The sequence below is a fragment of the Teleopsis dalmanni genome, chromosome X (assembly GCF_002237135.1).
Source record: "Teleopsis dalmanni isolate 2A chromosome X, ASM223713v2, whole genome shotgun sequence".
In the NCBI taxonomy this organism is placed as follows: domain Eukaryota; kingdom Metazoa; phylum Arthropoda; class Insecta; order Diptera; family Diopsidae; genus Teleopsis; species Teleopsis dalmanni.
In genome coordinates, this window is record NC_051848.1 from 24,807,452 (window position 1) to 24,879,540 (window position 72,089).

The window sequence follows — 72,089 nt, forward strand, 5'->3', positions numbered from 1 at the left end:
ATAATTTGCTACTAAAACAACCTACTAAAATATTCAAGTACACAAACAAAATACATGATTTACAGTGTTAACAACAAAAACACACACCGTTGGCATAAAAGTAAATGGACGCAAATTTTTTGCGTAGCAAACAACAGCGTTCACACAAAATTTCTACGAACACTACAACTGATCGAGTCATTCATTCATTTTCGATGAGTATATTTATACTCACTTGAGTATACATACTTATGCTATGATTCATGAATCATTTGCCATTTATGCTACACTACTTAGAAATGTGTACGCGTTCTTATGAAGCTGATTCATTAGCACAGGCATTCGTTAACGAAAACACTTATGAATCATTTCTGTGGTGAATATGAATTCATATAAGTAATGTATGAGAAAAACATTTATACGCATTTATATTTAATCTTTTATGAGTGCAGTCACAGATTTTTCTTTGACAGAACTATATACTAAGAATAATTTGGTGTTAACAATTCTCTTCGAATAGATAAAAGCTATCAATATTGCTTTTACATTACGCTTCTGAAAACATAATTTTCTCTTTTAATCTTTTCTAGTGACTTTATTCCGTACTCCGATGTTTTGTTTTGACTCGTATTGAAAACACCATCAACCAATAACAATGGCTGAGAAGTTTCACAGATTCTTTTGAGACACTGTCAAACAATGTTAAATATTTTTGTTTCCTTTGTTTTTTTTTCAATCGCTATTAGTCGTCCATTAAGATGCACCCTAAGTGGCACAAATCTTCGATCAAAATTCGATGGACTATGTTTTTCTCATTACTCATGGAGTATATAGAATGTATCTCCGTACAGATTTTTATTATTTAGTTTATTTCCGATTTTTTTTTTTTGGGTCAATCAATCTTTTTTTATGCACCCTAAATGGCACAAGTCTTCCATTAAAATTTGATGAACTAAGTTTTAGTTGATTTACAGACCAAGAGGAATCATTTTCCGAATTTACGACTTTCTACAAATGTCATGGGTAATAACTTATAATTATATTTCAATATTATTTTTCAGCAAAACTAAATGAGTAAAATCATTGTAAAATGAACTTTGAAGCGGAATCACTGTAAGCCGTTTTCTTCTCGTTATTCGAGTATTAATAAGAAATTAATTAGATTGATAGAAATATAATATGAAACTTATATTTTAATGATTCAATAACGTTTTAAACATTGCAGTGAAAACATAATTGGAAGAGCTCTTCTGGAAGTTGAAATAAAAAAAGAATAAAAGAATAAAAGAAGATTAAATTGTTAAACCACAACAGTATCAAATGCACTGCCTGAAAAAATATTAAATAATCGTTTGCTAGTTATATACTATATAATACTCGGAATACTCGGAATACTTTTTCCGGGAAGCAATAAAGCGAAATATTTTTTACAATTTAATATCAAGCAAATTACAGTATAGTAGCAAAATTGCAGCAATTTGTTGAATATCTTTTACTGAATAGATAGACCAACTACAAATAATGCTTGGCATAACATTAATTAAGGATGCATTGCGCTTAAGGATTTGGATAACTCTGCAAAAATCCTGCTGCCTGATAGTTCAAATTGATGCGTATTGAATATCGTCAGTGCATGCGATTATTTTTGTATGCAATGGCAATGCTGCGTATTGTTCTAGCACCCAATTAGCAGCGGATTTAATACTCATTTTCTCGTTATTTCGGTTGAACATTTTTCCAGCTAAACGATTTCAAAAACATTTCAAATCGAATAATTATGTGAATTCTGACGGATGTTGCTAGAAATTTTTTCTCTGAATTTCCAGAAATTAGTAGATTTGTGAATTTGTAAATTTGTGAATCTCGTTTGCCAATGCCGTACCTATGGTGATTTGGCAAACATTTTCATTTGACGGGTTTTAGTTGCATATGTACCAGATACGCTCATTCAAATTCAAAAATTGACTTAAAAATGTTGGCCTAAGGATCATTGATATTTTACAAATGTTGAAGGAAAATAATTGCAACGAATATTCTGTTTTGATTAATTACTGCCATATAATTCAATACAAATATGGTTTCATAAATATTTAATTACAAAGAGAGATAGTTTCATTACTAGGTTATTTCTAGGTTATTTTCATTTTATAATTTAGTAGATTTTTGAGAAAAATTACTATTATTTGAAAATAAATACCATTTCGAAATTGAAATAATATGGCAGCTCTATTAAAAATGTTTCTCATTTATAGAAATTTCAACATAAATTTTGTTTTTCGAGGATTTTTATATTTCGGTACTGAAATGTTTGTACTGCTCAGAGAATAGCATATATATATATATGGGCTAAATAATATTTTAAAGCTAAAGATAATTTATTCTATGAAACAGGTACCGAAATACCTAAATACTGGATTGGTTATGATAGTCTTTAAAAAGCCTTTTAGATGAACAAAAATTTGCCAAAAATTTGTTGTTTTATTGGTTATACTATGGTCTGATTAACCGATATGCTACTTATAGGAAGTTTTGAAATAATGAAAATTAAATATGTTTATAATAAATTAAGTCTATAAGTATGCCAAGTATACAGTATGCATTACTATCTTTAAAGCAATTTATTTAATTAATATCGCTAATGAAGCTAATTAACTGTACAAAAAGCTTTTATGTTTTCCAACTTAGTTAAGGATATTTGTTTATTTAAGGACTTTAAATGTTTATTTTTAATAAATAGTATTTGTATTATAAATAATATATGTAATATAATATATAGACTGTTATAGAAAGATATGTAAAGGAGTTTACATATTAAATATAATTAATGATGAATAGTAGAATAACATAGGCTCTTCTAGAACTTTCACAATACTTTCTGACACATAAAAGCTCTTTTACATGCACAAATCAACTTATGCCTATGGAAACGACTGAATTTGATTAATATATTATTAATCAAATATAAATTGATTTAGCTACAGTGGGAACATGGTATTTGATTTGTACTGTTTCAATGTTCATATGGTAATAATAGTATGCAAATTCCAACTGCATTTAAATTATTATTAGTTATAGATATTAATTATTAATAAGCAGTTGACAAAGCTGTTTATTTTTTTTAACAAACTTTATTGTTAAAAAACCGTGGTTTATATAAATTTTGTTTAAATATAATATAATTTTGTATTCAATTTGCAAAACAGTTTTATGCAAAATATTTTAGCAACATTTGTGCTGCAAACAATTGTACTATATATATAACAAAAACAAATTTTAAAAATGAGTCTGCAACATGTAGATACTTTAATAAAGTCATAGTTCATAAACGACTATAATGGACTCATTAATATCGAAACTCTCTCCAGATGTAGCTATGCGTTTGCAACATTTGTGTTGCTGTTCTGTTTACTTGCTCTCTGTACTTTCAATCAAATGTTATGACTCCCGGACTTCACCATTCCACGGAAGTGCACCGATGTTCGGAAATTGCTACTTATGCCGAGCAAAATCAATCAAGAAAAACGAACATAAATACGAGACCAAAATCCACGAAGGTAAAATAGAATGCTACATACCTCGCCATACCTCACAAAAATATGGAAGAGGTACGTGAGTTGCGTGGTTTCAGTGCAAGACATGCGTGCATTAAATTTGCAAACTGACAAATAGCAGAACAGTTTGTTTCAATCGTAGTGGAACGTGGGTGCAAACGTGGGTGAAGCAGCGGACCTACGCCTACGTCAAAAATATGCATCTCAACTTCGTCAGCAAAATGCGTACAAGATTGTTTTAGCCATGTTTACTGCATTTCCATTTGAAATGTTGCCTTCAAATGGAGTTACTAATAAATTGTTTTCTGAAAATGCAATAAAGCCGAATCATGTATTAATTTTAAATTTTAGTTCTCTACGATGCAATGAAATAGTTAATTAATAGTAATAAATTAATTAATAATTAGTTAATGAATATTATTAATTAAAATACAACTGCTGCAATTGTAAGGTAGTGGTAAAATAGTTATTAGAATTGTGAAAATACGCAGATGTCTGAAAGTGGGTGAAATATTTAATAGAAATATATAGATATTATCAGGCAATCGAACTGCTTTAAAGTTGAAAAGCTCTTGAGTTCAGTGCAGCAAGACGGAGTGCTTCAGGAAAACACTAAACGTATCACCGTGACAAATCGCTGACATCAAGCTAACTGTTACTGAGTTCTATCTATGCTGAACTTTTTGTTAGAAGAAATGAAAACTCAAAGATACTTAATCAGTCATTAATATAGATTTTCTATATCAACTACATATTTAATTAATAAAAATAACGATTTCATTAAATACTTTCTTTCTCAGTGTGGTTGTTTACAGCTCAGCTGTAGTTTATTTCAATTTTACATATAAAACATATGACAAATATATTAAATTTTAATCATTTCCTTTTAGGGGAATTTTATTTTTAAGGATTTTATGCAACAATTTCCGCCTTAAATGAGCTGATTTATTGTTAATGAGCTCAATTATATGAAAGAACTTTGTATGGTTAATCATTCTCATTAGTGGTTATAATGAGCAAAGTCGCCTAAATGACAGAGTGTGAATGTGCTATTCGACTTTGTATATGTTAAATAAATCTATTTGAAATAGTAGAATAACAACAAAGTAAATAAAAACAAATTGAAAATAAATATAATTTATTTGTATCTTGAAATTATGCAATTCGTACTTTATTAAATTTTGCATTTTTCGAGTTATTGACAACAATTGTCGTAACCTGAGTTGTTTTGCGTGGTCCCTGATAAAATACTGGTAACATTTTTACTTTGTAGTTCAACTTTACTTACTTACTTAGTTGGCCATTACAGACGTGTGTCGTCCTTGGCCGCGTCGAGTAGCCTCCGCCAGTCAGCCCGATTAGTTGCCTTCTGACGCCAGTTGGTAGTACCGAGCGCCCCCAAAACGTTGGTCACCTGGTCTTTCCACCGAAGATGCGGACGTCCTCTACCGCGTTTTCCACCTGCGGGTATCGAATCAAATACCTTTCTAGCCGGAGCACTTTCTTCCATTCGCACGACATGACCAAGCCAGCGTAGCCGCTGTAGTTCAACTTTATCTCTTATTAAAAAAATCTCACAATTTTAGTTTACTAATAGGAAATGTTTTTTAATTAATTTTCCACAAAGCAAATACTAACAATATCAAAAATAAATAAATTCTTGCTTTTTCAAACTTAAATCCTCTCAATCCGCTGTTTGTTTGGAATATTAGTAACAATTAAGGGAATTAAAAAAATGTACATATCGATAACTTATGTTAAGGCAAAGGACGAAGTGATGACCATTTATAAGCTTCGAATTTAATACACAGCTCTAAATATAGAAATATAGGAACCAATAAAAAAGCTGTACTCCATCATTCCAATTATAGTATGTCAAAATATATGAGAGAAAAATTCCAACATTTTTGTTAATCGTATGCATTTTTGTTTATTTATTACTTTTAGTTGTGTTTCATTTCGAAACTTTTTTGAGTATTAAAGAAAATTTACTATTCAATTTCAAAAATATTTTCCATTTAATTTGTTACTATTTCTTTTACTAAAAAAAAAATTGCAAAATTTGTTATTTTGACAATCGAGGCAGACAAAATTATTTTTGTCATTTAACAAACAAGTAACATAATATAGAACAACAAAGGATAAACAAAGGTTTATTTGTTTTAGTTAAGTATTGCAGAGCGCATCCTACTCTTCTTTCTACGGAATATCTTCTCAAATTCCTATATACTTAATTTATCTTATATTTTTACAATAGGCCTATTCTTTCGTGAGCATATCACAAAAGAACAACTGCTTATTTTAAAAATAACATAAGAAACAACAACACTGCTGGCTTATGTAGTACAACCTTGTCGACACCCGCTTAACTAATACGCAGCTCAAGCCACATAATTGCCAAAACCAAAAATTCAGCTATTAGGAAAGATTTTTGGAAATATTACAATAACTGTCAACATATGTTTTTAATAATTATTTCTACTTATTATTTAAGTGTTAAAAATTTATTACTCATTTCCAAAACTTCAACTTCAAAATTACGGATTTTGCAAATATCTGTCTACTTGCTATATGCTATATATATATATAATATTATATATTATATATTATATATTATTTATTTATTTATTATTGAATACATTTATTTAAAGAGAAAAAATATTCAATATCATCATCCATACCTATAAAGTCCATGTAGTACCTAAGTCTGTTTAACAACATCCTTCTATTCTTCTCTGTTTTTTGCTTTTGTTTTTCAATTTCGTATGTTCATTTCTTCTAAATCCTGCTGCACACTGTCTTACCATCGTTTTCCTTTCGCCCTTTTCGTCTGCTGGTTTCTACTACGTTCTCACTAGTCTAGTCTAGAACTAGCCGTTCTAGCTCGTGATTATATTTAATGGACACATTCAAAATTTTTCTGAGTATTTTTCATTCAAATATTCAAAAATATGGAAATATTCCTTTCCAAAAAATTTTCATTGCTCTTAAATTGTTCGAATTGGTTTTATCTTTTCATCACCTTGTCTTTTTCTTTATACTAATTCTCATTTGTTGTTAAACTGAATAAAAATTATTAATATAACTATTAGTAATAGTTATATTATTTATAAGGAATTGTATCATAACTTCGAGTCTACATTTAAGTACTTAGGATATTTTATTTTTAATTAATATTTATAATTTAATTAATCAAGTTATTTTTAAATAATTAATTTAAATAAAGTATTAGTGTTGCTGTTAAGCTAGACTTACTTTGTATAGGGACAAAGAAGCTTTATTAAATTTTTTAGAAGGGTTTTCGAATAACAAAAAGAATAAAGGACAAACACAAAAATTTATTTTAATTTTATTGAAGTTTGGCTGACCATACAACGCTGTTTCGAGTATTGCTAAGTACTCTTCATCAGTGGTCTTTCGAAATAATCGAATTTTGTTTAATTAGTTTATAGTCCGTATATAATTTGTTTTGACTGCAAGTGCCAGGCTTAGAACTCATGCCTGTCAAATTAAAAGCGATGACTAATCGTGTTTATCCACAAGAAGCCAAGGCTGCACAAACTTTCAATGCTCAAGTTCCAGGTTTTATTGTCACTTATTTTTATTTAATTAGTGACACCAACCAAAGCACTTGCCAAAGTGCTTTACAGCAACACGAATACTTTATTCAAATATTAGACTTGTGAAAAGTAAAGAACAATATGTTAAAATATAATATTGTTCAGCTTTTCCTAACCGCGAAAGCGGATTTGTAGAATAACATAGCATAGCTTCTTTGTAAAAGCACCAGAATGGTCGCTTTACATATAGTAAGTAAAACAATATGCATTACAAAATGTCTCTACAAAAAGAGTAGCTTTGAAAAAAATAAAGAATAGGCGAACTCAAAAGTTAACTTTTAATTCGTTGAACTTGTGTTTCCAAAATAAAGCTGTAGTTTATAAGCTCGTTCTATTTTAAAGCACGGCAAGTGCTTTGGTTAGTGTCACTAATTAAATAAAAATAAGTGACAATAAAAAACCTGGAATTTGAGCATTGAAAGTTTGTGCAGCCTTGGCTTGTTGTGGATAAACACGATTAGTCATCGCTTCTAATTTGACAGGCACGAGTTCTAAGCCTGGCACTTGCAGTCCAAACAAATTATATACGGACTATAAACTAATTAAATAAAATTCGATTATTTCGAAAGACCACTGATGAAGAGTACTTGGCAATACTCGAAGCAGCGTTGTATGGTCAGCCAAACTTCAATAAAATTAAAATAAATTTTTGTGTTTGTCCTTTATTTCTTTCTTTGTTATTCAAAACCCCTCTAAATTAATAATTAATTAATTATAAATTAATTTATTTAATCAATTTTTAATTAATTTATTTAATTAATTTTTAATTAATTTATTTTAATTTTTAATAAATTAATTAATTATCAATTACTTTTGGAAAGCATAAAATATGCAAAATCTTAGACAAAATGTTTTCTTAATTAATAAAAAATTTTAATCTCTGCTTATTGCCTAAAAATAAAAGGTTTCAAACATTTTTATTACCGAAAATAGATGTACACACACAACACACACATACATTAGGTGATTATTTCCAAGCAACCATTTTGACATGTAATTTTTAGTTCTAATTAATTAAGGAACTTGCAGTCATTGGGTGCCAAGATGTGTGTCATAATCAGAACTCAAGCATGAATTCCAAGTATGCTACGCCGGTGGCGATGATACCACTTGCAAATCGTTTTTATATTAATTACATTAATCTCAGTCGTTTTCAATTACATGCATACGTTTAACCAATTTCACACTTTCAATTAAAAGTAATTTTGCGAGCAATTTAAACAGTATCATTATCAGCGGCAGTCAAAACAGATCCACCTGAAACATGAAGACATATAGAGACATACTTATCCACATGTTAGAACATGGATGGGTGGTTGGATGGATGTGTAGATGGATGGATGGATGGATGAATGAATGGGTGGATAGATGGATGTATGGATGGAGGGATGTATGGAAAGAAGGTTAGATGGTTGGATAGTTCGTTCGCTGAATGCTTGGGTTAATGCTTGGATGAATGAGTAAATAAGCGTGAGAGGGTGTCAGTCGTGCATCATTTTCAACGTTGCTAAGCGCGCTTGACTAAGATTATATATACGTATACAATATGTGACTCTACCGAAAGCTATAAATTTTTCATGTTGTGACGTATTATTGAATAAGAAGGTTATATTGTACACATGTACATTAATAAAAAGGAGAAAAAAATTTAAAGCATTTAATGTTAAAAAAAAAAAAACATTCAAAAATAAATGGAATATTTAACTTATTTGCCAACAGGTGAGAACGTTAAATGAAAATCATTTCGAGCGTTGCAAACAGATTACTGCGGTTTTATTTCATTTTGCGTAAATTTTTGCCTTCACAAATTTAATTTAATTCCACATCCTTCTTTCACTCCTGGTATTGGGGAATGTTGGCATTGTGAACGCACTATGTGTAGGAGGATAACAATTTTTTCCTGCGGAAAGTTTGGATTTATTTACAGCGCTTCGTTGGAAAGCCTTATCATTCGAAATAGAAATTTAAATTGAAATATTAATTAAGTAGATATAAATACGAGTATCTAAATAAATCCCTTCTGCTTTGAGAAGATGCTTGAAGAGCATTTAAAATCGCTTGAAATAAAACTTAATGATACATCAAATAAATTGTTGGGTGTGAACGAATATCATCACACCTATGACTGTTTCAATCTATATATTTAATATTACGGTATCGAAATCAACCTACATCAAGTGCACATATTTTTCTATTTCTACAATTTACATGTATTAATATATTTTTTTATAAATTTTTATTTCAATCTATAAACTTTTATATAGTAATTGTTACAGTCTATTGTATCTGTGAGAGACAATGTAAAATACATATTATGACATAATTTTTTCAATATGTTTAGAAGTAATTTATACTATGTTCAAACATATCTTAATTTCACAAAAATCTTAATTTCGCCTTCGTTTCAGCGAAATTGAGTTAATTTTTCCATACAAAATTCAGTCTTAAGGTTAGAACAAAATTAAGGAAAATGGGCTTACACTATGTTCAAACACATAATAATTTCGCCTTCGTTTCAGCGAAATTAAGTTGTTTTTTTCCTACATAATCCAGTTTTAAGGTTAGAACGAAATTAAGGAAAATGACCTTAGACTATGTTCAGACACACTTTAATTTCACAAAAATCTTAATTTCGCCTTCGTTTCAACGAAATTAATTTATTTCTTCCATACAAAATTCAGTTTTAAGGTTAGAACGAAAATTAAGGAAAATGGCCTTTTCGCTTTAATTGTGAACGTACATTCGATATTGAACCAGAATATGAACCAGATTAATTGCTGCTTCACCCCATTGTTATTGTTTTGGATGTAAAATAGAGCGGATCATTGTTTGCTGAAACGCAGCTATTGATTTGACCTGAATGGAAGATATATCAGATTCTGTAAAAACAGAGCAAAATTATTTTTTTAATAGACAAATGTTTAAAGTTTATAAATATTTTAAATTCATTATTATAAAAATAGGTTAAAAACAATTGTATTTCGAGAAACACATTATGTGACGTTCGGAAATTTATAAGTTTATGTTAAAAGTTACTTCTGTTTGTGAGCAATTGTCAGCACAGTCCACTCTGTGTCTATTAACGCCACTTCAAGAAATTTGATATGCAGGAACAATTTTGGTAACTCATAAACGATGCGGTCAAGACCCAATTTACTTCAACCGCACACATAACAGAGTTACTATGCAATCAGATCAGCTGAGTTCAGCACGTAATGTGAATTGTGTAGCAGCGGGGAAACTCTGGTGTTAACACATTTAGTGTGACATGTCCAAATGCCTGCACATTCAAAAGAATGCCACATAAGACACTCAATAAAAGTCCTGTCATAACCACCAGCAACAATCAACACCAGACAGCGACCGACAACGACCGATAACAACCAGGAGCTGTAGCCGTGATTTTATTGTCCATGCATTGTATTGTATTGGAATTCACAAAAGTATCCAACAATATTTTGTCATACTGCTATGCTTCCAGTGGTGCCAGTGGTACCAGTGATGCCGGTGCAACGCACCAAATGCAATATTCGTTTGCCTTGTCGTTATACTCGTATTCTTGCCGCTGTAATTAGTCGCTGAATGCCCGTTTGTATTCATAATGATGTTGCTGCTGTTATTACATATTGTCGACCAAGTTGTTGATGATGGTAATGTTGTCCTTTGCAATGGCATGTAATCGTTGCAGTGTTCATTATTTCACACGGATGTGGTATCCTCAGCACATCATTGGTGATGCCCACATTTTAAGCGTATTATGTGCTGTAGTTTGTGGCATGTTTGCTGCGCTCCAAGCTCAGCCTTCAATAGTCAAACTCAAATGACAGTTGTTGAGAGCTACACCTTTAATTTGACTGAAAATAGAAATTGCCTATGTGATGCTTAAAATTAGTTTATTTTGAATTAAAACCGAAAATTAAATTGATTTAAAATTGAATTTATTTGAAATATTCTAAAATCTATAAAATACAGATTTGCTCAAAAGAAATAATTTTTTAATGAATTTTGTTTTTTTTTAACATCAAATGCCACTCAACCTAATTCATAGCGATGCTTGTAGGAAATGTAACGAGCCGGATGCAATGGAAACTCTAGAGCATGTACTGTGTAACTGCCCGGCTCTCTCAAGCACTCGACAAAAATATTTGGGGGCTGTCAGTTTTACCGAACTGGAGCATATACCTGAGGTTTCTGTTAAAATCCTAACAAAGTTCGCTAATACAACGCGCATCCTAAGTGATGCACTCAATCGCTAAAATAAGACTCTAATCTGGTATCGCAATGGACCTTAATGATCTACGCGTAGTCTTGTTTGGTCTACCAACATAATCTAATCTAATCTAATCTAATATCAAATGCCATTAAGCATTATTGTATAATTAAATCGAAACCAATTCAAAACACTTTAAAAAATAAAAATTTGTGTTCAGATCCTCTATTAACAATTATATAACGCTATAGTAGATCCACTACTGATATCTTGTTTTTTTTTTTTAATATTGAATAGTAGATCTAGTAGATCCTCTAGTAGATTCTCCACTGATATCTTCATGTACTCATAACATTTGAATGAACCAATGTTATAGTTTATGTTTATGTTGAGCATTTTCCGAGTTAGTGCATCTGGGCAGTTTTACTCTATGATGGCTGGGGGGTTACTCACCTATCTCACTGCCTAATATGAGTATTTCTCATAAACTTCGTGATTATTCAATGATTGATCTAAGATCTGCGTACGGCCCCATGCTGTTAGCGATTACTCCGAGATTAGATAGTGCTAAATAGAGCAACCTGATCAATTTTTCATATATTTTGGCGGGTGAATATATCCTACACAATTAATACAGGCACGATAAATCGTTTATTTGATATCCCTTGCGAAAGTTTTATAAATAGTGAGAGCAACATTGCAAAACCCATAGACAAACAATAGCTAATTAATTTATAACAAATTTGTGATACGTTTCGAATACTTTACTGTAAATACCAATCACATATTCGAAATATTCGTCAGAAAATTGCATTTGAGATAATTTTTATCATGAAAAAACTGTAACTGAAACGCTTCAATTGTGGAACCAAGTTTATGGTGATAAGTTTTTACCTCGTAGTTCATAGATTACATACACTGTTAAAAACAATCGTGGGAAAAAACTGTGCGTAAATTCATAATGGAGTTCATGGATTTAAGCAACTTCAAAACAAAAATTTATCACAGTTTATATGAATATGAGGATTTCTTTTAACTATATAACAACCAGTAAACAAAGTTAGTTCCAGGAATTTTTAAAAAATAGGTTCTTATAGTGAATTCATGTATTGACAATTATATGCATAGGTTACACCAACCACTCCACATATTTGCTATGATGCGATCAATCGGTTTGGATAGATCATTTGACTTGCTTTCAACCGAACACATTTTGACGCGAGAGGATTCTCTTAAGCGATTACTTACATCCATTGCAGGTTGAAGAGCTTCGTTCTTATTACTACGTTACATTGTACTGTTACTGTTTTACTGTCACTTAAAAGCTTCACGTCTTTTCTAGCAGCAATTTTAAACCAATCGGTATATTCATATTCATCAGCATTATTGAAAACAACTCAAATAAGAGGTCTGAATATAGTTTTGGTTCTACCGATAACTCTACAGTAGCACCTAATTGTTTGATTACTGATTATTCAACCAGCTCTGACAATCTACCTATAAAATTAACAACTAACATATTACATAGTTGCATTTGTAATGTCCCTTAATTTTAGCCTTCGTTTCATCAAATTTAGCATCATTTCTCTTAATTTCGTTCTAACCTTAAAACTGGATTATGTATGGAAAAATTAACTCAATTTCGCTGAAACGACGACGAAATTAAGATGTGTCTGAACGTAGCATGTTGTGAGATCATTTTTCTTAATTTCGTTCTAACCTTAAAACTGGATTATGTATGGAAAAAACAACTTAACGAAACGAAACGAAGACGACATTATTATGTGTTTGAGCATAGTATAAGGTCATTTTTCTTAATTTCGTTCTAACCTTAAAACCGAAAATGATATCAAGATTTTTGCGAAATTAAGATGTGGCTGAACATAGTATAATATGGTATATTGAAAGAGTAATTTGATAAAAATCTTAATCAGTAAATTGTTGTGTTAACATTTAGTTGGGGAGCTACAAAATGCATTACCCGGTATATGCAGGAATTCATACACGTGGAACCTCTTAAAATTAATACCAACGAGTGTTCGATTTCATGATTGAGAATATATTTTTAAAATTTATAATCCATTTTATTTGGCAAATATTTGGAATTAATTTTTGTGATACATGAATTTGAATTTTGAATACATATTTGAATATTTGAATATTTAATGCACTTAAAAATAATTTCGAACTGTTTTATGTGTACAATTCGTTTCCTATGTTTATCGTTTCACTTTTTTATTTTAATTTTTATTTTTATTTTGATTTTGATTTTTATTTTGATTTTATTTTAAAGAAAAATTAATAGAAAACTTATTTATTTATGAGAGTATTTGTTTATAAGGTATTAGACAGAATTTTACTAAATATTAAATTTAAAATTTATTTTATAAATCATTTCATGTATGTGGCAAATTCGACACGACAATAGTCGTATAGGAGCTTATTTGTTTGCACATATTTGCAGAATGCATTTGAAAAATGCATCGAGCATAAATTTGCATTTTATATTGAAATTTGAAATTTGAAATGTGAAATATGAAATTTGAAAATTCAAAATAAAGTGTGTAAAAATGAATTTCAATATGGAAGAGCAAATATCAATTGCAATAGAAAAAATTTACAACCAACAACAGCAACTACAACTTATACCTTCACATACTCGTTGCATTTCGCCTCCGCCACTGCCGCCAACGCCGCCTTCCATAAAATTGCAACAAATTTAAGGAGTATTAAAATGAAATGGAGAATATCACAGTGGAGAGTATCAGTGAAGATATTCACTGCATTTCGGGATTTCAGCATTCGAGCGTACTAAGCTTAACGTTTCAATTTATATAAAAAGTGCTTGATGATGCTGTGAGTGCAGGCGTCTTATTTTCGGCAAACAAACAATATTCGCATTATAGCTGCACTCCAATTTTTCCCGAATTATGGAAAATGGGGAAATTGTTAAATAGGAATATGTGCGAAATCGCAAAATGGCGAACTCACCCTTGGCGAAATGGATGAATGGGTGAGTGTGAAAAATTTGTTTGTTGTGAAGCGAAACGCAGAAAGAAAAGATAATACTTCACATTTTGGATTTATTTATGTGCTTTTTAAAAACTTTGAATATTGCACTGCTGCATGCTGCATGCTGCATGCTGAATTCCGGCTGCAACTGGCAAAGTGGCAAAATGGCAAAGTGGCACATAAGGCAAGAGCAAACTGCAGTTTATGCAAGTACGAGTATAATGTGTAATGCAATTTATGTGACTGCAGTTGCAGTGCTGCGAGCAACTGCAAATACTTTTATGCGCGGTGCAGCAAATGCAGCAAATGCAGCAAATTCAGATTTGCATATGGCAATCTCATTATGGAATCAAAAGGCTGCCAGTGTACATGTTTGGTAGTACATCAGATTGTCTGTGCATTTGTAGCAAAAATTCGAATGCATCCAAAATGAATTTGAAAATAAAATAGCAGAAACTGAAGATAAAACAATGATGAACAGTGGTGAACTTTTGGAAAAGTTCAAGCGTTATTAATACGAATAGAAATTATTTACTAACTGAAGGCTTAAGTTCATGTTCACTTAAGAAGAACAATTCTGTACAGATTGACTCTTTATTATCACTGTTATGATTTAGTAAAAAAAACAACCTAAATAAAAAAGAGATAATTTAAATAATTATATAGCTGTGATTTATGCGTTAGCTCCCGAAAATAACACAGCAAATACAATTGTTGTTTACGAAGAAACAACAGAATTGACAGATTTACTTTTAGTGCAATTCTTATTTCCCATTAGTAAGTCTCGAACTAAATATATAATACTTAAGTTTAATTTATAACCCTTTGGGTATTTTAGGATCTCCGGCTATATTTATTTATGTAAATGTATATGTACAGAACAATTTTCTTTTACACACACGTAAGGAAAGTGCTCCTTCATATAGTATATTGCAGGAGAGGCTTAAACCATTTCTACTATCCCAAATAGCAGAAGAGCAAAATAGATTTGTTCCCGCACAAGAGAGGAAATCCTGAACGTCCAGCAAATAATAGAAAAGGCAAGAGAATTCAATATCCCAGTCTACCTTTGTTTTGTGGACTACACTAAAGCGTTCGATTCCGTTATGTGGAATCATTTATGATTGATTCTAGGAAAGTCTGGTGTACCAAATCACCTAGTCAAAGCCTTTAAGATAACAATGCAGCGAAAGTGAATCAAATGACAATTAATATGTTCAAAGCTGAAGCTGACACTAGACAAGGTTGCATTCTTTCACCAATATCGTTTAACGTAAATGCTAAGTATATTATGAGACTTGTACTTGAAAATTAAAATGACAGTATATCTAACATATAGAAGAAACAAGCGGCACTCTCACCTTAATAATGAAGAAATTGACAACCATAAGTCGGCGCTATAGACTAGGTATCAACACTTCAAAAATTAAGGTATCAAAAATTATGATAGTTGACATACAAAACAACCAGCCAAATGTAACTACGATGGCAGACTTCGAGGTAGTAGATAAATTTAATTACTTGCGATCTCTCATAATTAACAGTAGCGGTAGCTCTGAAAAAATTAAATGTCGTATAATAATGGCAAGATCTACAACAAAATTTAATAAAAATTTCGAAAGATAGAATTATAACAAAATCTACAAAGCTCCTTCTTGTAAACGCCTTAGTATTTCCTATAGCTACTTCTGCAGCCAAAACATGGATCATAAAAAAATTACACAGGCAGAAGATTATAGTGTTAAGAATTCCATGGACTGCTCACCAAACCAACGTCTCTGTCAGGCTTATGAAAATGATTTTCAACTCATATACAACTTACTTTGGCCACATAGTGTGGCGATCAGGAACTCTGGAACAACTGGTTGTAGAGGAAAAAGTGAGCGAAAGCATACAATGACAATACAACCAACTGACAATATTTTGTCAATGTAGTAAGTTTAAGGTAAGTAAGGTTTTTCGAAAAATAGTCAACAACAACAATAAAAAATTCATTTTTATATTATTTTAATTAATTGTATTTCTGACTGACCATACAGCTGTTTCGTGTATTGCCAAATACATATCATCCGTGGTCTTGAAAATAATTCTTGTATATGATTATTCGTAAATAATTTTTTGAGACTGCAAGCACCAGAAATCGAACTTGTGCCCTGCCAAAATCGATGCTCAGAGTCAGCGCTTCTTAACCAACTGACCCAAAACCGTACTTGACATTTATTTCGCATATTTTTTTATGAATTTGTTTTATTAACAAATTCACTTGCTAATTCACTATTAGAACGAAATCATAAACCATTATTTGTAGAAGAATTAAATTAATTAATTATATTTTTATTTTTAATTATTAAATTTTAATACTATTCTGTTTGTAGAGGCATTAATTGTTGCATGTTTTATATATTCTATCTTAAGTATAGAACCTAATCTAGAAAGGTGATACTGTGAAAGTCATGCTAATGTTACTCCATGACTCGCACGGGCGCGACCAATATTTTGTGAATATAAGTTGTAATTTAACGGCATTTTTAAGACATAAGTGACTATTAAATCTTATTCTATAAGATAGTAATTTAACTTAATTCCAATTAATATTTTTAAATAATTGAGTAACTACACGACTTTCAATCGAATGCGTTAGCTATGCATGACATGGATGCAACCAGTTTTGCGGGACATTAAGGCAAAATGTCTTTGAAGTCATTTGACTAATTTGTCTTTGAAGACATTTGGATCGAACGGTCTTTAGGCATATATTCATGTCTTTAATGACAAATCGAAGCATTTCCTATTGGGAACTGTCAGAGTATATATAGTGGCACTTTGAATGCACACAATATATACGTACAATCAAACAAATAGATTTTCCAAAGACCAGTGAGTGATGATTATTACTTCGCAATATCCAATCAAAAATGCTATATAGGTATGTATGTTATGGATATGTTTCATGACTGTTGCAAAGACTTCATTTGTATTATTGAAGCGATGTCATCTGTAGGCATCATTTAGGAAAAATTAATTATAATTGTTGTTAAATGAGTGTAGCTTCATTAAATTGTGCAGAGCACATAATTTTGTCATTAAAAGTTTTGCTTATAACTTAAAAAAGAAGGCCTGAAACAAAATAGAAAAAGTTTTATTAGTTTGCTGAAAGTAGGTACATTTGAATTGTTATATCTTCATCTAAATACCAAACTTAATTTGAAAATCACAACGTTATAACATTTTCCTTAAACGATTCTCATTCTCATTCTCATTCTCATTTTCTGTTTCTGTTTCTGTTTTAGTGCTTGTGTTTTTTTTTTTTGTCGTTTTCCTTTTGTACAAAAACTTCTTTGTTTATTTTATTTAATTTTTTTTTTTCATTTTCCTTTTTTTTTTTTTTTGGCGTAAAGTTTTTCAATTAATGTCGCATCGTTAACGTTACGTTACACATCCTCTTGACTTGTGCGACATTTTCCCAGCGTCTTCATTTTCTCAACATCTTCAGTTTCTTAACGTCTCTATTTTCATTTACGTCTCGCCTGCCTCTCATTGAAACGTAAAGAAGACATAACCAAATCTCATTTAAATATAAAAATCTTCATCTAAAAGTTAAAATCAAATTTATAGCTATTTTACCAATAAATCTCTTTGCACTTAAGTATAGAAGAAGTTGCAAAAAAGAAATCTTAAAATCTAAAGAGTGCAAAAAAACAAAAAAAAAACAGTAGAAAAAAGTGTAAAAATTAAAGGAATAACAAGAGAAACTAAAAAAATAAAAAATAATATAGAAAGTGTCGCATTGAAATTAATTTTGCTGTGAAAATCTAAAAGAAAAACTTGAACTTTTTTCGTGAAAACCTTATTGTTCAGAAAGCCACTCTGGGCCAAAAGTACACTAGCAAGGCAAACAGAGACGAACTGTTATGGCAAACACAGCATCAGCATCAGCACCAGCAACAGCAGCAGCAGCAGCAGCAAAACAAACAAACATGGCAACACTCACCCAATTGCAAATGCATTTCCGGCATGGCAACGCGCACCTTAATGGCTGCCAATTTTTTTCCTGGCATCCCTCTACTTCTTTTCTAATATTTTTTCGCAAATTTTGTTTGCCAGTTCGAAGCAGCTTAGAAGTGTTTGAACTATACGTCCTTTGCTTCTTATTATTTTTCTTTATTTTCTAGCGCTCTTTTTTTTTCTTAGCATTATTAGCCTTCTAGAAAATCTTTACTGCATACACTAACATAGCGCTAAGTCTTAAAACTAGCGAAAAGGCCAGGCTAGGCCAGGTCAGGCCAACCAAATCAGCTCAAGCCATTAGAAATCCTTCTCAGACGAACCAACCTAAAACACCCTTAATGGTTGCTTATGTATGTGTGTGTGTGTGTGTTGCTATTATTGCAGTTGCAATTGTACCCACAACACTGCATCATTGTTGGCTGCTTGTGTCATTGTGTCACACTTAGGAAAGTGTTTTCCAAATGCCAACAAACGTTCAAATACGTTTCATTTCCGTTTCTGCTGCGCTTTCAATTGATTTGAAAATTTTCCTTTAATACGTAAAAGTTTGTAAATTTACGTAACTCCTATTCTTTATCCCTGCAGATTACGGTATGTGTGTGTCTGTTTGTCGAAATGTTTTACTGGTTCCAAGTTCCCAGTTCCCAGTTCCCATCCAGTAAAATGTGTAAAACAGTCATAAATTATCGTATTGCACCAGTGAGGTTAAATACGGATTTTGAATTGATTTCGTTACTGCCATTTGTAATTTGGAAAAAGTATATCCGCCTTTGGCTGTTGGCTTCAGCGGTTAAATGTGGTTAAATGTGGTTCAAAATAATCACAAAAATTGAATATTTGCACCTGAGTGAGTGTGTTTAGGGGAAATCCATGAGTTCGCCTTAATATAAGCGCAATGTTTGTCTGTTTGTTTGTCTGCTTTTTTTTATATAATTTTTAAAAAATTAATTCTTTTTACAGTTGTATTAAAAAAAAATAGATAAAGTTAATTAAACCATTTAAACAGTTTTTTTTTTTTTTCAATATTATTATTTATTTACTTTATCAAAAAAATATTAATAATTTTTAATAATAAAATTTTAAAAGAGACAATATTATAGCAAATACACTTTTTTATATTCTATATCGTTGTTGAGGTTATGCAAATAATTTCACTATATTAAATTTGTAATAAAATTGCTTATATAGACTTTTTTTCATTGCCACAAACGGGTAAATAGTTAAAGTTAAGTAAAGTATTTCAGCACTTAAAAAACCACAGCAAAATCATTGCGTGAAAATTTGTTTATTGAAGTGAAAATTCAGCTGCTGACGCCTCTGCCTCTGGCTCTGGATCTGTCGTTGCATTATTGTCCATGCGATACAAACCGCAAATCACTTTGCAATTTTTATTTTTTAACTGAAACTGTAACTGCAATGAACCACATTTCGTATTTTATTTTTACAAATATATGCTTTTTTCTTCATATTTTTTAAACAATTTTATTTTATAATTTCTTCATACGACTGATAAAATCGCAACTAAAATTTTAAATTCTATATCGAAATCTCGTATATACAGTCAAACTTCCATCATACTTCGAACTTCTATAACTCGAATTTGCTAAAACTCGTACTAAATTGAGTGCAAAAAGGTTTGGAGTGCAAATTATAAACCTTTTCCTTGCAAAATGATACTTCAAGAGAATTGTGTTTTAAACATAACTCTTTTATTTCAAGAGAAGTTCCTCTGCCTTTTCGGGCATTTTTATGCTTACTATATACACCCTATCTTTCTCTATTTTCAAACCCTAAAATCCCAACTTTCGCAGACGATACTGCAATTCTTAGTACACATAGAAACTTCAAAATGTCCACTCAGAATATGTCACTTCATCAGTGCCTTGTTGAGGAGTGCTTGGCCAAATGGAGGATAAAAGTAAATGAATCAAAAAATCTACACAAGTTACGCTGAACAACATTTCAATACCCCAAGCAAATGACATATAGTATCTTAGCATTCATCTTGTTAAAAGACTGTCTTGGAGCAAAAACACAGTTAGTAAGAAAACACAATTGAAATTAAAGTTTAACCAGCTCTATTAGCCTATGAACCCAAATAGTAAACTAACTCTCAAAAAGAAAGTCCTACTTTACAACTGTGTCATTAAACCTATATGGACTTATGGAATTAACTTATGGTGCTCAGCTTGCTCCACAAATATTAAAAAGACTCAAAGAGTGCAACACTTCATCGCACGAAAAAAACTATTTTTATTTATTTTTACTAAATGCAACTAACAAGAAAATTAACAACACATTATAATTTAATAAATATCAAATTAACAGAATTTGTAGATAATTCTATTTTCTGTGCGCTCGGCCCTGTGCCCAAAGCCCATTTTAACTTAAACAATAGTCCGTTGTGATAACTTGGATTACCCAGAATCCTTTGATTTTGCGCACTTACAATACTGAAAAACACAAATCTCCCATCATGCCTCTTTTACAAACGCGGCTCTCGTTAGCCTGATCACACAGTCTATCGCTAGTCTAATAGACTATAATTTCGCGCTATAATTCTTTACCTATTCTTCCAATTTACATAGTTCGTGGTTTAGATAAAGCTAGTCTGAAATAAAGAAGAGATGATTTTAGTGGGTCAAAATTTCAATCTGTGGCTTTTGTTGCTTTCCACTACCTACTGCAAAAAAAAAATTAAAAGACTGGAATTCAAATTAAACTGAACCAACCAGACAAGTCTATAAACTTAATGAAGTCCCTAACTCTGCGAGATCGATTTTATCGATTACAAAAGTAGTTTCTTCAAGTGTTGAAGGGAAAGTAGACAAGTGATAAGGTGGCCAATATCCTGTCCATAGGTTTAGATGATAACGATTTTAGCACATCTATAAACAGAAATTGAAGATGTGGATAATAGACTCATTACATCTCTTTTTAAGTCTAATTCCTTTGATAAACTATATTATAATAAATAATACTACTTTACCTAGTATTTATAAAAAAAATTAAATTGCAAAAGTAGATATTTTTTGCTAAAAAGCACAAAATCTATTTGGATCAAAGTTTTTTGAAAAAAATACAAATATTTCAGATTTCCAAAACTTGTCAGTTTTATTTTTAAAGCTTTAAAAACTGATTTGAAATTATAGATTTGTTAAATTTGCAACTGCGTGTCATGTAAGGTCCATTTTGCGTAAAGTCTACGTCCGTAATAAAAAAGTAACTAAAGATGAACTCAAATTTAGTATTTTCCAATAATTTTATCTAAACTAGGGGTTAAGGGTTTATCGTTGAAAATAAATTCAGCTTCCTCTCTGAGTTCATTGAGACTTAAGATCGCCTTTAATTTCTTAGCTTCTATAGCCGCTACCTTCTTTTTGGTTTTCCTCAAGCTACCAACTTGCGTCTTCATTATAATCGCATAATGCTCAAAGTTCTTCATACTCTTTTTACACAAATTCAAGTCATTAAAAATATCAGGGCGCTGTTTTGAACAAGAGAAAGAGAATAAAAATATATATATTTTTATATCGAAAATGAAAAACAAAAAAAGATGTTATATATAAAAATAAATTATTCAATGAATTCATAAACTGACGTTGTGGCTGGACCGCAATTTTGCAATCGTATTCTGAAGCGTGATTATGAACTCTTCCCTTGCGACTGGATTCAGTCCAACTACTTTCCTTGGCTGGACTGAATTCATTTTGAAATTTTGATCCTGAAAACTGAATGGATTACAAAAAAATTTACTGCTTGTTGTTAAATTTAAAATTCAATAATAAATTTTTTTTTTAACTATTTAAATCTAAAAGTTTTGAAATTTTTAATTTTTTTTAGCCTACTCGATTATTATTGAGTTTTATTATTGATAAAACGAAGCTATATTCAATGACCATAAAATATAATAATAACAAAACTATAAAATAAAGATAGTGATTTTATTTTAAATGTACTTACAAACTATTAAAAAAAGTTTATACCTTATGAGAAGGTAAAAAGATATTTCATTTTACAGTACTTCCTTCACTTCGGAAGGTAATTCGGTGGTATATGAAACGATTACTTAGGTACTTGTATGTACCTGAATGTTGAATACCGAATGTTACTGGTCGTGTCGAATAAAAATATTTAATCAAAAAAACTTCCAATATCTGAAAAACTTCCCATATATTTAAATAACACACGACAAAAATTGTTCGTGAACGGAGCAAATCCCAGTAAATGGTTGCATGTCTTTTTTAGAAATATTGATCATGTCGCAACTATACCAATTGAACAAAGTAGAATTGTTATTTCTAAGTAGTATACAACCTCAAATCTTTGTTTGCCGGAAGTCTTCGAATAATTAAGGAAAAACAGCTGTCGAAGTTAAATTTGGCAGGGCACAGGTTCAACCGCTAATACTAGCAGTCTCAAAAAATCAATTACAATTAATTAAATATAGGAAATAATTTAAAGACCGCTGATGATGGGTATTTGGCAATACCCGTAACAGTTGTATGGTCAATCAAAAATTCAATTGGGATATTCATTCTGTCTTGCAAAGTGATTGTAAAATGCACGAAATGCAAGAATGCTGCACTAAAGTTACAAAAGTGCGATAACACCTTTGTTCCAGTATTGCATTATCAAAATGAAACATCAATCTAAAAAGTACGTAATACTTCTTATAGTTTTGTATCACATTTATAACAATTTATATTCAAATTTATATTCAATTTATATTATATTATGTTAACTTACTAAAGCATTTTTTTTATAAAAATTCTATTATGTATAACTTTATATAATTAACTATGGTCCGACTTTAATATTTGATATTCTTATGGACTTCCCGCAAAAATACTCTTAGTTCAACTTAGCTTAGCCTTTCTCCTCTCTTCTTATGTTTTTCTTCATCTCTAATCTTTTCATTACCTTATCTACCCTATTAAACTACTTTATCTACATATATGTAAGATAATCTTTAAATATAAATGCTATGTTATATTTAATAAGAATCATAATCTTTAATTACAAATATTAATAAGTATTCGCATGCTTAACGAGGTGTAGCTTATCTTCTGCTTTCAACTGTCACACACGACCGCTTAACTCTAACGTCTTACTACGACTGACTCTCTCCCATTACCCACGTAACCAACCAAAGTCCAACAACATGCAGGATTGCCAGTTATGTTCTTCACACACATATATATATATATATATATATATATACTGCTACTTTTGTTCCACCCTATTAACGTGGTCGTTCGCGATCACTGGATCCTGATAATTAATATAAATAGTTAACTTAAGTTTAGTGTTACCGTTTATTATAGTCTGTATTTTTGTCAAACACAAACACACTTTTCCCTACTAACAACAACATATATCAAAAACTTGTTTTCTAACTAAACTGACATTCCTAGAAATTATATCACCTATTTTATTTTACTAAAAAAAAATATTAATGAAACAGCATCCAAGTCTTGAAGCTCATTTTTGATTATTCTCCTATTAATTTTTTTCTATACATATTATAAATAAAAATTTTATAGTTTTTATTTAATTAATTTAGTTAATGGATTCGTGGAGTAGATAGGGTATAGGTTCCTTCTTTATAATACTTCCAACTTCCCTACCTTATTTATGTGTTTGTATGTATAATGTAGATGAGTGCTATCCAGACCAGATGCCCTCACAAGCCAAAACAAATCACTATAAAAATTGTCGGGCCGTAGAAACAAATACATACGTTCATAGTTCATAGCTGAAAAAAAAAAAAAATACGGTTATAATGTTAAATTTAGTTAGTAGATTTTTAGTAGACTTAAATTGTAGTAGATTAAAAATATGTCGCGGGCCGCACAAACATTAGCCACATGTGGTCCCTATTAGCATTTGGCCCACGGACCTTACTTTGGACAGCTCTGATGTAGATTATAGCATTAACCATTTTAACGTACCTACTATTACAAAGTGAACTTCACTTTATTATACATATAACTTAACCTATTCTTATTTGCTTCCTAAAATACTATACCAACTATAACTTCTATTTGAGTTATTTTACTAGGAAGTCTCATAGTGATTTTAACACCAATAGTGTTTTTCAAAAAAAAAACACAAAAATGTATAATAAATTTATATATAAAATTAAATTAATTATATCATGAAAGAAACTATAAAAACCGAAATATCTTTCCGCGATCTTAAATATTTTTTATGTATTTTCCTTAAGACATACCATATATCGCTGCCATACCAGAGTATATAATTGGCCGACATTTTCTTGACAACCTACAATAATTTTGTTGTCGTTTTATTGTTTAAGTTTAATTCGCACGAAGTGTAATTAATTTAAAAGTTTTACTTTCTTCCTTTACTATTTTCCTTAAAAGGTTAAAGTCATAACTTTCATTTGATTTCCGTTAATGCTTTGCTCCGGGCATGTATTTGACCACAAAATTAAAAATAAAAAGTCATTTTGAAAAATGTTGAACAAAAGTAATTACAAAACTCCATTAGTGAACAGCGCCGTAACCGGAAATGGACACAAAACACGACCAATTGGCTAAACGGCACTACTAAACCAAAAATAGCAAAATTTAAAACAAAACGAAATGAAACCAAACCATACCAAACCCAACCAAACCAAACCATACCATACCGAACCGAACCAAAGCAAAGCAATAACAACAACTGTACTAATGACCATTCTCTGAGGTTAACAACGTACACAGTAGATACAAATACGAATCTATAAGATTAAAAAATATAAACTTAGCACTTAATAGTCAATGTGTGAATATATACGTGTACTTACGTTCAGTAGTGTTGCAGTTCAGTAGTGTGCAGTTCACCTATATATACATATATATATATATGACTATTCATAGTTATATGTATGTGTAAGGTATAAGTATGTGTGCCATTGTGCGTTGATTTGGAAAGTTAATTATTTTTGACCCGTACAGCCTTACAGTGGGTTGCATAAATTGTGATACTGTGCGTAGTGTCTGTTTACATGTACGGATTCGAAAAGGTTAATTACAAAAACAAATTTAGCACTTACTACAGCAACAACAACAACAAAAACAACATCATGCACGTACGACAATTATGCTTATTAAACACAGTCCAAATCGTCTAGCAGCCAATAGTCAGTAACTAAGGTGATGTAATTAAAATGAGCTCCACCAACCTACCTACCTACCTGCCTACCTGCCTACCTGCCTATGTGCATCTATGAGTTACTTATGATGGGTTGCTCATATATCGCAGTCTACGATTGGCTGAGCGCTGTTAGTGTACAATATATTTCATTAATTAATATTGAATAATTTCTAGCTAACAGAAGTACAATTATGGGATTGCTATTCTAATTATTATTGTTGCTGCCTTCCATTGGTATGTTTAGTGAAAAGTTCATTCTTCATTTTTAACCTTATACAAGCTTGTTCATAAAATAAAATTAAGCACAAAGCATCACAACTAAGAGCATAGGTATCTCTCTAAATAGTTATTGTGCCTACTGCACGCATGCAGATATACAAATGTACAGATATGCAGATATACAGATATGCAACCAAATTAAAACGCTTGTAATATCAATGAAGTTGCATCTTCCACTAAGCATCGATGCACTTTATAGTATGTTACTTCATATGTTTGTTGTTATCTTGTTATGTTGTTGTGTGCTGTATAAGCAGCAGAGAAGGACTGAACGGACACGAGGACCACGAGGTCAGGTAGTCATTGAAAATGTCTTTTCTGTATGACGCTACACTTGAACTCATTTATTTACGGTATTAAATATTGAGGTAAGGAAGTGCACACAAACGTTACACCTGCAACAAAAGCCATGAAAGCCTACTAATATGCCACAATCCTCAGTAAACAAAAGTGTGTAGGTATGTTATGTGCATATGAACAACTGTACTACACTACTATAAGGCTACTCGTACTGTTCTGTGTGTAAGAGATTGAGTTGGACTTTAATCTGGTTTCATATGACTTTGTTACTATTTTGCATCATTCCCGCTGCTATAGCTACTGCTGCTGCTTTGCTGTAGCTATTGTTTATTGTGTGAATATTTGTTAGTTGACTGGTGTTCTCACACATATCAACCAACACAATTCAATACCGAAATGAGTTTTCTTAATGTTGGCCTTTTCTATGCTATGCATTTCAGACAGCGTTCCAAAGTAACCAAAAACAAAACTCCATTGCAAACTCATTCAACTTGAACTTATCTGGTAACAGATACGTACGTAAGGTTTTGCATATACAAAAGTCTATTTACACCTCTATACGGCCTGCGTGTAACCAAACTTCTATCTGCTATCTACTATATCTACTATGTCTGCTATCTGCTATCTGCTTGATGTTATTGTTTTATGTTGTTGCAAAGCTACTTATGGTTATTTTGCATCATGATCAATGGTCAGTTATGAACATCACTGCATTTCCTACATGCCAGCATGCTCCTGCACTTGTGCATACATATGCACTCTCCTAATATTTTATGTAAGGATTTATCATAAATGTAATAATTTAGTTATTTCTGTTGCTGCATGCAACCAGTAACAAAAATATTATTGCAGCATAAGCTGTTGTTTTTGCTGCTTGGCATTGCACTTAGCAAGTGTGTTTCTATTACACCCAGCTTAATGCCTTTTCATTGTACTCATTGTGCATAGGGCAATCTATAAGCAAATTTATATCCTTGATCCTTGACTAAATGAAAAATTATTGCTTTGCTTTATTTTTATTAAAATAGTTTATTCTCAAAATTGCAACAAATTATTTTTAGTCCATAAACTATGCAAAAGGCAAACATGAAATATGCTAAGCCAAAGCTATTAAGTTGCTTTAGAATAGTGCAGATACTCGTATCTGCACGGATATTACTAAAGATATTTTTTGTGCACAATAGATTCTGTACTTAAGTTACAATTTTGTTAAAATTTTATCAACATTTTTAAGTAAAACTATGTAAGGATTAAATAAATTATTTACAATCAAAATTTTGAAAGAAAGCTGATATTTTGCTTAAAATTTTGAAGTGCTACTTATTAATGTATCTGAGAAAGCTTTAATGTAACAAGCTTTATGGTTACTTAATTCACACTATTAGGTAAATTGGATGTAATATATGTAGATGCAACACTTGAAATACATTGCCTTTGACCGTAAAATGCATAGAGCATACGTAATTTAGAAGCTTAAGCAACTGTATTTTTTTATAAGAACGGTTCGAACAGCAAAGAAGAAATAGCAACAAAAATGTGATTCATTTATTTAAATTTGGCTAACCATACTGTTAAGAGTAGTGTCAAGCACTGATCTTAGGAAATATTATTTTATTTATTTTTCTTCTGACAAGAAAATGGAATGCTTTATGCACCGTCAAACCGACCATCTTCAGAATAGTGTTCTTGACGGCTTCCACTTTTACTATATAGGTATAGCATGCGGAGTAAAACAGCACTTCTTCGGAAAAACTTACGAGATATATAAAATGAGATATATGAATTGTTACGTATGGTCAGTCTTACTCTATGAAGTTCGATTTGAATAAATTGGCGGTTTTCCAAATGTGCTGTTATCGCCGTCTATTAAAAATACCTTTGTTTAATAGAGTTACCAATGCAGAAGTACTCAGAAGAATACAACAAGAAAGCAACTTGGGACACATAAGACGTGCACCCAAATACGAAGTATTGCAACTAATACTTTATAGCCGTATAGAAAGTCGCAGAGATATTTGGCGGAAACAACTCTCATGGTTAAGAAATATTCACACCTGGACAGGACTTCGAACTATTGGCGAAATAAAACACTCTGCGCGTTCGAGAGAGCTTTTCACAGCGTTGCTGGTATTCAAGGCAATGAAATGGGGGACAAAGTCAGAAGAAGAAACGCAACTTTCTATCCATTCTTCCATTCTTTTGAACGACGCAGAGGAAAAGGAAAGAGAACTCTACTCGGAAAGACTACCACGACTATCGCAATTTAAAATGCTTTTAGTAACTTACAACCTAAAACGCTTCAAGGATTACATACAACAACCTAAGACTCATTATGGAATTACAAACCGGTCGCTGTAGATTGAGTAATCACCTAAAAAAATTAAGGAAGTGCCCGGCATTGTTGCACAAGCGTGAGAAACATAAGGGTATAACATAAGGAGGGTATTTCATGGAACATAGAGCTTCAAGACCAAAAAAGTTAGCCCCTATATTGTTTTTCATTAAACAAAACGGACTTGAAAAAATAATCCAATCCGATTAAGGATCACAATAGATCTCTTGGGTAGCAATGTACTCACTTTTTTTAACATACTCACTCTCTTGATGTACGAAAAATTCCTGATGTTAATGATATCATTATATACTCCAGTATGCGGCAACGTCAACAAATTGTTACGGAAACTTTTGTTCTTAGTTCTGATCGTTCAGCAATAATAATAACAATACTGTTCTTCTCAAACAAAACAATAAGTATATAAACTTATAACCACAGAAACGGAGCTACATTCCTTAATTCGATTCCAATTAAATATACTGCTTAAAATAGCTGCTAGTATTGATTCCATCATGATACGATCAAAATTAAATCTATATATTTATTTATATATATTGCCTATTAATACACTCAATCATTCAGTTTATTCCAATCAACTGTCAATGAATTTCAATTGCTCAAGTACAATAGTTCGAGAGTTCGAAAGTGAAATTCAAAAATTACAGGCTCTGATAAAGATAGTTCCATTGGAGTTTGTAGTGCATGTATGTGACATGTGACGTTCTATCAAATTATCAAATTACAAATGCGTACAAATTCAAATGAAAACGAGAACTAGAACGAGTACAAATGAGTAAATGTTGATGCTGAGATTAAAGTCAAAATGTATTTTGCTAATGAATAGCTATATGGAAGGACCGACGAACAGATGTACAGCATGAGGAACTGACTGAACTATAAACAGATGCATTGACAGATTGTTATTTTTAGTTGAGATTTTGTGCTTGTACATGACTTCGTAGTCAAAGCATAAATACGCTGATGAGCCTCACATCAAAGCAGCTTGAAAGTTGTCAAAAACTTGAAGCTTGACGGTAGAGCGTAAAGCCATTCGAGCAGCAACAACTTTTACATATTAACATTTTCACAGTCGTGCAATTCCAATCCTGCAGGACTTCGAATAATTAAATGAAACTGTAACTTCCTCAATTCGTAATGGACACAGACTCATACGTATTCTTACCAGCTACTCTGCGCTGGATTTCATATCACTAATTGATGCCATCAATTTGAATCATTGTTGCTGCTCCTGGCACTTTTGTGGATGTTATTGCTTCTGCTTCTGTTTTTCCTACTACAGTATACATTTATTGTTGCATCCGTTGTCAGTTTCATGTCTCCGGAAATGGGCATGATTTGCTTTTGGATTAAATTGAAAATTATTGGTATGCGCGTAAGATTAGTATAGCATCGGAAGCATTTTGTTTCGGTCGTATATGAATTAATTATGCAGACATATGAGCTGATACTGAATGAGTTCAACATTTTGTTCTGCGTTTTTGGCCTTATTGTGGTTATCCGATATATATAGTATATATATTGTATAGTTCTACAATATTTAAGTGGCCCTTAATGAATAAGATCTGTAATTTTCGTAACTAACATCTATGTATTAAAAGTTCCTCAGTACTTGTCCAAACTGTGTTACATGCTATCTTAAGAATTTCAAGTAATTGCGGTTTTATGATTATTATTATTATTATTATTAAAATCATGCACTGCGACCTAAAAGATCTATTCTGCCCCTTAGTCAGATTAAAGTGTTTCTCCAAGTTCGATTTCTTTAATGAAAGACAGTAAAGAGCCTATCTTTCCTAGTCTTGTCCTAGTCCTAGTTCCGCTTTTGTATTAGTTCCAGGCACTCCCAAGGCACATGGCAGTTTTTCTCTCTTTTCTACAGTACCTGCAATTTGAGTTGGATTGAATTCCTAACTTCAATAGATTCAAACTAAAGTGACCGGTCAATAATCCCATATTTATTATTATAGAAACGAGTGAAAGACCCTATTAGGAATTACTGACACCACAAACAAGAGTCATGCGATTTAAATTGTTTATTAGTTAAGCGGTTTAAATCAAGTTGTACTAAATAAGCCAGCTATGTTGTTGGGGTCAACTTTGGTTCAGTTGGTTAATGAATACTGACCCTACGATTTAAATTTGGCAGGGCACGAGCTCACTCCCTAATGTTTGCAATCACAAAAAATTATTAACGAATAAATAAATAAATAGAAGAAATAAATCCAAGACCATTAATGATGGGTATTTGACAATACTCCAAACAGCTAGAAATATAATTAATTAAAAATTCGTAATATTCTTGTTGTTGTAATTCACTAGTGCTCGTAACCTCTCTATAAAATACAATAGTTTCTATTGAACCAGGAATGATGGGTATTTCTCAGTACTCGAAACAACTATATGGTCAGCCAAATGTCAATAAATTAACTAAAACTTTTGTTGTTGTCTTTTCATATCTATTCGAATCCTTTCTAATTATTTAATTTGTTTGACATACTATTAAATCTTAAGAAGTTCATGTTGAATCCGATTCAATGAGTCGTGATATAGATCTTTGTCTGAATTACTGCATTTATATGCTTAAAATATATTAAGTATTAAAAAAAAAACTCAGATAAGTTATAATTTTTTAACTAGGTGGTACGCAAAGTCTTATTTCTTTGTTTTTCTGGATATAATCGAGATTAAAATAAACGACGACGAAGAATTTAAGTTATATACAACAACTTATCAAATACTTTGGTAGAAACTCACTTAAGCAGTCATCTATCAATGAAGCAGTACATCTCTAAAGATTACTCTAAAGATTTATTAATTACTTGCTTGTCGTTACAATTCGCAGAACTAACGACCATAACAATGAGGACTTAAATAAAATCATATTAATAGCTACCTTCTGCTCAAAAAGTACTCGGATTTTGTAAATAAAACACAGAAATTTAAATTTAATTCTAAATTTATTTTATCTCCTCCAAAATATGCTCCTTCTGAAGCGAACCCAATCTTCCATACACTTTTGGCTTTTAGTTCCTTCAGCGAATTCTCTTTTACCGATTCAATCGACTCAAAACGCTTACCACGAAGGGGCAATTTGAGTTTCGGGAACAGGAAAAAGTCGCACGTATCCAAATTTGGCGAATATGGTGCCTGAGCGATGACAGTGATGCCATGTTTGATCAAAAAATCGCGTACAACAAGAACTTTCCATAGTAAAAATCGTTAAATGCACTTGAGGTAGTCTCACATTAACAGCTGCTGTAAACAAACTAATTGACAGATGGCGCTCAAATTTGTACCATATGTCAAGAAAAGGTGTACCAACATAACAAAAAAAAGTTTTTGGAAAGGATCTATTACAAGGTCTAGTTAACTAGGTCTAGTTAACAAACAACAAAATCCGGATACTTTTTGAGCAGAAGGTATAGCGGCTAATATATTGAATATTTTCAATAAAATTATTTGTTTTTTTTTTTTTTTGATAAATAAAAAATTCTTTTTGTTGTTGGAGAACAAATTAAAAGCATCGTACTTAATTCCTTAAACCTTTTGAATAAACGATTAGTTGTATAAAAAAATGCAATAAAAAATTACCTTCTCACAGATACGAGTATATATATATACATATATATATATATAGAATAAAATATATATATATATGTAATATTTTTGATTTGACAAAAAGCAATTTGTTTGTCTTTGACAATGCGGTTTGCTTGGTTGCAAATATATTTTATCTTCTAAATACAATTTAATTGCGGTTCAATTCATTTGAATGTTGGACAAAATATTGACCAATGCATCAAAAGCAAACATCCTGTAAATTTGTGGTTTATTTAAGCTCCTACATAACAAGTCAATAATAATTTTATCAAATGTCAGCAAAATGACAAAATCATATTAAAGCAATACATATATATATATATGCATATATATGTACACATATATATATTTTACATCTAAGTCGTTAAAATTGAATTGAAATATAATAGTTCACACTATTTTTTCTACTTAAATGTTAGGTTTTTAATAATACATTTCCATTAAAATTTTATTTATTTGTTTTTGGTTTTTGTTATAATATTACAATTATTATTTATTTAAATTCATTGGCAAACAGTTAAATGTCAATATTTAATTACTATTTTATTAAAATGGATTTTTATTGTATGAATCAATTTTCAAATTAAATTGTATCGAATTAAATGAAATCAAATTCATTTTACTCGAATTATTAAAAATAATTAGATATTTTTCGTTTAGCAATCAATTTTATTGCCAATCAATTTTATTCGATAAAAACTAGCGACCAAGCGAATATCTGTAAATAAAAAAGTCTGAAAAGAGGACAGTTAGGCCGTAAATTGGACATTGGAAATTATTATACATCCTCTCCATTTACAGTTTGCAACAGTTACTGAAATATGGTCCTTGAGTCCTTTAAACATTCAAAGTCCTTAATTGCATGTTTCCACAGCTTACTTAGTAAGTTGTACTTGTCGTTTCCATTGGGTTAACTTGCTTACTGCACAGTAAAAAGCTTTTTTGTGTGAAAAGTCGTTTGAAAGTTTAAAGACAGCTTCGGTTTGTTTAGAAAAATTCCACTCAATAATAAATCACACAAAAAATTAATTATAAAATTGTTATATTAAATTATTAAATTTTAATCAGCAGTGCCACCAAATCAAAATCATAAAATTTACAACACTTTATTATATTATATTATATATTATTGTTTTATGATGGGTAATGACAGCAGTATCAATGAGTTTATCCAAGGTCTAACTACGATCTTTAAGTCTTAACGTGAATTTTCAACTTCTAAATGGAAGCTAAATCAATGATTTTATATTAAACTAAGTTGTACATTGTCTTTACTGTAAAAATGCTGATTTATAGTAATATCCATTACTATTTTCCATAAAGTGCTTTTTAACAGCATTTGTATGATTTATAATTGTACATGTGAGATACATAAGTAATACATGAATTTTATTTTAATATTTTTTAATTGCAATAGACAAGTAAGCGTATCGCTAACACAATTACTTTGTTATAAGTTGGTCCATTGGCAGTAGAATCGGTAGAATCTTTTTGCTACCGAGCTAAAATCCGAGCTGAAAACATAGTATTAGATTTTATTAAATACTACGTACTTGAATTTAATAGATAGAGTGTGTAATGTATATTTTATGTGATTTATAGAGATATTTATATATATTATCAATATATATCAGGCATTGTTCGGGTACGTTATGGTAGGGTAGGTAGGTTGGAGTGGCGGCCTTGTTTAGAAAGAAAGAAACCCCACTTGAGCACAAATAATGGCCCGTACGTTATGGTATTGTTTCTTTAGATATAACAAATTCATCTTCATCTATGTTATATGAACATAGATGAGGTACTATATCTCGATTCATGAACTCTTTGTTGAATTGGAACAACGTGAAACAAGCTCTTAATCATTAGTCACCCACTGCAAAGTTTCTTAAGTAAATGTAAAAAAGTCGGCCGGCATGTGTTGCAATACATGGATAGATTAACACTGAATGCGTTACTTATGTCAAGTTCAGCCCCATCATACTAAGCTAAGTACCGTAAAATTCAAAGTTTAAAGAAATATAATCATCATATAGAATTAAAATAGAAATCTAGTAAAAATGTAATCAACTAGAATTGAGAAGCCGTGTTTTGAACTTTTAAATATGATCACTTAGTATAGAATCTATGTTCTTCTTCGGTTATTTTATTCCGGAGGCAGCGGAATAGTATTTTTTTAGAATATTGCAGTTTTATATTATCTGCTCAAGGTTATATAGGTGCTGAAGATACACCTATTTGACTTGTTTGAAATTGTAGTTTATTAGTTTTAATTTTGAAACAATTATATTATGAATATTATATTAATATTAATAATATTATAATATAACAGTATATTATTATATACTCTTTTATATCGTATATATTATTACTATTATATTATAATAGTATTAGCTCCCTTAAGACTGTATGTAATCTAAACTGTAGTATTATTTTATATAAAAAATACAGATGGTTAATGGTGAAACGGCATAACTGTAAGCTTTATCTTTATTACGATTGTCTAGACCGGATAAGATCTTGAGCTAATACAAATCACTGAATAGGCTGGGGTACCGCAGAAATAAATACATACGTTTTCGGGAAAAAATAAAAATACGGCTTTAATGTTAAATATAGTTTTATAAACTGTATTAATTTTTCTTTTATAATTATTAATATTAGTTATTGTAATATACACTGGATACTGGATATGGGTTTTTTGAACCAGTTGTACACAAAGAAATATATACTAAAAACTTTATCAATTCAGTAAATAACCGTGAAATATAATAAATTATTTAAAGCATTTTAATTCATTTATTTGGGATACCATAAGGTTAAAATAATGTAATGTTACTAAAATATAACAGAGAATAATTTGCCTAATTGTGGTAGATTAGGAACATGTCACGGGTCGCACATATTTAAGCCGCGGGCCGCATGATGCTCGTGGACTGTACTTTGTGCAGCTCTGATCTGGTATATAATTATTTCTGTTATAATGAATAAAACTGTAAAACTGTAAAAATACTGTAGTACTACTATATAAAAAATACGAAAAATTGCTTTAGCTTATTTTTTAATATTTTATTAAATATTTCAGATAGTTTTTTTACATATTTTTTTTTCTACATATATATATAAATATACGTTGTTATATAGTTTTTAAATTTAAATTAAATATAAAGAATTTTTATGTATATGTTATATGCAGTATTGCATTTTTGAACAATATTTTTTTTCAATGAAAATATTAATTACCAAACAAATTTTATTCGAAATCACATTTAAGAAAATATAAATAACTTATTATTAATCATTTTGTATATGCGTGAATAATAATAATAATAAAAATAATAGTTGTAATTTCACAAATGCTTAGAGCAGATCAACCAACTAATGTCCATGGCCATGACCATGACTACTTTCCTTCTTATGTGATTTGTGCCACTTTTTCTCATGCTTGTCACCATGTTTCTTTTCACCTTCATGTTCATTGTCCCATTTCTTTTCCTCATCCTGCGCCTTCTTGTGCCCTTTATGTCCTTCCTTCTTATGCCCTTTCTTACTATGCCCCTTTTTACCATGTTTATTTTCATGTGATGACTTTTTATGTCCGCCCTTCTTGTAATGTCCGCCTTTCTTATGTTTTTTACCTTCTTCAAAACCGCCATACTTTTCTTCACTACCTTCAGCGTGATCCTCATCATAATATTTTTTTTCCTTTTTATCCTCATTTAGCTTATGCACGTGATGTTTGCCCTTAATCGAGTGTCCCTTTTTATACGAACCGTGGTCTTCAAATTCATGTCCTTTTTCGCCCTTCTCACCTTTTTTGTGCTTCTTCAGATGGCTATCCTCTAGTTTATGCTTCTTTTCGTATTTCTGTTCCTCCTCTTCTTCACCTTCTTTGCCAGCCTTATCATGATGACCCTTTTCGCCCTTCTCATAATGCTCCTCGGATTTGTGAGATTTCTTGCCTTTTTCACCACCTTTTTTGTGATGTGCACTGTGCTCTTCTTCGCTGGACTCAGCATGCCATGATTTCTCCTCATGCTTTTTACTTTCAGCTACAATCATATCCACGAGGTAAGCATCATCATTGCGATTACCATTGACAGCTGTCAGAGCTGTCACAGCAACTGGGAAACTACTTGGTAATGACAATGCATGTGCATCTACTGTAACTTTGCAATAACAGCACAGGAGCAATACCACCACTTGAGTGATCAGGGCCTTCTGTAAGCCACGTTGGGATGCCATTACTTCTTGTCTGGAGGAAGTAGCGTGCCTTTGTTGACGTCGCGTAATTTTCTTTGTGACTGCAGCAATTATGCAGTTTCTGCGAGGTTTTTATGTTGCATTGCGAATTACGTGCCGCTGTTCCGATTGAATGGAGTTGCAGGTTGTTTTGCTGCTTGAATGATGGAATTATGACACTCTTCTTCTGCGCTCAAAAAAAATGCATTTTAACGCTTGTTAAGTTAAGTGAAAAATCAAGATAAATAAAAAATTAGTCTTGCAAAAATTATTTTTTTATTATTATTATGTTTGGTTGTGATAAAATAAGTTTCGTTTTTTTCTATTGTACTTTTTTCATAAAATACTGTAAGAAGTTCATTCAACTACTCGAGTTGGAAAAGTTTCAAAAAAGAAAGTATTTCTTTTCAACATAATTATAATATAATCCATCAATATCAATATTTCAATATCTCTGAATGACCTAGCTAGGCTTGTTACCGCTAAACTCATTTGGGTTCCTGATCACAGGTATATCTCGGGTAATTGCACGGCAGACGACCTCGCCAAGGCAGGCACTCTTCTCCCTTAATATTCACTTCTCAGATATAGACGTTCCACTTGCTACGTTTAATCTGCCAATTAAACAACAATAACTGAACATAGCCAAGCAATACGGAGCTAATGAAATTCATTGTCAGATATCAAGATTGACTTGGTCTAATTTAGACAAAACATGAACAGCACCACGGTATCTGCGCTAACGACTTTTGTCGAGGTTGTGGCTCTGAGGATGAAGAGGAGACCGTATTCCAACTCATGTGTCAGTGCCCTTCTTTAGCTGATAGAAGATTAAAAGCCTTTGGATCCTCTTTTCTGACCGATCTGACTAAGCTGTCTTCCTGTAATGTTAGGAACCCGGCCAAGCTTATAGAACTGTCAGGTTGGCTTTCCTTAACCTAATGGGGGAGTCATCACCTTTTCCGGCGTTGGCTGTATACTAATTTAAATCTATGTATGTATCAATGCTATTCCAATGGTACCACAATGGGCCATATTAGACCTTAAGTGGGATTTTTGGAAACAAGGACGTCCAAACTACTTACTTACCTGTGTTCATAAAATTCTATGTATGCAAAAACTTTCATTGCTCAAGTTCCAGGTTGTTTACGAAGACATAGAGCAAATTATCATCGACCTATTAAGAAATATTTTAACCTCGTTTATTGGCATGCAATCATATTCTCATATTATTTTAATATTGTTATTTTGAATTAGTGAACGAACATATAGTACCATTTACAACCGATTTACAACGAAGAAAACCTTATATCAGCACAAAATATTGTCACGCAAACACTTTTTTTGTAGTTGAAAAAAAGCGAATGTGACGTCATCATGAAAGTTAATGGCAATGCAACTAAATCTGAAAGTTTCAAATACTTTTGCATGTCAACAACATCTAATTTAATACAAACACAAGACATAAACGTAGAAAAACTTGTGCCACACAAACTTACAGGAATAATCATAACTCTATTCAGAACTCCATTCTCCCACACTTGATTCCTTCACAAAGTGTCTAACTCCATGAATTTGCCACAACAACAGAAGCCGCAGCAACAATTAGTAAGACTAACTTTAAAGTCAGTCAGTTTAAACTATTTTTTACCGCTTCCTGCCAATGTGCTTTTGTCCCTAGAGTGGCACTGGAAAGGCAAAAAAGCCCAGTGGCAGATTTGAAAAAAATATCCGGAAAAAAATGTTACACATACTAAAATAAAGGAGCACGAATTCCGGTGCTGTGAATGAAACTTCGAAGCACTTTTGCGGACATGCAAGTCGAAAAGCGTTTCAGGGTCTATCAATGGTGCATGCATTTTCCAACAATTTCTGACCTGCTTACCGTTTATAATAGGCAATTTTGTGCTCAAACGTGTTTACCAATTCCCCATTCGAAATTGGGAAAATTGCTCAGTAATCACAGTGACCCGTAAAATGTTGCACTTTTCAGACTTGGTCAATGCGTTTTTTCCACTTTGAATGCCTGTAAAATGTGGTTAAAATTACAATTTCTCGATTTGGATACGTGAATATGTGTTAATTAATTGCAATTTCCACATCACATCACACATATTTAATCACTCTGTCATGTTTACAGCAGAATATAGCGTTTTCAAAACTCAATCGTTTGTTCTATACAGAAACCATCATCGCGTGTTAACAGAATTATTTAAAGGACTTTAATTAGGATACTGACGGATATCGAGACAATGTTGGGGTTTATAAATATAAAATATTTAAAATGTAAAATACAAACACTTGAAAATTTGATATAAATGATAACACTTAGGAATTCATGTGGGACCCAATGAAGTCATGATCATTAAACAATTCTAAAGTAGCTAAAGTAGATATTTACGGAACTGACATCTATTATTCTAAATACAATATGTCATCGAGATAGAGATATGCATTCAATTTTCTTCGACAAAAACTCTTCGACATAGGCTCATTGTGCTACCGTATTACTGAAAACACAAGGGCTAAAACTATCTGGAACCTTTGACAAAGCTTAGGTATATAATATATAATTTATTATATATAACACATATTTTTGATATATATAATACATTTTTTTGTGAAGAAAATGTTTACTACATTTGTATGTAGTATACGGGCTAAAACATTCCCTCTTCAGCGATACTTTTTCCCCCATGGAACCGCTTTCTTATGACTTCGAGGATGATTTCTATTATGTTGGCATTTCCATCTGTGATTTTCGATCAGCGTCCAAACCGCATTTTCTTGGTGTCTGCATTATTCATTAACTTAGTTTCTGGTTCTCCTTTCTAGGTCTAATTTCTTTGCTTTGAAAACTCAAATCACATATGACTTTAAAGTTCGCCAGCTCTCTGTGTTCGCGCTCATTTTTTCCACCATATTTTCGTTATTTTTTGGTCCAATCTGGGCTGTTATCTTTTCTCTAAATGTGAACCACCTATTACAGTAAAGGAAGGTGTGCTCTGTGTCGTCACAGTTTCCGTCGCCATAAATGCAGTCAGGTAGATCCGCCTCACCCATGCACTAAGAATACTTATAAATATACCTCTTCATGTCCGTTCAGCATTTAAGTGAGATAGTAATTTGTATCTCCCGATTTCTACTTAAACACTTAGGTGATTATATTTGGTATCAGTCTAGCTGTCTAGCTGAGTGCTATTGTTTCATCTTTGTTACCACATTTCGATGATTCGTTGCAGATCTTCTCTTGCCATTTGTTGAGTATAGTAGCTGGTTATTTTCTTGTGGTGTACTATTCGGCGGTGCTTTGTATATATATATAATGCATACTTTTAATATATATAATATATATTTTTGATATATAGAATATATACTTTCGATATATGTAGTATTAATTTTTAATATTTATTTAATATGTATTTTTAATGTATTTTTTAAAATAGTTTTTTTGAATTCTATTGGGATACATTAGTGTGCTAGAATTAGACTAATTCAAAGATGAGTGGTAAATTTTTTTATTAATTTTTAAGAGTTGTTATTTATATTGTAGATATTTTCATATTCACATTAATTATTTGTTTGTATTTAATCATATTAATCTTACTAAGTAGTTTTACGAATATGAAATTCTGTCCGTAATATTGAAGAAAAAGATGAAAACGCCAGAGGAGATGAGAAGAGAGATGCTTCTGTATAGAAGCATTTTTGATTATTATCCATTAGATTGAAGTATGTAATTTGCTTAACCACAAATGTTTCTGCTTAAGGAATTTTCGATATTTTGCCTACTGGGTGCAGTGGATTTGCTAGCTTGCAAGTATTCCGTATGCATAGTTTAATGTAAACGCAAACACGTTCATATACCATATATGTAGATGTACGAGTACGAGTACGAGTATTGTAGAGACGTCGAGGTTCTTAAACATTTTGTTTGCTTACCTACCATAACTCATTTCAATATCCTTTATTTTGCTTAATTTCTGATTTTGTTGACTTTTTGTTTTTGTCTTCGGTATGGAAATACTTGAAGAAAACTCCCCAGCACTTCGTCTAGCAAAAATGTATTTGCTCAACACTCGTTCTTGATACGTTTGCGCCCCAACCTGCCATATTGGTTTTTCGCATTACTCGCTGCAATTTGCAGCACTTATGGGTGCCTCTCTGTGCCGACTAAGCAAATTTGTGTGAATTTGGTTGGTATGGCTTAGTACTTTATTTAGACTTAAAATTCTACCTAAAGCATTTGGGAATTGAAAATTCATTCGAAATTTAATATTGCAGTTCTGAATTTTTGATCAACATTATTTTGGGAAGTAATATCTGGTTTTGCAATTATTATATATTAGATATTACACAGTAGTGTAATAAGTGTAAATAACCTATTATTAATTTTTTAAATGATATGAAATAAAAATTTTTTAAATGAATATTCTATTCTAATATTGGTTTTTAGTGCGCTTTAATGTAACGAGCGATAATTTATAAAACAACAACTGGACTGACAAGAGTTTTGCATACACTATCACTTATTGACTAAGCTAGGTAGGATTCGAGAGGTGGTCTTATGCCCACTCTTCAGCTTGCTCACACACAGATCAGAATAATTGAGAATAATTTAACATGCAAAGTGCTTTCATATAAATAAGTTCATTATAAATAAATCAATTGATTTAAGGCGATAAATGTTGAATGCAGCCCACAAGTGAAATGGGAAATGATCAAAATTTGAAATATTTAATATAAATATTAAATATAAAAAAATTTGTTATATGTTTTATAAGCGAAATTTAAATAAAAATAAATGCATAAATCAGCTTATGCCAAATCTTAATTTCAATAACATAAGTGGTTCTAACTGCAGTGGTAACATATATTTCATAATATAGAAAATAATATGGAAAATATTTCATAATATAGAATATTTCTGATTTCAATATTAATATTTTTTATGGAAACGAATGTATTCCTAAATCAAATAAAAGAGATTAAATGCATTTCTCATTTTCCACAGAAATATTTATAATTAAAAAAAATTAAGAATCTTCTTTGGCTTGTTTTCATAACAAAACCATTTACATCAAAGCTGGATGTACAAATTCAAAGAATTTCTGTGTTCATCAAGTGGTATTTTTTCAATATCAATAACGCTTTCAGTGCAGATTATGTGACTATGAAGAGATGATTTCGATATTAGCACTCTAGTCTGAAAAAATAAACACAAATAAAAACTAGCTCACAGTACTTATATAGCATTTCAGAAAAACTATAAAACCAATTGCACTGCGATGCAAATTTATTGGTAAATTACAGCAAAAAAATTCTATACAAATTGCTTTGAAAATCTCTGGAATCAATTTGTCGAAGATACTCTATTGGTATTTGCCATTGCAAATCACTAAAAACCGCATCGAGAATTAATGCATAAAAACATGAATGTAAAGTATTTAGAAATATTGAAGCTAAAATGCTATTAAAAAGGAAATGTTACTCAAAAAAAGCCCTAAAGTGAAATAAATAGGACATCACAGGATTCACTCACAGAAGAAAAAACCAATATGAATATTTATTGGAAAAATCTAAAGATGAAGAGTTTTATTTTTTCATTTCACATTGACTAACTTTGACTAACTTTGACTACCACATATTTGATTTGCTCAAATTGCTATTTCGTTATTAAAAAGTTATTCTCTTTGGCATTTAATTGCATTCATTCCTACATATACTCAGCTTGATATTTAACAAGATACACTAAACAAACCAACATTCAATCAATCATATTTTTTAATATTGCCATTAAAATACATTCGATTGAGTGCAATACTATATACACCAGCCCTTACCGTAATTCTTCATACATTTTAGTATGACACGATAGTATTCATACGATTAGAGTCTGAACGTAGGCTTCAATTCTTATACGGATTTGCTTCTATAACCACAAGTAACACGACATACTTTTCTCGAACTGTTCACTTTATCATGATTTGATTAGTAAATCTGAATTCAAACTAGATTTACTCCCGATCTAATCAAAATTTGTTGTCCAATGGAATATTTTTAGAACAATACTATGTTCAAACGCAACTTAATTTCGCAAAAATCTTAATTTCGTCTTCGTTTCAACGAAATTAAGTTGTTTTTTCTCTACAAAATTCAGTTTTGAGGTTAGAACGAAATTAAGGAAAATAGCCTTATACTATGTTCAGAAACATCTTAATTTCGCAAAAACCTTAATTTCATCTTCGTTTCAGCGAAATTAAGTTCTTTATTCCTTAATTTCGTTGAAACGAAAGCTGAAATTAAGGAACATCTGAAATGCAACTATTTATAAGATAAATTCTATTCTAAATTCTATGAGATAAATTCTATGAGATAACCAAAAAAAGTGGCATAAATGTCACTAACAGTTGACTTTAATAAAATCAGAAAAATATTTTAAAAGTAGTGCAAATTTTTAAATTTGAATGTATAGTAAAAATTGTAACTGTGATTAATTTAAAATAGAGTGAAAAATAATAATTCACATACCTGAAATCCACTAAAGGTAATAAATCCTTTAAAACCATTCTTTATAGTTATAATAATCAAATCCTAAAATTTCCCAGAAGTAAATGGTATTTGGAGCATGTAATTTTTTAATTTGTACACAAAAAACATATAATTTCCTTGAGTGGGGACAGTGTGAACACTTTCGAAATTAACTTATTTTCATTTTTACAAAATTAAGGAAATTTGGCTATCTGAATATACGTAGGTAGGTTGGAATGGCGGCCTTGTATCCCAAAAAGCCTGCTTGAATTCAAATGATGGCCCATTGTGGTACCACAGGAATGACGTTGGTATGTACATAGATTTAGATCAGTATACATTCAATGCCGAACGATGGTTCGGCTGGTTTCTCCCATTAGATAGACTGATTCCAACCAAATTTCTCAGAACAGCTATGGGACAGAATTTTTTCGCCCCCGTAAAGCTAAGGGCTTACTCAAGTTTTCAAACAATTTTATAGTTTTATTTTCTTGTAGTCATTTGAGTTTTATATTAATCTATCTTTGGACATCACAGGTGAACATTAGCATTATAATCATGGTCGTAATCTCCATATTTTAGAATACTCAGAGTTTTATTTGTTATATATGATAAGTGGTAATTTCAGGTAAAATTTTTGTAGATAAAATAATATTCCTTTTCCTGACTCTTTATATCTGCATATCTTATATCACGACATCATCCCCCAAATTAAAGTATACCCTGTATGTAATCTATTGTGCGCATTAACTCAGAAAAATATTTATTAATTTAAAAAAAAATTGATTATTAAAAAATTAATAAAACTTAATGCATTTTTCTTAATGACTTTAAAAAAAACACATGTCAATTTTATGACGAATTTTATTGACGAACTTTAAGTCGCCATAAATAGCCAATCAAGGTGTCTTTCCAATTTAGTTCCATACAGATTTTGCATTAAAGATGTTGATATTCGCGTTTTTCTCAGTACTCGTTCTATTCGTTCTGGCTCGGCACACCCAATTTGAACAACAAATCCAGAAAAAAATGCAGCATTATTAAAATCCGTCTTTCCGAATTCCAATAGCTTATATTACGATGACGATAAATGGGAGCGACGGATATAAATATGCTGAATTAAGAAATACTACAGCTATTTGGTTTTGCTATTACTATAAAAACTACTCTCAAATATGTGTTCTCTATAACATAATAAAGTACAATATATATATTGTAGAATAATAAAGATTTGTTAAGTCGTGTTATTTTATTTTTATTTTAAATAAAATATCAGAATAAGTCACAATTCAGTCAGTCAGTGAATAGCTACTATATTCACCACTGTATTATTTTTTTTTGTGGGACTATGCAAAGGATTATGTCCATTCAGCTATACTTAATAAAAAGCTTTAAAGTTATCTTCAAAGAATTCATTATTGTAAGTTGTCTAATAGAATACATGTAAGCCGGTTAAGTAGTCAAGTAGAAGTCGGTCAAGCAGCCAAGTAGTCGGGAAGTGCAGTACCAGTAGTTAAATCAGCAGTCAAAGAATTGGCCGGTTAAGCAGTCAAAGAGACGTCTTTCAAGTAGTCAAGTAGTAGCAGCACCAGTAAGCAGTCGGCAATCAAAGAGTTGCAGTCTGGTCATCTTCACGTATCCACATCAAATAAAAGTACTAAATAAAGTCACTCTAGTCGCGTAACTTTGGATTCTTAGCACAATCACTGTGTTACATTAAATGGTCAACCTCTGTTGGTCAGTACTGCCGAAGCTGTGGACCCTCACCCATGGTATTAGACTTACACTTCCGGTCGAGTGCCCCAAGTGAAAGTCGCTCACTACCATTTATACTCCTAACAGTATCGAGTGGTGTCTACTGGATTTTAGTTGTCCCTTACGATAGGTATGCCTTACCTCTCGAATATTCTAACCCGTTTTCTACGGGGGGTTTTAATAGAGACAATAGTACACCGTTATCTATATAATATATTGTAAATATATTACATATTTACATATGTAAATTTTAAAAAGAATTTTGTTTTCATTCGATAGATAACAGATAAATTGAATGTGTTATCTATCAATTATGATATTTTCCACTTTTCATCATTGATGTGATATGATGCGACGTTTTGTAAGTGTGGGATCTTGAAATATGTATTTCAAAAACATATTTACAGTAGTTTTGAACAATAAAAATTATACAACTGACTAGCGAATTTGTCATAAATAATTTTATTCAATAACAAAACAGAAGAAAAAGTCTGTCGTCTTTCGCTCCTCTGCACAATTTCGATATTGAAAAAAAAGGACAGTTACAGTGTATATGCCAAGTGTACTTGAACCAAGCCACGATTACCGATGCGAGATTTCATAAGTTCTGCACAAAACGGCTATTCCGGTTGTACGAATGGAGCACTTGCTTTACTGGAATTTTTAATGGAATTTCTTCGAACTTTTTCAAATCCAACTGCGTGGTTTTAGGCAATACGTAACATAGCTTTCCAACTTATTTTGTATTCTATGGTTTTATTGCATATGTATGTGTTTTTCGTTTGTTTTCACAATTTTTTTTACTGCGACTCTCAATTTTTATTTTTTAGTGTCCTGACCATAACGAATTAATTGCTAAAACTGCGAACTAAACGCATATATGCGCTTGAAATTTTAATACTCGGCAATCACAAAGTACACACACACACATTCCCAAACACTCAAACACATGAATGCGTAAATATTTTCCGAAAAGACTCTACGATAACCCAGATCCGCTAATTCAAGCACTACATTCTACTCCGAGTGAAAAAAGTCGCTGCTCATAGGCGCTTTCTACAACAATCGATATAAAAAAGTTTCCGTTTTTTTTAGAATGATGAAAACAGTAGAGTTAGAATAATATTTGGTTCTTGATAGTTCTTCGTTAAAAAATGGAAAATAGAAAAATGGAAAAATGGAAAAATGGAAAAACGAAAGAAAATTCATTGTGCTTCCCTGCAAGCATCAATTGTCAGTGCGCACAAAGTTTAGAATTGTAAACGGAATTCCAATTCAATGATTCGGTCCATATTTGCAATCACTTCTTTCGTAACACAGTAGCACAACAGAGGGAAATATCATACTTATGGTATATTTTGAAAAGGTATAGCGTAAAGATTTTCAACTTCTATGACCGTGTGCGACTTCGAGTAAATTTAGGTAAAGTAAATTAAAATTTGTTAGGGATTTTTTGCACTTCACTTATGTAAATATTTATTTCTGTATTTATTGTTTTCATATTGTAACACCTTATTTTCCTAATTTACCCTACTCAAAATTCTGGTAAATACCAACATTCGCTACCATACCGACATAATTTACTATTTCCCTCAATTTACCACCAATTTACTCGAACTCGCACACGGCCTATATGTGCATTTTAAATATTTGTATTGGATTTTAATTAAGTAACTTCATACTCACAAAATGATTACTTTGTGACTATAACTGAACTTTTTATACACACTCGTACCAGATGATTTTTCCCTCTAATCTAATCAAGTTTTAGATTAGAAGTTCAAGCATTCATAAACAGTTAATTAATTTTAATTATAGCCAATTGAATAAATATAATAATCAATCTATATTTATAATCAATTATATATGGTAATGGATATTTCACATTTGTTGTGATGTAAAGTTAACAGTAGTTTCTTTCCTAAAAGTAAGAATTAAGACCGTATTTTTGGATAATTAATATAGTAAAGTGGAAAGTTTTGTTTAATAATAATTAATAAATGCATAGCTGTCTTTATGGGTCTTTATAGTCTTTATTGTAAAATACTTTTGCATTTACATAAATTTATCTGTAAAATTTTACTAATCCAAAAATATTTTGATTATATTTCAGTTCATATTTCGGGCACCCTTTAGCTATTCTTTTACGTTAAATACTAGCAAACTTCTATGAAATAAATTTAAATATTATAACATGTTCAGACAGTCAAATTTCCTTAGTTTCGCAAAAATTAAATTAAGATAATTTCGAAAGTGTTCATACTGCAACGTTACACGTTAGTCAAGGTTTTGCTTTGACCAACATCTGCATATATATATAAATTGTTTTTTATTTTGTTCATAATATCAATATCATTTGTTAAGATTTTTAATATACTTTTTGTGATAAATTTAATTTACAAAATATTCTTCCGTTGATATTTCCATTTGTTGATAAATGTATAATTTATTATTTTTATATGCGTACATTCTTTAAATGCTCAAATGCACACATTTTTGTTATCATTAATTCTTGTAAGTGATCGTAAGCAGTCAAGTATAAAAAAATTTGTTATTCTTTTCTCATTTTATGTACAAAGAAAATGTGATCGTCAGCAGTGCTAAAGAAAGAGAGCACATGATACTCCACTGACACATCACCAACCAATTGACAATTCGACAATTCTTCGAATACGATCACTGGAAGTTTTTTATACTTACTTGACAGCGATAACTTATACGTGGCTCACACTTTTTATTATAATATATATTAAAATATTTTATTAACTTTTTATAGCCAAATTTTATTCCCAATTTTTCTTTGAATGTTAATTATTTTAGTTTTTTCGAATAAATTTGGCACATATCTTAGTAAATATGTTATAGATTCAATGTGGAATATAATACTTATTGTTGAAGAAAAGTTGAGATAATAACAATAATATAAAATTCCTGTTAAAGGAAAATTTATTTATAAAATTTTAATAATTTAACAAAATGTAGTAAATAACGTCAATATAAATAAGAATACTTACTCATTTTTGCATTGGTTTTAAACAAATATTTTAATAAAAATTCCTAATAACTTTAAAAAAAGGTGAAAAACTAACAAAAAGTGGAATAAAAAATATAAATAATGAATAAAACATTATTTAGTTATTGTGTTTTACAAAAAAAAACAAAAAAATCAAAAAATAAAATAAAATTTATTAAACTAATTATAAATTGATACTAAACAAATATATTTATAAATAAATATAATAAAATTGCGTTTAAAAAACAAAAAAAAAACATAGGGGAATGTATTTAAACAGAAGACGATCTGTAAAAGAACACTCAAAAATCCTTCATATCTTAAAAATAAAGTATAAACCTCGTCTTTCAAAGTATCTTTCTTTCAAGGTTTTCTTAAAAAAATTTTAAGTAAAATGAGATATTGTTGTTCTATTTTAATGCTGCTTTCTAGCAATTTTGCTGGTTATATTTTTTTTTAATGCTATTAGCTAATACTTTTGCTTGGTTTTACCATTAACGGTGCTGTGAATTATCACTTTTACTTATTTCTGCCGTTTTTAGAGAATAAGCTAGCATTTTAGCTATACTTGAAAATGTAGCCCATCTAGTTTAAAATTTAAATGTTTTTATTTTAAAGTTTAGAAATCCAACTCTAAAGTTTGAAAGTCGATACTGACTGAGCATGAAATCAATTAATTTTCTTGAAAATACAAAAAATTGTCACAGTTGTGAAATTAAACAATTTAAATTATATTTCTTATGTTTTCTACGTTTACATTGTTTTTATATTGAAATCTTTGAAAAAATAATTTTTTCATTTATGCTTCAATAACTCTTTTTTTTTTGTTTTTAATGTAAAAAGATTTGATTAGTCAAGACTTTTTTAAATTATTTCTTACACCAGCCATTATCATGGACATTTATTGACCAATAAAAACAGATAATAAAAAAAAAAAAAATAAATTAATATAAATGAAAAAAATGAAAATGGAAAACTCGTGATCATACTCATGTGAATTGGCTGTAAGTAAAAAGTTACTAGCCAACTTGAAAAAGATGAGCTATAGCTTTTTGTATGACCATAATTTACGTTTTCCAGATAAAAATGATTACAATAAAAAGTTATTAGTTCATAATTAAAAAATAAAATATACACCAATTTTGTTTTACTGAATATATATACATACATAATAATTTAATTAACATATTATATATAATAAGTATAATTTTAAAAATATATAATTTAAATGTGATTATAATAATATCGAATTTTTTTCAATAAATACGAAAGAACCTAAAGTTTTCCCTATTTTTCAATATTTATATGAATATTTAATTGTATTTATTAGTAAGAAGAATAATTTTGAATCTGTTTTGTTTAGATATTGTAATATAGTTCAGTACATCTAGATTGAACACCTCGTGATTGGCATCCAGGAATAATTAATCTCTCAGTTAAAACAAATTTAATTTCTTATATTTGATAACGTAATGGACTTTTTTTATAAATACTTCTTATTTTGTGTTATAAAATAGACCAAATAGATTTTTAATTGTTAAGTGATTTAAACAAAGTAACTCCTATTATAATTAAATAATTTTAATTTGTTTTTTAACTGATTTTTACGAAACAATTTATTGTTTCTTATAGTAAACATTATTAAAAATTAATTTTATGTGCTATAACTATTTTTAAAAGCTTTTTACAAGATCTTTTCTTTGAAAGTTTCAATTGTGGAAGAGCTTTTCAAACCAGGCATCCATTATAACAGACGGCTTTGGGTTCTTCAGATAAGTCTATATATAAAGCTTTAATTTGATAGTTTTTATGAAGTTATAACAAATTTAGGAAAGAAAGGTTGTTATAACATAGGAAAAAGTTGCGACTTATCGTCATCTTATAGATTTAGTTGTATATGTTAATTTAAAGCATTAGTTGTTTTTATATAACGTATTTTTTATTATAAAAAATGATCACACCTAAATAATTCTATAAAATAAATCTGCATTAAGCTAATCTATGTTTACATGTACCCAATTATAGACTTTTATTAGCACATATTTGTATGAATTTTGTATGGATATAGTATAAAAAAAAGGTGGCAACTACTGCTGCATAAGTAAAACTTATTGCAATAGTAATGTTTGACAAAGCATCAACAGATTCGAGATTCGAGCACTAATCTAAAGTGCAAACATTTTCATACATTATTTTGATTTCTTATTTGAAATATTCCACTTTCGAGTCAATATAGCACTGGAAACATTTAATAAATTTAACAAATAATATTTCTTGCATAATTATGACATTGTGAACGTACAATAAATCAACAAAACATAACTAAAGATAACGAATGTAATAGATGTCTACATCTGTATTGCTATAGCGGATCATTTTTATGATACCTGACAGCTGCAATTACTACCGTACCTTCATTTATATATACATATATTCTCAACCGCATCCTCATCTACAACTGCATTCGCAATTGCGGATCATTTTGATGAAACCTAATAACCTCAATTACTGTTGTATTTTTATTTAAATACACATTCTCATCCGCAGCTTCATTACATTATATATGAACGTGTACATTCTACACTGTATAGAGTAAATAACAGTATTATTTAAAACATACTGCCATGTACATAAACTATGTGTGTGCATATTAGAACCTTTTTTATGAATATTATCAAAAACTTTTAAAATGTAGTATTTTTTTCTTAATTTAATAAGTAATTTTTAATATAAAGCAAATCATTCCATCGATTTCTTATATATACAATGAGAGCTCCGTCTTCGCATACATGTCATTATCCTCTAAACATAATAAAGAGATATTCGCTTGTTTATATGGAAACTCAATATATACTCTTGAACATATTCATTCAAGAAACTAAGATTGTTCAGATCAAATATAATACCAATATGATGATTATTAAGTATCATTTATTCAATAATAACCAATTTTTTTAAAGTACAAAATTGTCTAACAATACGTAAACGTTTTTAATTTAAACTACTTGAATATTTTTTTACAATATATAAAAAATCTCTCCAACTCTACATAGTAAACAATAAGAAGAACGTGTTTGATAATATATCTGTTCCACGAAGTAGTCATAGTCAATCTCGAGTAAAAGACAAGTAAAGTACAAACTGAGAGCGTGACACAAATAATATTTATATTATACATATATATATCTCAAGAGTATAGCATAAAAATCTTTGAAAATTTTTTATTTTTGAATTTATTACGATTATGTATAAATGATTTAACAACATTAAAAATAAATGTCTTCATATAAAATGTATCACATTAATTTAATCATTTAAAAAAAATTTAATATTATCATACTGGTAATGCTTTTTGGTCATGAAGTGATGTTCGAAATATTCCAGTCGAAGTTCGAAAGCTCGATCGCACAAGTCATGTGGAAGCAATGATAGAGACGCACTTAGTGCGACGTCGCAGTCAGACGGTATTCGTTACGTTGGAGAGACATTAACGTTTGTGAAAGACAGCAGCAAGTTCGGTAACAAAGCACCACGATAAATACAATTTAAGCAAAAAACAAACGAAACTTAGTACATTTTAATTTATCCTATAAAAAATATCGGTAATTATTTTATTTTTTTATTGAAAAATGTTTATTTGATGTTTGTTTTTAATATGAAAACTCGTAAAGAAAATTAAAATCATTTTTCCGCTACTAATAAATAATTTTCTATTGTGCAAACTAAGTTATTTTGAAAATGTGTTAAATATATATTATTAACTATTTTAATTACAAAAAATATGATTAACAAATGACTGAACATTTTATTATTAACTAACAAACAATAGTTAATTATTTTAAACGTTAAATAAATAAAAAAAAAATTGATTAGAAAAATTACATGTCAGCTGACCTGAGTAAAATGTTGGTCTTGTGACCGCTCGTTAGTTAACAAGTGGTTGTGTTCAACGCCGCTTTTTTTTTCTCTAGTGTTCATGAATGCATTTGCTTCAAACAGAACAGAAGTTAAATCTTTTAATTTTTATAATAAATATGTACAATAAAACTATTAACATTTTAAAAGTAAGAATAATTAAAAAAACAATAAATTGCCACACATTGAGGGGTGGTGTTATTGGTTCATTAACATTGTTCAAATTTTCAATAAGATTTTATTTGCACTCCATTCTTATTAGAATTCTTTGTTTGTTGCATTATTTATAAAAATGCAAAAACTATTATCGAATTTCAAATATGTTTCTTATCGAAGGCCACGCCTTTATTTATGTGTATTACATTGCCATTAAAATTATTCAATAACTTAAACAAGTGTTGTGAATTGCATTAAGTCTATTATTTCCAAAATGGTGTCCCATATATATTTTTCTGTTGTTTTGCTTTTATTTGTGAGAATTTACTGTCAGCTGATTTGAAATCAGTCTCATGATCAACGTCAAATGAGTTGTCAAATATTCGTACTCGAATTCGAATTAGAAAATTGTTTTGACGGGCTCTTCGCCTAACTTTCTGTGCTGGAATGAATGCAAAAAGAAATAAAAACAATGTATTTTTTTTCTCACTACACGTATACATTTTGAAGCATTAAATTGTATTTATTTATTTCAAACATGTTTGGAATATCTAATAAGAATTTTATTTAATATATTTTATTATTGGAAGAATTTATTCAGTTCTCATATTTTGTTTATTGATCACCAAAAAAACTGCACTCTCAGCTGTTGCCAACTCTCTTATTGGTCTTGTTATTGGTTTTCCAATGGGAAGAGCTTTTTTTCGAATAAATTAAATCACGTGAAAATTAAGCTCTTTGAATGGAATTTTTCAAGAGCTTAATTTTGGTTAACATTTTTGTTAACGTCTTTACTTCAGAATAATTTTTGGAGTGAAGTTTTGTTAATTAGTTAAACTGAAGAGTGAAATTACTAAAATAAAAATTGTTATTTTAATTTATGTAAGCAAATATTTAAAATAGTTTTTTAATAATTCAAAATTAAAAATTTTGCCGCTAAAAAAATAAAAATCAATTTCAATGAAAAAACAATTTTACTTTACTTAAAATAATTTTTTTTACAACTAAAAATACTTTAATAATAATTAAAAAAAAATAATAAAATTTAACTAAAAATTGCTTTAACAAAGATAAAAAAAACATATTTAGGAGTTAAATGAATAAAAACTTACTAAAATTCCAGAAGTCAGCTGACTTGGCGATATCAGTTAAAAAAAAAATTTAAATATTATGTAAAATTTTTTACATAGTTTTCTTACCTTAATACAATATTTATAACTCTATAACTTCAAATAAGAAAAGTCTTGATAGCTGTATATAGTTTTTTTTAACCGTAACACTCAAATGCAATATCGCGCTATAACGAGGACTAAGCTTATTACAGTGACTATAATGATACCCTGTTAGCACAGTGCCCTTTTTACTTAAACCTTGTGGCCTTTTGTGCTACTATAAAGAATTTGAGTTAAAACTATTTCGAAGCTTTAAACCCAAAGACGCTCTTCAAGGTTTTATCTTGCAAACTACTAACAATATAAGTAAGTCACTAACATCTTTAATCTACATTGAAAATGCACTAAGCAATAATAAAGCAGATTTTGTGAAAAGTGACGACACTTAACTTGACTATGAAGACAAAGTTTCGGAACGTAGACCCATCCGCTTTTGTAGGTTATAATAACCAGAAAGCTTATGTATTTTTTCGTCTTCCTCACAACTGCAGCGGGAACTGCTAATGAAAACACTCAAATTCCTATTCAATCAACAGAACTACTGTATAAGAATGATATTTTTACAGGCCAACTCAATGATAAGTCCTCACAATCGCATTTAAACGTCGTGTGCCATATATAAGCACTGCGATTGGTTAAAAACTTGACTCATTAATTAAAACGTTTCGGTAAAAGTTTTAACGAAGCTTGAAACTTAATACTCATATTGGACCTGTATAATTTTTGTACCGAACTTACAGAACTTACTTAACCGACGCAATATTCTGTCTTATATATCACTTAATTTTTATATATGGAATTCATTTTCCATATATGTAATTTTGCCATAATAATAATATATATGTTTGACTCTTATGCGTTTAGTCGCTATTATTATTAAAAATACCTAATAATGATTTCTTAATATTTAATTTAACAGTTCGCTTTGTGCATACAAAAAGTTGACATAATGTTATTTTATATAATAAATATCAATATATCATTTTTATAACGCCACCGTTCAAAACTACATAAACTATAATTATTTTTTACTTACAGTTGTACAGTACATAACCAACAATGTCTAGTTTAAAGCGTTTTGATGATGAAGATCGCGAATCCAGGTATGGACGCGTATTCGCTGTCTCCGGTCCTGGTAAGTATTAAAACAGTTCCTTTAACAATGCATACATTTTTTACATCTAACATAGTTAATGTTAATTATAATTCTCTTACTCTTCTTGACTATCCATAGTCGTTACTGCTGAATGCATGTCAGGCTCTGCTATGTACGAGTTGGTACGTGTCGGTTACTATGAACTTGTCGGTGAAATTATTCGTCTTGAAGGTGATATGGCTACAATTCAGGTATACGAAGAAACTTCTGGTGTAACCGTTGGTGATCCCGTGTTACGTACAGGCAAACCATTGTCTGTTGAATTGGGTCCCGGTATTATGGGTAGCATTTTTGATGGTATCCAGCGTCCATTGAAAGACATTAATGAATTGACAAATTCCATTTATATACCAAAGGGTGTTAATGTACCCGCATTATCTCGCAACCAAGCATGGGAATTCAATCCACTTAATGTTAAAGTTGGCTCACACATCACCGGTGGTGATTTGTATGGTTTAGTACATGAAAATACATTAGTCAAACACAAGATGATTATTAATCCACGTGGTAAGGGTACTGTACGCTATATTGCACCAGCTGGCAATTACAATGTAGAAGATATTGTATTGGAAACTGAATTTGATGGTGAAATTACAAAACACACTATGTTGCAAGTGTGGCCTGTACGTCAACCACGTCCAGTTACTGAAAAATTACCCGCAAATCATCCATTGTTGACTGGTCAACGTGTATTGGATTCACTATTCCCCTGTGTCCAAGGTGGTACAACAGCTATTCCTGGTGCTTTCGGTTGTGGTAAAACTGTCATTTCACAAGTAAGTACAGTGTGTTTCAATATATATATGTATGTAGCTGTGCATATATAATTATATACATGTTACCTGATTTAAATCAGGCTTATAAGTTAATTTTATTAAATATAATTAAATACGAGGTAGAAATATTTGTGATTAATAAAACTTCGATAACTTGAATAATAAGGTGGTTTTACACCTCTAAGTTTTTCCCTTATACGGCATAAATATTAATAAAACTTTATCTTAAGTCTGGTTCAAATTAAGTAATAAACATTAAATATAAATTTGACAATAATTATTATTTATCAATATAAATGTAACATTTTCATTATAGGCTTTGTCCAAGTACTCCAATTCTGATGTTATTATTTACGTTGGTTGCGGTGAACGTGGTAACGAAATGTCTGAAGTATTGCGTGATTTCCCTGAATTGTCCGTTGAAATTGATGGTGTCACTGAATCTATTATGAAACGTACTGCTCTTGTTGCCAACACATCTAACATGCCTGTCGCTGCTCGTGAAGCTTCTATTTACACCGGTATTACACTTTCTGAATACTTCCGTGATATGGGTTACAACGTATCTATGATGGCTGATTCCACATCACGTTGGGCTGAAGCTCTTCGTGAAATTTCTGGTCGTCTCGCTGAAATGCCTGCCGATTCCGGTTATCCAGCTTACTTGGGTGCACGTTTAGCTTCCTTCTACGAACGTGCTGGTCGTGTGAAATGTTTGGGTAATCCTGAACGTGAAGGTTCTGTATCCATTGTTGGTGCTGTATCACCACCTGGTGGCGATTTCTCAGATCCTGTCACTTCAGCTACATTGGGTATTGTACAAGTGTTCTGGGGTTTAGATAAAAAACTCGCTCAACGTAAACATTTCCCCTCAATCAATTGGTTGATCTCCTATTCCAAATATATGCGCGCTTTGGATGATTTCTATGATAAGAACTTCCCTGAATTCGTACCATTGCGTACAAAAGTAAAGGAAATCTTACAAGAAGAAGAAGATTTGTCAGAAATTGTACAATTGGTCGGTAAAGCTTCTTTGGCTGAAACCGATAAAATTACTCTTGAAGTTGCCAAATTGTTAAAGGATGATTTCTTGCAACAAAACTCGTATTCATCCTACGATCGTTTCTGTCCTTTCTATAAGACCGTCGGCATGTTGAAAAATATTATTGCCTTCTATGATATGGCACGTCATTCAGTTGAATCAACCGCACAATCTGAAAATAAGATTACATGGAATGTTATTCGCGAAGCAATGGGCAATATCATGTATCAATTATCTTCAATGAAATTCAAGGTATGTATATTTTGCTGTAGTATAATAAATTCTAAATGTCATTATTAAACATTTTTTTTTTTTGCTTCAACAAATAGGATCCCGTTAAGGATGGTGAAGCTAAAATCAAAGCCGATTTCGAACAGTTACATGAAGATTTGCAACAAGCTTTCAGAAACTTGGAAGATTAAACCAATTTTTTTGGTTTATGCTTATTAACTTAACGAAATCTAATCTAATTGTTATGTAGTTTATATAGTAATGCAGAAAACAAACAAACCAACCAACCAACAAACAAACACAACAAATCCAAACTAAAAATCTGGTCCAACCGTTAAGTCAATTACTGACGAACGTTTAACGCCGATAAATTTCCAGCATTCCATTGTTTAATTGTGATTTGTAAGAATTGTACAAATAGTGAAACAGAATTCAATTCTAAAGTCCAGCAAATATTTTGCTCTAAAATTGTAAAGTAATCATTCCGGCCTCTTTGTATTGCTTTTGTTAAAACTTACCTAACATATCCGTTTTGGGTAATTTTCCATTTTGTTTGAATAAGTACAAGAATGTGCCTTTAAATCTTTTTTTTTTGTTAGTTCTAGTTTGTATTTGGAATGTAGTTGTGCATTTATTGTGAACTCCTTAAGGACGCACACTTCCATTGATATAAATACATATACTTACTTATTTACTTACACTTATATATACACACACACGCATACTTACCGATATACTTAAATTGCATGCAAGCAAAGATGATAAGTATTATTGTTTAGAGAAGTATTTTTTTGCTTGTAAAATTTACTATTTTTTGTCTTTTCGTATCTTTATTTTATTTTATTTGTTGTTAATGTAAATATTTAAAATTGTGAAAGAAATGAATTGCATTAAAGAATACATTAAATGCTATTAATTAGCCATGTTTTCCTTTCGGATATGATGAAATGTGTTCAGAGTCATATGCTAAATTCCAACTTGTAAAATTGAGAAATTTTAAGGTTTGTTGTTTACATTTGTAATTGTTTAAGGAAAATATAAAACTCAATGTTAAATATACAATAAATTTACATTAAATAATTTACTTAAATTTATTGATTTTTTTTCACCCAATTTATAACTTAAGCTGCTATACAATACTTATTTGGGGGAAGTTGTAAAAATAAGTACGAAGAAGAAAGGATGGAACAAGCTATCCGCTATAGCTAGCCAGCTATAGCTAGAAACTCTTCTAGCTTCTAACTCTTTAGCTCTCTCTCATGTTATTATTGTTGTAACCCTCTAGGATCTGGAAAGCAGTTAACATTATAGGATATACAAGACGAATGCATGGGTTAGGATTAAGATATGATTAAGATACCTTTAGCTCTCTCTCATGTTGTTATTATTGTTGTAACCCTCTAGGATCTGGAAAGCAATTAACATGATAGGATTTACAAGACGAATGTATGGGTTAGGATTAAGATATGATTAAGATACCTTTAGCTGTCTCTCATGTTATTATTGTTGTAACCCTCTAGGATCTGGAAAGCAGTTAACTTGAAAGGATTTACAATACGAATACATGGGCTAGGAGTAGCATAGGTAATGGTTGATTGTGAACGGAGTTAGGTTGTGAGTTAGATTGAGTTAGATACCCAATTTATAATAATACAATCTTTCTTTATTTCTTTGCGTACGATTAAAATTAAGAGAGCGTACTGCGACCATAACAAATTGTAACCTAATTGCGCTTTTATCCCACAAGATTTCGCTAACATATTACCCTGCTCCCACACACACATTAATTTCAACCCCATCGATTTGTGGTTCCACCTCACCTAGTTGAAGAAATAGAATCTTTCCAACAACACGCAGACTTAGTTTAATCACATATATTAAGAATCAATTTTAAACTCAGTAGGATTCTGGGCCAGTAGCTCCTGTCTCCGTCTAACTTCCAAAACTACTAAACGGACGATATTTTAACTTTAATCCTAAATTAAAGTCACTTTGTTTGGATAGGATTATTTCTTCTTCATTTGCAATTTCTAAAGTGCTGTAACGAGAGATGCCACAGAGGAAGAGTTCTTAGTCTCCAGCACTGCTATGTTCGATATATTATATTATTTATATTTTCGGGAGATGCCAAAAAGTTATGGTATTCCGAGCACCATATTTAACTAAAAATATTTGTAACAAATTATAAGTGAGTAGTACTTTCATAGTCCTCTCCGCAACTGCTAATGGAATAATTGAAAGGGAAATTCAATCTTCTAGCATGGTTACCTATTCTGTAAAGATCTGTGAGCAAACGTTCGGAGTGATTTCTTGAAGTACCCCATCTGACTAACTCGTCTGCTTTGCATTTGCCAAAATTATCACTATAATCGGGAAGCCCAGTTAAGAGAAATGTTGTACTGCGTCGACATCTCAATTTGAGATCTGTAGCAGTCAAAAACTGTCCTAATGAGCTTTAAGAGATAATTCATAGTAATATAAGTGACAAAATTAAACATCTTAAAACAAAAAACGTTTGAAGAGTTTTTATAATTGTTGCAACCCGTGGAGATCTATAGAACAAACAACAAGAAAAGCATTACAAGTACGAATACATAGGTTATGATATGACTAAGTAAACGAATTATTTGTAGGGGGAGTTGCTTGAGAACATGCGTGAATTGGAAATAGGTGAGATTACTGGAGTAAACTTGGGTCATGGCTGAGAAACATAACCACTGCAATGGATTGGACCCAAAGATCAATTTAACTCAAGTTATTGTGTGCATTAAGGCATTTAAACTGATGGACAGCCAAGAATGGCCATGTTTACGTCCCAGAACCACCACTCAACTACGGAGTGGAGAGGTTGAGCTATAGTTAGAGGACATATTAATTCAAGAAGGGACAGTGTCTACCGCTCGGAGCCACTCGTTTTTGCTGATGAATTGCAACAATAGTTATCTAGGTTCCAATGCAAAATCCCACAGCTCAATAGTTAAGTTACTCCATCTTTTTTACACTTTCTTTAAATTTAATTTTTTCTACAATCCTACATGGTTAAATTAATTGTAAAAAACAAGTGATGCCTGAAAATGTTCAATGCCTTAATCAACAGCCAACGCTAGACGACAATATTGAACAGCCATACGGAGTATCGTCAGGATATGATGTCAGAATATCTGCATCTACTTCCGGTGCTCTGATTCGTATGCGTAAGCATTGTACAAAAACGAGTAAACAACCGGGTTAAAAATATTTCTTTTGTTTATAAGCATATTATATAGCGATGGTAACCATTACGTTATAAGACCAACTGAGATTGGAAATTACTCGTAATTGTAGTTTGTCAATATTCTGTGTTCATATTCATTTTATATACAATTCAGTGCACTTGTACCTACGCAACCGTGCAAGTTCCGTCCAATACTGTAGCTTTTCGCTCATTTACCGTATTTGACCATAACGTTCAATTAGTTAACAAATATTTTCTGATCATATTTTTTAAATTGCTTTAGTTTGTAGTAGTTAATATTTTTTAGCTACATACTGTATTTCACTTGAGTGGTTGATTATATTTTCTTTTAAGAATAGTTACTGGTGTTCATGGAGAATAAAAATTCTAAATAAATTGAATTTAGGAGTAAACTTATAACATGTTTCCACTGTCTCATTTAGGCATTTTTGCTCATTAAGGCCACTAATGAAGATAATTCACCCCACAAGATGCTTGCATATATTTAAGCTCATTATAAATAAATTAACTGATTTAAGACGAAAAATGTCGAACTCTTTCGACTCTTAACCCTTAAAAACAAATTTTCCACAAGCGAAATTACCCCAAAAAAGGGAAATTTAAAATATTTGTTATATGTTTAATATCTAAAATTTAAACAAACAAACGATTTCACATACGTATATCAGTTTAAGCCAACGGAAACGACCAACGGAAAAATCATAACATTCTTTTGACTATACAGCAGAGATTCAAAATCAGGCTTAAAATATTCGTTAATTTTTTTACTATTGCTTTTTTTCGTATTCGTAGGTCTATATTAACACTTTATGACCTGAACAATATTTCTTTCTTTCTGAAATATTATTTACTGAATTATATTATATTAAACTCACAAAACTACCCAGATTTTAGTACAGTCAAATATTCTGCACAATATTTTTCGCTTATATATCATGTTCCCACTGCAGCTAAATTAATTTATATTAATCAAACTAAGATTTGATTGTTTCTATTGGCATAAGTTGATTTGTGCATGCGAAAGAACTTTTAAGTGATAGAAAGTTTTATGGAAGTTCTAGAAGAACATTTGTTTGTTCGTATTTCAATTGATATTCTGCTGAAATCAATATTTTTTGCTAAATAGTACCATATATAATTTGAGTCTTGATATTAAATTTGCGTTATAACTTTTTTGAGATCGATTTTTGAGAAATTATTAGTACGTTTTCTCTGTGGGATTAATAACACGTGCATACACTTTAACGTTAAAATAGAAAATTACTAGTCGTTTGATTAACCAATGTAATAGGCGGATGCCCTTATCATCCCTCTCCTTAACCGTGGCACTTGTAATTACTGTCACAGAGTCTACCACTAATCTACCTCCCGCGCTTACGCAATAACCTCACTCCGTTCGCCGGTTCTCCATATACCTGCGACATGCTTTCTGGCTTATATAAACCTAGTCCAATAGGTATTAAGACACTTACTCATATCACCAACTCATAATTATTGGAATGAAATTTCCACAGTGCGATGAAAATCTTCTCCATTCATTTCTGAGAGATGGTTTTATTAGGTTAAAATCTCATACTCTGGCTGTCAATGCTTTCCATCTACTGCAAAAAAAAAATTAATGTAATAATTGCATATACTTTTTAACGTTAGATAGCGTGTGCCACTTTTGTTAGCGTATTCAATGTAAAAAGTTAACAACATTCCAACTCGATATTGCGCAAATATATAGCTTAGTGGAGAAGTTACGGGAAACAGCTGATTCTACAAAAATTCGTTATCGAATAGGCAAATCCGAAACGCGCCTCTAAAAGCTATTTGGTGGTTATATAAATATAATAGTATATTATATATATAAAATATATTTTATATTTGGAGAATATATGATTTAAGCTAAATAAAAGAGAACATTTTTCGTTTACTAAAAATTTTTCATTTTATAAAACAATTTCCCCTCTTTAAGGGTTTGATATATTTTCACAAATATATAATTTTAGAGTTTTGAAATCAACACAACACATTTGTTTATTTCCTAACTTTTTAGATTAAAGCCTTTATCTAAAACCATATAATTTTCATTTGAATACTTGTTTAACTGTTTGTAAAATTATTGCTCAATCTGTTAACTTTTTGAAGGCCTTCGTCATTGATTCATATAAAGATTTCATTTCTTCTGAGAGTTTCTCTTCGCCTAACTCCTTGTGATCCTACGACAATAATGTAAAATTTAAAATATTTAAAAGTAATTTATTTTAATCATTCTTACCTTATACTTCATTATAGATAGCTCATATATAATGTCAGCGAGGTTTTCACGTATAACACCCCAAGTAACACGTTGTTCTTCATTCGCAGTAGATTCTATTGCACTATGACCCATGTCATAAAAGCCTATTATGTTGTTTATCATGGCGACTGTCTTATAAAAAGGACAGTAACGATCATATTGAGAGTATGAATTTTGTTGTAGGAAGTCTTCTCTAATCATCTTAGCAACTTCGAGTGTGAGCTTATCATTTTCTGCCAAAGATGATTTACCTACCAATTGAACAATTTCCGATAAATCTTCTTCTTCTTGCAAAATCTGTTTAACTTTTGCGCGTAGTGGTGGGAACTGTGGAAAATTCTCTTCATAATAGCTATCGAGAGAACGTATATACTTTGAGTATGAAATTAACCAATTAATTGAAGGGAAATGTTTTCGTTGTGCTAACTTTTTGTCTAAACCCCAAAACACTTGTACAATATTCAAAGTTGCTGATGTGACGGGATCTGAGAAATCACCACCAGGCGGTGAAACAGCACCAACAATAGATACAGAACCTTCACGATCGGGACTTCCCATACATTTCACACGACCAGCACGTTCGTAGAAGGAAGCTAAACGTGCACCCAAGTAAGCTGGATAACCGGAATCGGCAGGCATTTCAGCGAGACGACCAGAAATTTCACGAAGAGCTTCAGCCCAACGTGATGTGGAATCAGCCATCATAGATACGTTGTAACCCATATCACGGAAGTATTCACAAAGTGTAATACCGGTATAAATAGAAGCTTCACGAGCAGCGACAGGCATGTTAGATGTGTTGGCAACAAGAGCAGTACGCTTCATAATGGATTCAGTAACACCTTCCATATCTATAGTCAATGCTGGAAATTCGGTTAATACTTCAGACATCTCATTACCACGTTCACCGCAACCAACATAAATGATAACATCTGAGTTGGAGTATTTTGACAGAGCCTTGATAAGTCAAGAAACTTATTAAACATTTAAAATAAATAAAATTAAGTTTTAAAATTCATAATAAATATACATATATAAAATGTATACATATTTTTATATAAAAATTGAACTCAACTTGCCTGAGATATGACAGTTTTACCGCACCCAAAAGCACCAGGAATTGCAGTTGTGCCGCCTTGAACACACGGAAAAAGCGAATCCAGTACACGTTGTCCAGTTAGAAGTGGAAAGTTTGAAATCATTTTTTCTTTAACCGGGCGTGGTTCTCGTACTGGCCATATTTGTAGCATAGTATGCTTTGTAACAACATCATTATGCTCAGTTTCCAGTACAACATCTTCAACTGAGTAAATTCCTTGGGGTGCAATATATTTAATTGTGCCCATATAGTGCAAATCGAATAATATTTTTTCGGTTACTAAACTGTTCTCAACAACTTCACCGTATATATCTCCACCAGTAATGTAATCACCTACATTCATTTTTGGTGTAAAATCCCATTTGCGCTCTCGAGACAAACTTGTTACATTTATGCCCTTTGGGATATAAATTCGTTGAGTTTTCGCGCTGATTTCACGCAAAGGTCGTTGTATGCCATCAAAAATATTACCCATTATACCAGGACCTAACTCAACACATAACGGTCGGCCAGTACGATATATAGGATCACCTACAGCCACCCCAGACGTATCCTCATAAACTTGTATAGTAGCCATGTCACCTTCAAGACGAATCACCTCACCTACAAGCATGAAATAACCAACGCGCACCATTTCATACATAGCAGCACCCAACATTTCTCCAGCAGTAACGACTTGTTTGTCCCAAAAAATAATGATTGTTTACATATTAGCAAATCAAGTTATTAAAACAGCTAATGAGTTATGTATTTACCTGGTCCCGAAACAGCAAATACTTTACCAGTTTCATAGACTGGTGGTGCTTTGACTACCTCTTCCGGTGGTGGTTCCGGCACTGGTTCTGGTTCTGGTTCTGGTTCACATGGCGGCTCTTCTTTTTCTGATTCATATGAAACAAAAGATATTGCTTCAATGCTTTCATCCGAATCTTCCACCAATAAATAATGTCTCCCTTCTCCTTTTCTGGCGTCGTCACTCATTTTTACAAAGTTACAAACATAAAAGAATTACACGAAATTTTTTACGAAATTTGTCTAACTAACATATCAAAATATATTCATAAAATTTTTAACTGATCTCATACTGAAATATAATATATCCAAAACCTACTGGATTAGATTTATTTTATAGTTTTTATAGTTTTAATTCAATGATTTTAAGATTAGTAATATGGTTCCACTGCAGCTCAAACTACTTATTTTAATGAAATAAGGATTTGGACGTTTCCATTGCCATATGCTGATTTATGCATGTGAAATAGCTTGTTTGTTTACATTTTACTTATAAAATATATGAGAAATATTTCAACTTTTAGTAATTTGCCTTGTGGAAAATTTATTTTCAAGTATTGCATTCAACATTTATCGGCTTGAATGAGCTGATTTATTTATATTGAGCTCATTTATATGAAAGCACTTTGTATGGCAAATCATCCTCATTAGTGACTATAATGAACAAAACCGCCTAAATGAGATTGTGTGAATGTGCTATTAAATAAGTTGATTCATTTCTAATAAAATCAAAAAAATAACCTAAGATTCATCACGGAATTATTGACCGGTCACTGTATATTGAATAATCACCTAATGAAATTAGAAATTCAATCTAGCTCAGAGTGCAGATACTGTAGAGAAGAGAGTGAAACTGCATGCCATGTGTTTTCGGAGTGCTTGGTGGGGAGAAACACCTAGAATCGTATTTCATAGGTCAGAAGGATTCAAGACTACGAAAGAGAGGCTCTATACTGTCTTTCATTAAAGAAATCAGACTTGGAGAAACACTCGAATCCGACTAAGGGGCACAATACGTCTTTTAGGTCGCCATACGCTAACCCTCTTCAAATAATAATAATAATATAAAATTTAAATAATAGTTTTAAAGAATGTCAGTTAGTTTTTAATTAAGTTTCGTTATGTATTGCTATGAGTGAAAATTGTGTGTTTGCGTTTCATAAAATTCAGAGCATTTTTATTGCGGTTAAATAAAACTTGAGTCGACTATTTAATTACTTATCGGGATTCAAATATCGCAAACAACTACGTCAACGTGTGAACGTACGCAACAATATATGTTGCAATGTTGCATTCGATATTTATAGTGTAATTTCACTTCATTTATTCTTAACTAAGTTCATGAGCAGGAAAGCTCTGGTCAATCAAATTCATTAGCGAGAGACCTTCATAAAATAAACTATTTCAATGAAGACAATGGAAACAAACCATTACTACACAACATATGGTGTGTCAATATAGTTTAGTTTTCGAGATATAGAACTTTAACATTTTTAAATAAAATTTTCCAACCATACCATAATTAGACGTGTTAATCGTCATTTGTGTGGTCAATTTAAAAAATGCAAATACTACATTCTCTACTTAATCATTACTATTCCTTTTTTATTTAATTTACTTTGTTTTTAATAATTATTTTTACAAATTTATTCATATCCTTTCACATAAATGAAAATTTTATTCACTTTTTTCAAGTTTAAATTAAATTAAGGACCTTTTTTGTCCACTTTCGTCCGCTCAGCTTAATGAGCGTCTAATTTCCATTTTTTGACACAGAAAATTTTTATTTTTTTTACTTTTTGTTTATTTTCTAAGTTGAATTAAAATTTCAAATTTCATACAAATTTTCAGCAAAACTTTATATTTTCTGCTCTGAAAATTAGGGAAAAAAACGGTCCAAAAACGTAAAATAAAAATTTCGGTAAGAAGCACTAGCGGCCATACATTTGTAGAGGGTTATACAAATTTTGAGCCGCACAGAAACTTTTAACTCAGAACTCGTACCGAGTTTTATAAATACTACCACCAAAGCGCAGCTCATGAGTCCTATGCCACTCTAGAGATTGGGAATATAAAGTAAAAACGTCTACAATTCTGTGGAGGATGGAGGAAAACCAGCTAGAATCATAGGTCATTTTTCACGCACACTTAATTTATACTAGCACACTTATACTTTGTACTGTACTTTATATATATATGTTTATATATGTATATATATGCATATATATTCACTTTTTACAAAGGAGGAGTATGGGTGCTAGCGCTGACCAGTGCAACATGCTCCATGCTCATATGAAATTTTGAATGACATGGCCAAAATTGTTGTTGTTGTTGTTGTTTGTTGCTGCTTTGTGTTCCATTTGTTTAAAAACGTTATTTAGTTGTTTTATTTATGATTTCTTTCCTTTTGTCACTGCAGAGTTAGTTGACTCAATGGTTGACTCTCCGCTAAAAATGTCGTCATCACATTTCTTTTTCATTTTTATTACCATTTTTTTATTTATTTATTTTTTTTTTATTGTCCTTTTTGTTTACTGTTTCTGACACATGTAGTTGGCAGCACTGAAAGCGCCATTGAAAAATGCCAAAAATATGGCACCAATGAATTCATAAAGTTCAGAAAACAAATTTTTTAAACTGAAACATAAGCAACATTGCAATTGAGTTGTTGCCTTTGGTGTGACCTCAGAACGTTTTTAGTTCTATTTTCACAATTTTCCACTACTTTCCCGACTTTTCTGCACTACATAGTGTTTTCAGAGTGTTTTTGTTGAAAAAATAAAATAATAGCAATTATGCAAACTGCATATTATTGCCAAAGCTTCAAGTTAATTGTTTTCTTTTAATTTTTTTTTTTGTTTTTTTTTTGTGCAAAATTTGTTTTGGGTTAATTTTCATGAGTTCTTTCAACAAAAAAAAGCAATTAAAACAAACGAACTGTTTTTGAAAAAAGAAAATGACAATAATTGTTTAGTGGAGCTTTTAATAAGAGTTGGCAACGCATAAAAACTGTTGAAGGTGAACACTTAACAGGTAAAAGTAGCGTCAAACAGTTTTTTTTTTTTGGAAGAAAAGCAAAATTTCTTTCCGGGTATTGCTAATAATATCTGGGAGTGTTGACTGTGTTACGGGAAGTACTGTCGTTATGTGTGTCTCAGCGGGCGGCCGATCCATATGCATGAACGCGTGACAAAGGAATTTTTTTTTTGCTGCAAGTGGAATGCCACGCATTGACCACAATACGGCGCCCCGGAAAATGAGTACCCGACTCGCACTGACTAAACGACTAAACCACTTTCCATTATTCCTAAAGACCTTGTCTTGCCCCGTGACTACGTTAGTATTAATTCGAGGTGGGGTCTCTACATCTGTGTATCATCTGTATATTTCAGCTGTCTTCTGTCAAAGTGTACTTTTTTCAATCTCAGGATCTTTTCAGCAAACATTATAAATGAAATACCTGTGATGAAGTTAAAACACTTAGAAGGTGAATGTGTGAGATCGTTGTGCTTGCTTGAAATTTTCAATGTAAGTTACAGCAGTGAACAATATACCGGCAATATACTAAAGGCATAGGTTTGCACCTACACATGTGGTTATGTGCCCATAATGATGACAGGACTCCAGTCTTACAGTTCCAGTCTATCAAATTCATTTAGTGATTTGAGCTTTGGACACCAAATTAAATTTAAAGAGATCTGTAGGGTTTTTTGTTTTTGATTTTTAGTCTTTAATTTTTTTTAATTTATAACCGTTACGGACCCTTTTATTTATTAGTCCCTTATTGAAGTTATTGAAGTTAAAAAAAATTTTTGGTTATTTTTTGACAAGTTTTCAAAAAACAATTTATATTTGCTTTGATGCTTTTGGCCCTGTTGATAATTTTATGCATTTTTGTGGAGCTTATGTCTTTTCCATAAAAAAAAATTTCCCTCAACTTCGTCGGTCATTTTTGCGCACAATTTAAAACTATTAAATGAACTGACAAAGTTAAAAACAACTTTTCATAACACCAAAGGATTTCATTCGAAACAAAAAATTACTAGTGTATGGCAACCAAAAAAGTGACGAAACTCTGCTCAGGGTGCAATATACACATAAAATTGTGCAAAGCTCAACCAGTGTGGTTAATGTAAGAAGTGAAATAAAATTAAACAAAATTAAAAAACAAAATGTAAATATACACATATTGCTGTTGGTTTTTTTTTTTTAATTGCACTTACATACTACCCAGTAGAAAACGGATCGATCCGTCATCGAAGACGTCTTCAAGACATGGATACATACATGAAGACCGATCGATCCAAATGTATGACGGTCTTCGAAGACACTTTCATACAAATTAGCCAAATGTCTTCAATGAATTTTTGTGTACATGTCTCGAAGACCGACAGAAAGTTGTGCGCTCTTAGTGCAGTACTCATATAATTTTTTCACCCTTTTTTTATTTCTACTCTTTTATTGCGCTCTTTAAATTTTAAATGAATTTCAATTTTCTCTTTAAATAAGTAGAAAGAAATTGTTGTATTTTGTACTTTTATTTATTTTATATAATAATTTCTTAAATTACATTCAAAATTAAAAGTTTTAAAAATAAATTATAAATTTTATTATAAATTATTACAAATTTTATTAAGATATTAATAATAAACTAGTAAAAACTAGTAAACATAATGAAAATTAATTTAAATAATTAACTTAATATAACTTAGCATATCTAAAATTAACTAAAACTAATATAAAATAATTTATAGCATTTCGCTATCATCAATTGTTGAAGTTTTATATGTTTTCAAAAGCGTTGAAGAGGATTTTGGTACAATTAAACCTTCTGATCTTAAGAGTTTTAAAATATCATTACTACAACGCCTGTTAATCCTGTGTTTTTTAAATATAACAGCTAATTTTTCACAAGTGTTTTCAGTTTTTTTATTTTCAACATCCTTTGTTTCGTTTCTAAAACAACTTTCACTGGAATTATTGTCTTCAATATTAATATCAATATATTTTTCAGGAAGTCACTATTTAATTTGTTTTGATTTACTTTCTTTTTTTTTAATATTTCGTAGTTTAATGATTTTGTTTCTTTATTTATTTTGATTTTTTTAATATTTATTTCACAAATGTTTATTCACTACACTTCAAAATTATTGCGTCACTTCATTTATAAAACATAGCGTCATCTGAGGCAAAATTCAAATACGTTGCTATGAACACTAAAAATGAGAGAGAAAGCAAAGAAAGAGTATTTACATTCATGTTTTGAGCAATTGTTTTGCAAATTTGCTTGAAAATGCGGACGCGGTATCAAAGACCGTCTTGAAGACAATGTCTTCGAAGACCACTTTTTCTACTGGGTAGTTAACATTACACACACGAACGCAATTATAAGCTCATAAAAAAATAGTGAAAGAAGTAGTGTGTGAGTGTGTGTAAGAGTATAGCCTGAAAGTAACGCCAACAAAATTACTTAATTTCTCAACACGTCCATCAGTATGAACACCAACCAAATTTACCCACATGAGAGCAGACCAAAATAGACCACGACAGAAACCCAAACATACATACATATAAAACATATATACGAGTATTCAACATTGGACTGGACTTAAACGTACGTACGTATGCATTAAGAAGTAAAGTGTTGTTAAATTGTTTGTAAGACAACGGCGCCACTGTTGCTAGTGTTGTTAATGCCATTGGTATGCTTTGGACTATTGTGTTGTTATTGCAACATGTTGCAAGAATATGCACATCTCCTGCCATGTGTGTGTGTATAGATATGAACACATGCCTGTACCTGTTTAAAGTTAATTTACTGCCGCTTATCCGCGTTCTCTGTTCATAAAGCAAACCTATTTTTATTTAATGGCACATTTCAGCAAACATATTAAGATATATTTTATGTTTCTGTTTTAACTATTTTTGTGGTTGGTGTTCTTGCTGTTGTTGTTGCTGCTGCTGTCACTATCACTGTCAACGTCAACGTCGCTTATAATAGTTGATTGTACGTTGTGTTGTGTTTGCAGTAATAGTGCTTGCATACTTAGCTCGCTTTTCACTATATCAGGAATTTTAAAAACAAAAACAAAAATAAATTATTTTAACACTTTAAAATTCTTATATTTTTTTATACTTTTTTATTATTAAGTCATTCTACTTATTACTATGAATTAATTTCACACTAATGTGAGAAAAAATTCTGAAACCTAACATATTTACTCTTATGAATGCTGACAACGATCATCAGAAGTGTGAAAATACTTGCACTTAAGCTTTTAAAATTAATTGAATTAATTTATTAATAACAAAATAATTTTAATTATATAATGGTTTATATATATTTTTTTATCCGACCATATCCTTGAGAGTCATCATCAGGATCTCTCTAAATGACTCTCAAGGAAAGTCGAAATATGTTGCTTTTACACATGCATAACCAATCAGAGTTCATATACACAGATTTTTAATCTGCAGAACTCATCAAGTGTAGCAAGAATCTAAAATTATTGTAGCAAGATTAATCCTCGAAAATTACTGTGGTATAGTGTGGCATAATTCATTGGCAACGAATGCATTGTTATTATATATTATTACCATGAATGATCATTAAATGTATATAATATTACTCGTCATATGATGTTATTTTATTAAATTCAAAATATGTCATTTTTAATTATTTATAAAAAGCGAAAAGAATCTAGATAAGTTAAGATTGGAGCAGGAATCTTGTGTAAAAGAGTCCACTTGAGCTCAAATAATGCTCAATTGTGATATACTATGTCAACGCTAATTACAATGACAACCAAAAAGGCCACAGTGGCCAGCGTATGAGTAACGCTAAACAATACGTTCATAAATTGGATAAGTCCTTAATTTTATAAAATGACAACTCTGCCAAGTTGGTAAGAAAAGGAACCCTAAAGGTTTTTAATTTTCCATTGACCAAAGATGGACATTGGCAAAAAAAGCTGAAATACTGATTTTTCCTCCTCTTCAGAGCAACAACCACGACAAAAGTCATTATAGTATAGATCATAGTATATCTTTCTAGTACACGGTAACCTATTAGCATCGAGTTCTTAGTGCTTTTGTTAAAACGGTAAATTGATGCATTTCTTGTCCAATATTTACCAAGTTAATCTTAAGATATGACAGAAATTTTTATCTGCCCAGGTTGCTTATACTGATCTAGTCTAGAAATAGAATTGAGTTCTTTATTTAATTATTCTGAATTATTAATAAATTATTTTTTAACTCTACACCACTATTTATACAATACTTCGGTTACTTCTACTTTAATCCTAGTTGGAGTATTAAATAGATTAATTGTTATTAAGTATTCTATACTATTAATAAACAATATATTGTTAATATATTAAATTTCAAATAATTTCTAATAAAAATCTTTGCGATATTTCGTATTTAACATTAATTATGTCTAACAGTTTTTAGTGAAACGAGAGCGCAAATTGCTACATAATTTTAGATTAAAATCCCGAAGATAAGAAAACATCTGAACGTTTATTTAATTGAAGTCAAATTCGGTCTTAATAGAATTTAATCAGAGAATAAGCTACACGATTAATTGTATTATTTAATTTAAATTTTTTGGTACTGTTTGCCACTTCTTGTAAGAATTCAAATGATTAAATATATATAGGTATATTATAATATATAATCGTATATATTAGTGCTGTTGATTTCATTTAAATAGCTTTTGATCATATTTGTAATATTTATTTTATTAAATTCCTATAATAAACTTATATACAAAATAGCTGTATTTGTCAATAATTTAGCTAAAATTTTGGTAAAAAATATATATTTGTGTAGTTCCTAAAAGATTTAATTTGTTTCCTCATGATGTCCATATTTTTTCACTTGCCACTCGCTTCGTCCAAACCCTTATCAAGACCTTCAATATTGCGTGCATTTTCATTTAGCAAATTCACAAACGTGGCTTCGTCCAAACAATTAAGTTGAGTCTCCTCCATTACAGTGTTCACATGACGCAATAGCTTGGAACGCTCTGCATTTAATTTCTCAAGAGAATAATTTACAGTCTTAAGTTCGTCATATTTTCTTACTATGAGTCGAGCACATTTCTCAAAGTTATTAAGTTTTTTCTTGAATAAGTCCAACTCTTCATGAAAAAGCTCACTCTGATAATAGATAAGGTATATTAAATTATTTAATTAACAAATTAATTAGTTTAATTATTGTAACTATATAAAACTTACGGCTTCTGGACTATACTTCAATCTATCCACAGTGCCACCCATAAGGACTATGAATTTCTCCCTTAGTAGTTTATGGACGGATTCGTCAGTGCAACGTTTTCGGTTATTCGAAGCCATTATCAAGGGAGGACTATAAGCTAAATATAATTAACATATTTATTATATTGTTGTTATTGTTAATTCAGAATTAATTTTTTAATATAATATTTAAATAAAGTCAAATAAAAATTTTTTATGCTAACTTGATAATAATAAGAGCAAAGAAAGGTGTTATATTTTAACTGCAAGATTAAAAGTATATTAAAGCTGTTGTCGAGATTTAATCTGTAATCGATTATTTGAATTGCAAATTTCTTAATCTTAAATCTAAA

At 30.7% G+C, this 72,089-nt stretch overlaps 5 protein-coding genes across 6 annotated transcripts in view; 1 reads left to right on the forward strand and 4 right to left on the reverse strand.

Moving 5' to 3' along the window:
- Window positions 1-21,497: 21,497 nt before the first annotated feature.
- Window positions 21,498-22,139, reverse strand: LOC119689779. Its single transcript, XM_038104681.1, has 2 exons — window positions 21,982-22,139; window positions 21,498-21,867 (listed from the first exon to the last, which is right to left on the reverse strand). The coding sequence occupies exons 1-2, from the start codon at window positions 22,087-22,089 to the stop codon at window positions 21,625-21,627; spliced, it is 351 nt and encodes a 116-aa protein (XP_037960609.1). The 5' UTR covers window positions 22,090-22,139; the 3' UTR covers window positions 21,498-21,624.
- A 13,315-nt stretch (window positions 22,140-35,454) lies between these two features.
- On the reverse strand, window positions 35,455-36,321 carry LOC119688254 (ABC transporter F family member 4). The gene has a single exon (XM_038102933.1). It carries the CDS (start codon window positions 36,319-36,321, stop codon window positions 35,455-35,457), a length of 867 nt encoding a protein of 288 aa, XP_037958861.1.
- A 14,732-nt stretch (window positions 36,322-51,053) lies between these two features.
- Window positions 51,054-56,801, forward strand: LOC119689780 (V-type proton ATPase catalytic subunit A). 2 transcript variants are annotated; one of them, XM_038104682.1, is made up of 5 exons: window positions 51,054-51,219; window positions 53,899-53,995; window positions 54,095-54,792; window positions 55,109-56,086; window positions 56,164-56,801. In XM_038104682.1, exons 2-5 carry the CDS (start codon window positions 53,920-53,922, stop codon window positions 56,254-56,256), a joined length of 1,845 nt encoding a protein of 614 aa, XP_037960610.1. In that variant the 5' UTR covers window positions 51,054-51,219; window positions 53,899-53,919; the 3' UTR covers window positions 56,257-56,801. The 2 variants fall into 2 exon arrangements, with proteins under 2 accessions (XP_037960610.1, XP_037960611.1); XM_038104683.1 differs by having other exon boundaries at window positions 51,074-51,135.
- Window positions 56,802-61,252: 4,451 nt separating this feature from the next.
- LOC119689781 (V-type proton ATPase catalytic subunit A-like) lies at window positions 61,253-63,750 on the reverse strand. Its single transcript, XM_038104684.1, has 4 exons — window positions 63,439-63,750; window positions 62,664-63,358; window positions 61,564-62,541; window positions 61,253-61,504 (listed from the first exon to the last, which is right to left on the reverse strand). Exons 1-4 carry the CDS (start codon window positions 63,662-63,664, stop codon window positions 61,412-61,414), a joined length of 1,992 nt encoding a protein of 663 aa, XP_037960612.1. The 5' UTR covers window positions 63,665-63,750; the 3' UTR covers window positions 61,253-61,411.
- A 7,511-nt stretch (window positions 63,751-71,261) lies between these two features.
- Window positions 71,262-72,089, reverse strand: part of LOC119689782 — a 5,802-nt gene continuing 4,974 nt past the window's right edge. The window contains exons 2-3 of the mRNA XM_038104685.1: window positions 71,719-71,855; window positions 71,262-71,640 (exon numbers count right to left, since the gene is read on the reverse strand). Coding sequence (XP_037960613.1) covers window positions 71,356-71,640; window positions 71,719-71,855 — 422 coding nt within the window. The 3' untranslated portion in view covers window positions 71,262-71,355. The remainder of the gene's footprint in view (window positions 71,641-71,718; window positions 71,856-72,089) is intronic.

Bases quoted from the DNA above. Each gene is read 5' to 3' on its own strand.
- LOC119689779 (XM_038104681.1), bottom strand. From the start codon at position 22,089: ATGAATTCAGTCCAGCCAAGGAAAGTAGTTGGACTGAATCCAGTCGCA. The intron at 21,868-21,981 runs GTCAGTTTATGA...TGTTCAAAACAG, and splicing joins AATTGCGGTCCAGCCACAAC to CGCCCTGATATTTTTAATGA.
- LOC119688254 (XM_038102933.1), bottom strand. From the start codon at position 36,321: ATGGCATCCCAACGTGGCTTACAGAAGGCCCTGATCACTCAAGTGGTG.
- LOC119689780 (XM_038104682.1), top strand. From the start codon at position 53,920: ATGTCTAGTTTAAAGCGTTTTGATGATGAAGATCGCGAATCCAGGTAT. The intron at 53,996-54,094 runs GTAAGTATTAAA...GACTATCCATAG, and splicing joins ATTCGCTGTCTCCGGTCCTG to TCGTTACTGCTGAATGCATG. The intron at 56,087-56,163 runs GTATGTATATTT...TTCAACAAATAG, and splicing joins TATCTTCAATGAAATTCAAG to GATCCCGTTAAGGATGGTGA.
- LOC119689781 (XM_038104684.1), bottom strand. From the start codon at position 63,664: ATGAGTGACGACGCCAGAAAAGGAGAAGGGAGACATTATTTATTGGTG. The intron at 62,542-62,663 runs GCAAGTTGAGTT...TGACTTATCAAG, and splicing joins GTAAAACTGTCATATCTCAG to GCTCTGTCAAAATACTCCAA. The intron at 61,505-61,563 runs GTAAGAATGATT...TTATTGTCGTAG, and splicing joins TATCTATAATGAAGTATAAG to GATCACAAGGAGTTAGGCGA.